Source organism: Phoca vitulina, unplaced genomic scaffold, assembly GCF_004348235.1.
Source record: "Phoca vitulina isolate PV1807 unplaced genomic scaffold, GSC_HSeal_1.0 scaffold7, whole genome shotgun sequence".
Classification (NCBI taxonomy): Eukaryota; Metazoa; Chordata; class Mammalia; order Carnivora; family Phocidae; genus Phoca; species Phoca vitulina.
In genome coordinates, this window is record NW_022589710.1 from 45511325 (window position 1) to 45583413 (window position 72089).

The 72089-nt window shown below is 42.5% G+C and overlaps 2 protein-coding genes across 3 annotated transcripts in view; both read right to left on the minus strand.

Moving 5' to 3' along the window:
* NEK9 (NIMA related kinase 9) overlaps nt 1-3774 on the minus strand; it is a 45966-nt gene extending 42192 nt beyond the window's left edge. The window contains exons 1-2 of one of the 2 annotated variants that reach the window (XM_032405611.1): nt 3378-3774; nt 696-873 (exon numbers count right to left, since the gene is read on the minus strand). In XM_032405611.1, the coding sequence (XP_032261502.1) occupies nt 696-873; nt 3378-3596 (397 nt within the window). In that variant the 5' untranslated portion in view covers nt 3597-3774. Of the gene's footprint in view, nt 1-695; nt 874-2455; nt 3308-3377 lie in introns of those variants that run through there. The other variant, XM_032405612.1, reaches the window with a different exon arrangement.
* Nucleotides 3775-8974: 5200 nt separating this feature from the next.
* TMED10 (transmembrane p24 trafficking protein 10) lies at nt 8975-45334 on the minus strand. The gene is made up of 5 exons (XM_032405614.1): nt 44950-45334; nt 25718-25829; nt 20699-20772; nt 12484-12610; nt 8975-12085 (listed from the first exon to the last, which is right to left on the minus strand). The coding sequence occupies exons 1-5, from the start codon at nt 45172-45174 to the stop codon at nt 11964-11966; spliced, it is 660 nt and encodes a 219-aa protein (XP_032261505.1). The 5' UTR covers nt 45175-45334; the 3' UTR covers nt 8975-11963.
* Between the last annotated feature and the right edge of the window lie 26755 nt (nt 45335-72089).

Genomic DNA, 72089 nt, shown 5'->3' on the forward strand with positions numbered 1-72089 from the left:
GTTATTAATAAACCCATATTAAGATGAGGAAGCTGAGGCACAGAGGTTTCTTGTGCAAAGTTACAGAGTTAAGAAGTAGTAGAGCTTGGGATATGGGTTTAGAGTATATTCCTAGCAACTGAGCTAATACTGCTATCTTACAAGCAAAATGGTCCAAAGAAATCAGAGACCAGATAAATTAAGGCCATGCTTTACTATGTGTCATTTTCATTCAGCTATGAATGAAAATTGAACCACTTTTTTGAACCACTTTTCAAATGGATAGTTTTGGCTGAGTCAATTTAAGTATCACTTGTAAGATTTCATTAAATATTACATCAAGCAGTGCCAAGCCACACTGTCTCTAGCGCCTAATTAGATGTCTAACATTAATGCCTATCTAAAGTCAATTCATGTGAAAAAACTTTGAAAAGTGAATGTAAAATTCAACTGAAAAAATAATTTGAAGATGGAACGGTAAGCATTAAGAGAAAATTTGAGTATGCAGGGGAAAATCCCTCCCCTTATTTTGTAAATCACTTCAAAATTCTCCAAGAACTATTCTCTTAAACTATATGAACTATTTCTCTTAAACTCTAGAAATCCATTTAAAGTTTTTAATCAACGTATATGCCTCTTATTTTCTTCTCCCCTTCAAGGTAAGTATAAGCACAACAATGTCTTGCCAGACGAGGTCCCACTGAATTCTACCTTACCATTACAATATTCCAGCTCAATCAGCAGAGTGGTATTGTCCATGAAGTGATTGTAGTAGGCAATAATATTGTCATGCTGCAGCAGAGCCAGAATAACAATCTCATTCAAGGCATCACGACGTTCCTTCTCCGACAGTCGGGTCAAATCAACTTCCTTCCACACAACCAGTGAGTCATCCTACAACACAGTAACAGAGGTATTGTGCTTTCCTCTAGCCTGGCAGAGAATGAATCCACACCTTGATCTGTAAGCCTAGAAAGAAAACTTCCTAGATGGGCAGAGACTGACTTCTTTTATTTTTTCCTTTAAAGAAAATGGGAACAGAATTTAAAGGTTCTTCATACAATTGAGCATTATAATTTACTACAGGACTGGGGAAAGTGAAGCACTAAGATCCTGTTACATTGTTGCTACAGTTAATTTACATGATGTCAATTCCAGGTAAAAATTCGAGCTAGAGGTAGCTCTCAAAAGATTCTATTGACAGACATCATGACAAAGGGCTAGTCATGATAAACATTGTAGTAGGGCTAGCATACTGGAGAACTGGAGAGAGTAGTTATCTAGAGCTGACCATAGTTTCTTATAAAATGGAAATATTAAACTTACCTCTAATTTTATAAATTTAGATTTCTCTAGTGATTTGTTTATGCTTTCTAGATAGGAGTAAGTCATGCCTAAGGGCTTAGAGTTCACTTCCCTCACCTGCCCTATTTTGCAACTCTGTATCTCCTGTAACTTTTACATGTCATGTGTTTTCCTCTATCCCAGACAATTTATCTGCAGCTCCCAATATTCACCCTCTTTTTTGTAACACCCAAATTCTTTACTGATACTGCTCTCCATCCAGCCCAGGAGCATCCCCACCTAAATCACTCTCCCTATCCTTTAGAATGATTCTGCCAGGCCTTTTAAAAACTTTTGGGGGGGGGGCGCCTGGGTGGCTCAGTTGGTTAAGCGACTGCCTTCGGCTCAGGTCATGATCCTGGAGTCCCTGGATCGAGTCCCGCATCGGGCTCCCTGCTCGGCAGGGAGTCTGCTTCTCCCTCTGACCCTCTCCGCCCTCATGTGCTCTCTCTCATTCTCTCTCTCTCAAATAAATAAATAAAATCTTAAAAAAAAAAAAAAAAAAACTTTTTGGGGGGATATCCTGATAAACCTTCTACTGTGCATTTATTCAGTGCAACCATTCCTTCATTTTCAGAACTCATACACTGATATGATATTTGTGCATCCTTTCTCATTTATATACACATACAACTTAAATGCTATTTTCTTACCAACAGGGTTAACTTGTCTTCCCAGTGAAATATAACCTTCTGGAGGGAAAGGGCTGCTTCTAATCAAACCTTTGTAAATTCACAAACCTAATAAACATTTGGTGATATGAATAATGCTATGCCAATTTTGGGAAGTGTAATCAAATTTAACATAAACCAACCTCAGTAATCAAGTTCAACATGATGGAAAGGCATGGGCGAGGAGATGTGAAACTCTGTTCTAGCCCAAGATTTTCTTCTAATTTAAGTGTCAAGTGATTTAAATATACTGTCTTAGTTTCTTTAATTATAAAACAGAAATAGCAATGCTCATCTCCTCTTTTTCATACTATGAGTACAAATAAGAAAAACAGATACTAACAATAACCCGAAAATCATACGTTAATGTTGCCTTAAGATAAAAAACACTTGAAGATTTTTTCTTGCAACCCCCCCTCCTCCATCTTTTAGCCTTAGAAATATGCTGGCTTGGAACACACCCCAGAACTGCAGATGGATCACTTATGGATGAATCATCATCATCCAAAGTCTTCAAGTTTAAGACATTAGGGATCAAATCCAACTGATGGTTAGTTTTTGGAAGTAGAGTCACCACTACAGGGTTTCAGATCAGTATATGTTCTGAACTTGGGGGTCAGTGATCCACGAATCTCTCCAAAGGATCTGTATATATGCAAGAGGGGATGGGGGAGGGAGGGATTACGTTTACATCAGGTTTTCAAAGGAGTCCTTCCTTGCCTCCCGCCAACCCAAGTTAAGAAACAGTGGCTTAGAATATATCAAAAAGGTATTTCCCATGCATAAACACTGCCGGATAAACACTGATGAAGAAAGCAACGACGACCCAATGATCTTCTAGAAAAATCTCCAATTAAGTAAGTGTTCATACCTGAATTTAAAGATAACGGCAAAGACTGCGGAGTTGCCACTGACGTGGGAATTTTGAAGCTATGCCCCTACTCTCCACCCCGACCTTGGAGAGCTATACACGAGAGGAAGGAAGTTTTGACAACACTTCACATTCGTATGCCACTTTAATTTACAGTTTGCAAAGTACCTTCGTTCGAGTCTCAAAATGAAACTTAAAAAATAAAGATTACTTTTAGGGTACTTATCATTAACCCCAATTTACAGATGGGGAACCTAAAGCTCAGAGAAGGCTCAATGCCTTGCTCAGTTCCCCGGGTTCGACCAGAAACGACCTGTCAGTAAAACCAGTGATCTAACAATTCCCAGTGCAGGTGAGCTGGAAGAATGGAGAAGACCCTCAGACATACACCCTGCGGCCACGCAAACCTAAGTGAGGACGAGGCGCAAGCCGCAGGCAAAGCCGGGACCGGGTCGGGTGGGAAGCGGGGCGGCGAAGGAGGGGCTGGGGCGGCCGGAGCCAGGGGCCGCTACCTCTGTGCGGCGGTACAGCGTGGCCTCCCCGAAGGCGCCGCGGCCCAGGATGCGGATGGGGATGTAGTGCAGCTCCTCCTGCTCCGCCGCGCCGCCGCCGGCTCGCTGCCCCGGGCCGGCGCTGGGCCCCGGGCCCGAGTCCCCGCCACCCCCGGACTCGCTCCCAAAGTCCGAGTTGATGGAATCGCAGTGTCGCTCGTACTCGCCCAGCACCGACATGATGGCGGCTGCGGGACCGGCCTGCGTGTCCCCAGCGCCGCTGGCCGCACTACGACTCTCTCGCTTCAGACGCCGGCCCGCGGCTCCGACAGCTCCGCAACCCCGCGAGGCTCCATGGTGGCTCCTTCCCCCTGACCCGGAAACAGTTCCTCGTGCTTCCGGCCCGGCGGGCTTTCCTCCGCCTTCGCTGGCCCACTTGCTTGGTGTCGCGGCCCCGGCTTCCCTCCCTCCGGGCGGGCGGCGCTTCACGGTCGCTGGGGTGCACGGCGTGGAACCGAAGGCCTCTGGCCGCGGCAGGGGAGTCGCCGACCGGTCTGTAGACCCCATCCCCAATCCCTGGCCAGGTTCCAAACAGCTTCGAGGTCCAGAAGTCGCGCAGTCGCATCTTGGCGCCAGGCCTATCTAAAGGGCAGTGGTTCCACGTTGGACAGTGCTCTTTGTTTAGTGAGATATTGAAGGTACTGTAGTAAGCGGAAATATTTGCCTCCTGTCATCTTAGTCAGTGGGCCCAGTTATTGCTCCCAGAACCACCCTAGGTCCCTCTTCTATACAACTCCAAAAACAAAATATTTTAAGTCAATTCTCCTGACACTCTTTTTCCGGATTTGACATTTTCCTTTCGTGTATCTTTCCAAATCTTTGACCGTCTCATCTCAGGCAACATTCTTTGAGTACAAGTGCCAGTGTATTTGAGGGTGGGAAAGCTACAATAAGACTCTCCTTACCAGCAAGTCACTAAGAGAATTGTAATACAGTGAAAAAACATGTTCCATCAGCTACTGACCTTGGGCAACTTTACATCTCCAAGCTTCTTTTTAAATCTGTAAAGCTGTAGGAATATGACCAACATCACAGAGATTAACAGCTAACTTTTATTAAGTGTTATGTTCCTGACACTATGCTAAAGGTTTTCTTTCCTTGAGTCATCCCACTTAATCCTCCTATTATTCTCATTCTACAGAAGGAACTGAGATAACCCAGGTTAAGTAACCTGCTCAATGTTACACAGCTAGTAAGGGGAGCTGGGAGTCAAACCCAGTAATCTGGATCCACATCATTCAGAGAGCATGTTTTGGGACTAAGAGAAAGTCATGTAGCTGAAGGCCAGGGTGTATGTGGGGTAGAAGCAAGAGAAGACAGGGCCTCAACTGTTGTGTTTGGCTTTCCTGTGGGCAAAAAAAAAAAAAAAATTATTCAAGATTTTTAAGCAGGCGAGTATATTATTAGTGACTGTATGTCCTAATTTGCTGGGGAAGTCCCAGTTCATGCCTTTCCCCCAGGCATAACTAACAGAGCTTTATTTTGCTCAAGTCCGGCTCAGACAATAAACAATACAGTCACTTTACATAAGACCAAAGTTATATTTTACAAAGAACTCTGATAACAATGTGGAGGACAAAGACCAGAGGCAGGGAGACCAGTTAAGAGGCAATTTATATTCTAAGAAGAGAAGAGGCACTGAAGTATTTATCAGTGTGAGTAGAAAGGAAGTCCAGATTTGAGAAATCCATCTGAAGAACATTTTTTTTTTTAACTTTTTAAAAGATTTTGTTTATTTATGGGGCGCCTGGGTGGCTCAGTCATTCAGCATCTGCCTTCGGCTTGGGTCCTGGGTCCTGATCCCGGGGTCCTGGGATCTAGCCCCACATCAGGCTCCCTGCTTGGCGGGAGGCCTTCTCCCTCTCCCGTGCCCCCTTGTGTTCCTGCTCTATCTCTCTGTGTCAAATAAATAAATAAATAAAATCTTAAAAAAAAAAGTTTTATTTATTTACCTGAAAGAGATAGGGGGAGAAAGCACGAGTGGGGTAGAGGGGAGAAGGAGAAGCAGTCTCCCTGCTGAGTAAGGAGCCTGATGCAGGGCTTGATTCCAGGACCCCAGGATCATGACCTGAGCCCAAGGCAGACGCTTAACGGACTGAGCCACCCAGGCACCCCCCATCTGAGGAACATTTAGAACTTTGTGATCAGTTGGGATGTGGTTGATGAGGTAAATGTGAGTCCAGGAGATTCACTTTGTGATTTTTAATGAGGTGGATAGTGATAGCAAGGAGAGGATAAAGACACCTGGTAGAATGGGTTAGGGGAGTTGTGAAGGATGAGTTCACACTCCTATGACCTCTCTACAGCTTGACCCTTGTAAAGTATGATATCCTACACTCTGCATAACATTCCACGTTGGCTCTGAATAGAAGAGCACACGGGGACTTCTGTCTCCCTTGATCTGGATCTAATACTTCTATTAGTATACTAGCCTTTATAATGATGGTCTGCTTACACCATACTTGTACTTTACGAAGCCTCTTTTCCACATCCAAAGCAATCCAAAGTAACGCAGCTCTCCCACTAGATCACATCACTTCTTTGCAATGCTTATCTGTAAAATACTGATGTCTTGTTATGTTCTTTATTGACTATCTCCATTCATTAGAATGTAAACTTCACAAGAGCCTGGATTTTGTACTCATTTACAACTATGCATCAGTGCCTAGAAAAATACTCGATATTATAGGCTTAAAAATTATTTGATGAATAAACATCAGGTTATTACCACCTATATATAGAACATTGTTAAAACCTAAATGCGGGTGCCTGGGTGGCTCAGTTGGTTAAGCGACTGCCTTCAGCTCAGGTCATGATCCTGGAGTCCCAGGATCGAGTCCCGCATCGGGCTCCCTGCTCGGCAGGGAGTCTGCTTCTCCCTCTGACCCTCCCCCCTCTCATGCTTCCTCTCTCTCAAATAAATAAATAAAATCTTAAAAAAAAAAAAAAAAAAACCTAAATGCAAGCCCGATTGATAACTCCTATCATATTTTGTTGGTTTCATTCCAGTATGCCAGATTATACAGATATTTTTACATTTTTCAATTAATTCATTCAACAAACACTGAGTACCAACTTGTGCCAGGTGCTGAGTTACAGCAGAAAACAAAATAACGTGGTTCCTACTCTCATGGAGCTTACAGTCCATATAACAAATCAGTGCTATAGTAAGTATAAGCTTCTAGAAAAGTATTTAGGAGGGTCATCTTTCCAAGCCAACTTGCTGGGTTGGTGAAGTCTTCCTGGAGAAATAAGCAAAATGTTAAGTCAGTGATGGCTAACCAAAGTAGGAAGATCATTCTGGATAGAGGCCATTTCATCTACCTCCGCCTATTCATTACAAGGCACTTTGAGGATAGGTATTGCTTCTTATTTATCTGAGTCTTCTCCAGAGTTTAGCTCAGCATATTAAAAAGAATATATGTTCAATAAATGTGGTTTTTTTTTCAGTTAAAAGAATGGAAAAAATAATTACTTAAATTCAAAAGTAAATAGGTTTCAGCCACAGCTTATTTTTTCTGGCATCTTTGCCATGAGGAATGATAGTTTTCTGTAGCTTGGTTAGCCTGGTATTATAAATTGTTTTAGTTATAATGCATAGATACAAGCTTAACAGACAAATGTCCTGTTCTCTCAGAGAATACAGAACAGAAACACTCATGCTCAGTTCATTATACTGGATATATATGAAACATCTGGCCTTTGAATATTCAAGTCCAGAAATACCGAACATTCTAAAGGTATAACTGATTTCAAAATGCCTTTGGACAAAAATGGGTATTTCCATGTTATATTTTAACAAGGAAATAGTTAGGATGCTATATAGCAGAAGTTCCCAGTTGTGAATGGCAGATCCCTGGGTCCACAGAGTCACTGTAAAGATTAAAAAATCTACCAAAGTACCAAGCAAAGTCTGTACCTTCACTTTCCAATATGGTAGCCTCTAGCTACATGCAGCTATTAAACACTTGTGGCTAGTCTGAATGGAGATGTGTTGTAGCTGTAAAATGCACACTGACTTCAAAGACTTTATATGGGGGTAAAAAAGTAAAATATTCGTGGGGTGCCTGGGTGGCTCAGTCGGTTGGGTGTCTGACTTCAGCTGGGGTCATGGTCTCGGGGCCTGCTTCTCCCTCTGACCCTCCCACTGCTCGTGCTCTCTCTCGCTCTCTCTCTCATAAATAAAATCTTAAAAAAAAGTAAAATAGTCATTAATCATTTTTATATTGACTACATGTTGAAATACTATTTTGGATATGTAAGACTATTATTAAAACTAATTTCGCCTGTTTCTTTTTACTTTATTGTGGTACTAGAAAATTTAAAACTACACATGGGGTTTATGTTATGTGGGATACCACTACAGGAGACTGAATAATAATATGCAGAACACATACTACCATTTAACAAGTATATGATACTGTTGAGACTATTAAGTTCATTTAAAAGTTTTGCTGAATTCATTCATTGTTTATGTTCTCTAAAAGTAAATCATCAGTGAGAATTAAGACAATTAAAAAAAAATTTTTTTTTTAAAGATTTTATTTGACAGAGACACAGCGAGAGAGAGAACACAAGAAGGGGGAGTGGGAAAGGGAGAAGCAGGCTTCCCGCAGAGCAGGGAGCCCGATGCGGGGCTCGATCCCGGGACCCCGGGATCATGACCTGAGCCAAAGGCAGATGCCTAATGACTGAGCCACCCAGGCGCCCCAAGACATTTTTGATATTAAATAGTTATACTCAATTTGTGAATCTCTACTTTATAGACTTTATAGATTCACCAACAAATTTTGTTTTTGGGGGGAATGGGGGTTGAGGATAAATAAGATGCCAGCCTGTGAATGTGCAAAGCACTTCAGGTTGACTCTTGGAAAGGAGCTTTATGAAAAATATTCAACTGTAAGTAAAAGGAAGGAGAAAATGGCCCTAACCTGCTGGGTTGGGTTTTAAAGATTTTATTTATTTTTCAACAGAGAGAGAGAGACAGTGAGAGAGGGAACACAAGCAGGGGGAGTGGGAGAGGGAGAAGCAGGCTTCCTGCTGAGCAGGGAGCCCGATGTGGGACTTGATCCCAGGACTCTGGGATCATGACCTGAGCTGAAGGCAGACGCTTAACGACTGAGCCACCCAGGTGCCCATGGGTTGGGTTTTATATAGATGTGATGGGCAAAAAAACAAGTCCTGAGAGGTTGTGAATTGGGAGGGGAATTTTAAGAATGGAGGGTAAGGGAGAGGACACTCTAAGACTAATTCCAATAGCAGTTTCCAAAAGAAGCTACAGAAAATGCTTGGCTTACATAACCCTATTTTGCCTTTCTGAAGATGTTAATTATTATGATTATGTTTATATACACATATTATATAGCTTACATACTTACAAAATATAATAAAATTGTATTAGCTCAAATAAACTTTATCCATCTGTAGTAAATTACATACAACCTTTTCTCTAATTTATCATGGATAATTTGCCATACTTTAAAACTGAAGAATATGGAAGAATTATTGCCAATTCAGACAAAGAGATACTCAAGAGGAACAGAAAAATACACCTAAAATGGTTTCTGCTAGCATTTATTTGAGAAAATTTACACAAAAATCCCCAGTCCAACATTTACAAGTGAATCTGTAGAAATCCCACATGCCTCTTTCCATTAAACAAACAGGAAAATGGCTTATGACAGGAGTTTATGATGATGATATAACAGCACTTAAACTGTATCATTCCTATCTATATTATATAGACTGTTGAAAAGGCTCAAAATGGAGGAAAGCAGATAAAATCCCCATTTTTAAAGCTGATTTACTCTTGCACTAGCCTATCAAAGACAAATAATTTTTACTTTTTCGATAAAATCAAGGTGTAATTATCAATGAACTTTAAACTGAAAGCACAAATGTCTGAGTTGGTATTTTCGGCATGAAAGTAAAAGGGAAGGACATGGAAAAAATCCCAGTTTCACAAAGTCACATTCAGGAACAAAAACATCAGTAAAATAAAATATTCTCCTCTCCTATCTTCTTCTTTGCCATTTTGTCAAAACAGAAGAATATAACCAAGTTAAGAACTGTCATTGCTTCTGAAAAAGGGGAAAGGCACCAGTCAGAAATATGAAAGTTTCTTATTAGGCTAATGGTACAGAACAACATTTGACCTTTAGATCCCTAAAAATGGATCTGACCCACAAATTTGGTTATTCTCTTTCCTACTGGGATATATCCTCCGTCATCTACTATATGTAATACCACAGGTGGACTTTCTCAACATCCACTGTCCTTATGCTGAGGATTTGGTCGCCAGTCTCAGAAGCCGTACCTATCAATTCCTACCAGCAGATGGCAATGTTGCACAAATTAATGAAAGAACCACTCTGCCAGGCTGGAGGAATTCACACAAGGGGGGGGGCGGGGTTTGGGGTTCAGAGTAGCTGGAACATTAACAGAACAGCCTGAGATTTTAACAACATAACTCACTCCCTCTTCTACTTTTGTACCTTACCCTGGTCATCACAGCAGTGTTCTCTGTTAATTCTAATACATCTGCTTCTTAACTGCAAGCTATATGCCCTAAGTCCTGTAATTCTTGCCACTGCATTTAGACAAAGCCCTGTAACAGTCAGCAGGGGTTAAAAGAGATTACAGAAAGGACAGACTCCTATCCACTTTCCTGGGCGAAATGGAGTAATTTTCAAGTGACAGTATTTTTCCTGTTCACAAACATGGTCATTTGTATCCATACCTTTGCTTACTTAATGGCCTTTAGGCACCTTATATTCCCACAGCAATTCTTGGCTTTGCTTTTGCAACATTCATTTTCAAGTATTTACTCTATTCATAATCCTCCCAGATGTGTTTTTTTTTATACCCCATGTCTTAATTTGCTAGATGGAACACATAAAGGACAGGAATTAAGTCGGTGACTGGCCACATAAGAAGAGTTGGTAAATTTTACCTGTATTTTCCTTGCTAGAAGTTATATTAAAAATTCAAGCAACCACATATCTGACAAAGGACTTGCATCTAGGATATATAAGGAACTCTCGAAACTTAGTAGAAAAAACAAGCTAATTAGAAAGTGGGCAAAAAGGAGAGGAATAGATACTTCATTGAGGAAGATATATAGATGATAAATAAGCACACGAAAAGATGTTCAGCATCATTTGCCATTAGGAAAATGCAAATTAAAACCATAATGAGGCATTACTAGACACACCTATGAGAATGACTAAAATAAAAAATAAAAACAATAGCAGATACTGGTGAGGATTCCGAGAAATTGGATTGGTCACATGTTGCTGGTGGGAAGGTAAAATGGCAGTCACTCCGGGAAAAGAGTAGGACGGTTTCTTAGAAAAATAAACACGTGCTTACCATACAACCCAGCAATTGCCCTCTTGGGCATTTATCCCAGAGAAATGAGAATTTATGTTCACATAAAAACCTGTACATCAGTGTTCACAGCAGCTTTAGTAGAAATGGCCAAAAACTGACAATGATGCCAATGTCCCTCAATGGGGAATGGTTAAACAAACTGTGATACATCCATACCATGAAATACTACTGAGCAATAAAAAGAAGCAAGCCATTGATAACATGTAACAACATGGATGGATTTCGAGGGAATTATGCTGAGTTTTGAAAGCCAATCTCAAAAAAGGTTATGTACATACTATATGATTCCATTTATAAAACATTCTTGAAATGACAAAAGTAGAGATGGAGAACAGATTAGTGGTTGCCAGAAATTGGGACTTTGGGGAAAAGAAGGGAGGTGGCTGTGGTTATAAAAAGGTAGTAGTACAGGGATACGAGAATAGAGACTGTTCTGCATCTTGCGGTGGTGATCACACAAATCTACACCTGATAAAACTGCATAGAACTAAACACACATAAATACACAAAAGAGGTTCAGGCAGCTGAGCACAAATATTTTAATTCTCTAAAATGAAGTCCTCTTTAAGAGTTATATACAGTTCAATGCTCATTTCTATGAGGTGTCCCATCTATCACCCTTTGAAGAGACATAAATTTATGAAAGGATATTACCAGAAGCTACCTAAACATTTCAGCTAAGGGTCAAGAGAAAGTGAAGTGTGTTTTCACAAAGAAATCCAAAGAGGACAATCAGAATGAAACAAGTTCAACATGGTCATACAAACCTTGGTAAAGGAACTAAAGTGGAAGCCCAAGCTGGTGAGCTAGTAGGAAAAGGAAAGAAAACATGGTTCAAACAGATCACAGGAGGAAACCCAGTACAAATGCTGACTTTGGCATTATCTAGGTAACCCCTATTTTTTGTCATAGGTGACTCTAATAATAGTCCTATAGTTGCAAAACCAGTCCAAATGCTACCAAGTTAAAAAGAAGTCCCTCATTGACTTGTTGGGTGTAGGTGGTAACCCCTGTCCTCCCACACCAAAAGAGATCAGTTCTGGCAAGAAAGCTTCAATGTGCCTTGATGGTGCTGTTAGTAGGATGCCTTAGGTCAGACATGTCCCAGTGATGTTCAGCTGGCTGAGATACAAGGTGGGAGGAGACTGGGCCTTATTACTCAATCAACTTCTTGGCCTTGAAGAAGCGACGCAGGTAGAAGACCTGCCAGGTGGCTAGTCCAATGAGGCAGAACATTGAAAAGATGCTGAAGTACAGGACCCGAGTGTTTGTTGACTCTAAAAAAACAAAAGTGTTATAAGACAGTGAAATGAGGCTCAGCGGGCTATACAGTGGCCGGGGGGAAAGGCAATTAATAAACTTCACTCAGTCCCTAGGCCTGACAATAGGATTTTGGATTGTTTTTTCTTAAAAGTTCACTGTTCTATATATAAATGTTACAAATTACAAAGATTAGTACTATCAGTTTGATACACAATAAGCTGAGAATATAGTCAACTGCCTATCACAGAAATTTCTATTCCCTTGAACATCTAACAAAGCTCATTTACCTGGAGAAACAACAACACTGAAGTAAGTGATCATCCCATCATCCCATTCCACTATCCCCATTTGGCAAAACTGAGAAAAGAGCTCTGTCTCCTTTATGAAGAAACAAGAGCTGCCTTCCCCTCACCATTGGTATCTCGCATCTCCTCCTCTCGCTTCTTCATGTAGGCAAAATCATTAACGATGGATTCTGAAAGGTCTTCTAAGCGTCGGAGCTCCACCTCTAAAGGTTTGAGCTTCTCAACCTTGGCAATCTGGAAAAGAAAGGAATTATGAACCTACTCCTTGAAAAAACTGCTCTGGTCTAGAACACAAGGCAACAGATGAGTCTTTTAAAAGTTTCACCAAACCCGAAGCACCTGACTGGCTCAGTTGATAGAGCATGTGACTCTTTATCTCAGGGTTGCAGGTTTGGGCCCCACGTTGGGTGTAGAGATTACCTAAAAATAAAATCTTAAAAAAAAAAAGTTTCACCAAACTTAAAACCTCTTCTGTTATCACTCTAACATATTCTAAAATCTGGGCTTCTGCCCTTCCCCACAAACTGTTCATGTGTTTCCATCTCAGAATTTTTTGATACTTTGATTAAAACCTCCTTGGAAGTACTGTAATATAGTAGGCTATAAAGTAAAATATGTTATTTTCCTAAGATTTCTAATTTGATTTGATTTATTTATTATTATTATTTTTAAAGATTTTATTTATTTGACAGAGAGAGAGAAAGAGAGATAGCAAGAGCAGGAACACAAGCAGGGGGAGTGTGAGAGGGAGAAGCAGGCCTCCAGTGGAGCAGGGAGCCCGATGTGGGGCTTGATCCCAGGACCCTGGGATCATGATCTGAGCCGAAGGCAGACGCTTAACGACTGAGCCACCCAGGCGCCCCTAGGTTTCTGATTTTAATAAAGCACTTTACTTTGCCCTTCTACTCATGTCCAAGAAAGAAACAATATTATCAGCATAATAAGCGTTAGAGTCATAGTCAGATGTGATTTTAAAAGAAAACCCTCTAAATTCCCAATAGACAATGCATAGGAATGAGGGAGTATGTATGACTGTAACATTAAGATAATAACTCAAACTATAAAATTAGAGAATTCTGCTTTGCTCCTTTAAATCCCACAACAGCTTTAGGGTTTATATCAGAGCTCCAGAGCCCAGATGAAGCCTAGCTTTGCTAAAAACAAAACAAAACAAAAAAAACCACTGCATTTTTTGTTTTTTAGAATTACATAGCCAGTTACCAAAAGAAATCTTCGAGGACTTCCTTGTATGCTAAGGAATGAAGGATGTGAGAAAGAAATGAACTGTTTTCCTTTCTCAACCCAGACCACTGTGAAACCTCCAAGAGTGTCTAGTAACTAAAGGCAGATATGACAAAAGCAAAGATTTCATTAGCCTGTTTTTGTTTTTTTCCTATCAATCTTATATTATGATTTACTTTTAAAATGAGGATATACCACCAGAGTTTTCTAGATCTTAAAACTCATATACCAGTTGCTCTTACATCTTTCCTTAAGAATTCATCAAAAATTCTTTTTCTAAGGAGCGCCTGGTGGCTCAGTCGGTTACACATCTGCCTTCGGCTCAGGTCATGATCCTGGGGTCCTAGGATCAAGCCCCGCATTGGGCTCCCTGCTCAGTGGGGATCCTACTTCTCCCTTTCCCTCTGCCCCCCTGCTCATGCTATCTCAAATAAATAAAATCTTAAAAAAAAATTCTTTTTCAATAACTACCTCTTTACTCTCTATTTATTGTATGTTCTCTATAGAACGCCCTTTTTCTTCTCTTTTGTCCAATTCACCTTCTTTGTTCTTTTTCAGCTAATGTTAACAGCAGTTAACGTGGGATGAACAGGAAGAGTTTAAGAGTGTTCTTATGTTCTTTGCTCATCTATATTCCTCACTGAACATGTGAAATTATTTAAAATAAAAGTTATTTGGGGTGCCTGGGTGGCTCAAATGGTTAAGCATCTGCCTTCGGCTCAGGTCGTGATCTCCAGATCCTGGGATCGAGCCCCACGTCAGGCTCCCAGCTCAGCGGGGAGCCTGCTTGTCCCTCTCCCTCTACCTCTCCCCCTGCTTGTGCTCTCTCTGCCTCTCTCTCTCTCAAATGAATAAATAAAATCTTAAAAAAATAAAAGTTACTTAAAATAAAGCTAGAAATTGCTGTTAGGATGGGGATATAAAAAGTAAGTTTATATTTAAATAAGGTACATAAAATGTGATGAATTTGCAATGATCCACCTAAGTTTTCTTTCACTGGATGTATATTTTCTTACATTTGTAAAATGTTGGCTAGAGTTAATGGCATGACTGACAGCTACAAACAGAATGAAGCTAACTGACTGTAACATTTAACTAATGGTTAGTTAATGCATTTAGCTAACTCTCCTAGCTTAATGCCCAAATGCCAGATTTTGCCATTACTCTAGACTATATACCTGTTGGTTGATTTCGTATAGAGCCACAGAGCAAAGAAATTCCCCAGGGAAAAGATATCAATACAAGACATATATAATAAGCTCAACTTTAGTCTGTTTAACATTTTCCCTCCTGGTTTATACTTTCATCTCCGAAGCTTCCTGAATGAGATAGTATAAAAGCAATGGCATGAAACTTCTTTAGCGATAAATGATTTAAGGCTCTCTATAAATAGAAACTTGCAAAAAAACCTGGAAGTGAAACTATGGCCATGCCCCTGCCAGCTGAAAAAATATATATTTTTTAAGATTTTATTTGACTGAGAGAAAGAAAGAGAGAGCAAGCACAAGCAGGGTGAGCCACAGAGGGAGAGGGAGAAGCTGGCATCCCGCTGAGCAGGGAGCCTTACTCGGGGCTCGATCCCAGAACCCTGGGATCATGACCTGAGCCGAAGGCAGAAGCTTAACCAACTGAGCTACCCAGGTGCCCCTGAAAATATTCTTTTAAAAAATTACTTTGAAGACTACTTCTAACCCTCCCCATCTTTTTTGTTAAATGACAACAGGCCAAATGCCTAAAACCTGAAAAGCCCTAAAACCTGAAAAACCAAAGAAATTTAGTATTGAGGATGGCCTTATACATGCTTGGGGGAGGGTTGTTGGTAATAGCAAATATAAGGCTCAAAAATTAGGGAGGAGTTCAACCGAGGAAGAGGATGAAGAAGGCAGTATAATGAATTAGACCTATCAGTATATATCCATAATGTGTATGTATTTTATACCTTATAATCTTACTTAATCCTCATAACCCTATATAAGGTGAATATTATTATCCCTAAATTTTTCAGATCAGGAAATTAAGATTCAAAGTGTTAAATAACCCTTGCCCAAGTTCTGAGCTTGGTGGATCGGAGATTGGAATCCAAGTCTGAGTTTATATTTTATTCTGAAGGTACTAAAACGTTGATGAAGGAAACTAGTAGACTACACTATTTTTTTTCTGGATCAAAGGTGAAATGATCAAGCTATATTAGGCCACAAGGATCTGGATAAGTCGTCCAGTTTATTAGTCAAACTTCCCTGGTTTCATACTGCTATTATTCTAATTTTTACAGACTAACAGAGTAAAAATTTTAAGGAAATTATCATCACTATTCTCAGGAAGACCCTCTTCGCTTGCCCAGGACTAAGTATTCAATGAGTTTATCACCAAGACTTTTATCATAGTCAGTACAAAAAGATAACAAGAACAACTGTATCAAAATCCCCACTGACTGTTGTTCTGCTCTTCTGAACGTCTGATTTAGTGTTCACAATGTCTGTAAGAATGTGAAATTAGGGGTGCCTGGGTGGTTCAGTCGTCAGGCGTCTGCCTTCGGCTCAGGTCATGTTCCCAGGGTCCTGGGATTGAGCCCCGCATCGGGCTGCCTGCTCCGCAGGAAGCCTGCTTCTCCCTCTCCCACTCCCCCTTCTTGTGTTCTCTCTCTCGCTGTGTTTCTGTCAAATAAACAAACAAAATCTTAAAAAAAAATGGGAAATTATAAATGTTTCAGGATGGCAGGCCATTATTCCAGTCTACTTCTCTCTTCTCAGGCTGGAAGGATGACATGTATTTTGCCAACAGCTCGATAAAAGCAAAGCCTACTTGACAATGTTATGTACCATAGGTTCTCCACTAGAGGGTAGTATTCCCCCTGTAAGCTGCATTTTAGCCATCAATAAAGACTATTAGAGCTACAAGGGACTTCATTTTACAAATGAAACTGAAGATTCCATAGTTATCAAGTCCTTTGGGTGGAAGACCAGGACTAGCAGAACCATGGTCTCTTGAATCCCTACCCAAGGTCACCAAAGCATTTATTCAGCATCAGAACTGCAAAGCTCTGCCGCTGTAAAATGCAAGCAAAACCGTACCTTTGACTTCCAAAAGTATATTCACTCAGTGTATCCAACCCCTACCTATCTTTCAAGCCTTAACCATGAAGCTTTCTTTAACAACTTCTGTCCACACCGACTCCCTCTTTCCTCAAGTCCTACAGCACTTAGACTGTGCCACATAATTAACAATCATACATTGTCATATTCACATTGTTTTGATTTTTATCCTTTTTCCCCACACTAGTTTGGCCCTTGAACTCAAAGAAATTAATACAATGTAAACTTCGTATAGCATGCCCATTCAATGCCTTCTTCAGAGGAGCCAACTTTCTCATATGAGATAATAAGTGTTGTTGGTCCCCTAAAGCAAGGCTTCCTTAGAGCACTCTGTATCTATTTTCACCCACTGCCCAGGAGAAAGTCCTCCCTACCACACTATCACTCTCATCTGTGGTGGAAGGGACTGCTTGGAAAAGTTACAAGTCAGAAAGCCTTTCCCTGCACATGTACACCTCAAAAAAACTGTGAAATTACCCTTCTTAAGCCATATCCAAATCTTCCGCCCCCTAGTGATGATTTAAACCTAGAATTCAGAGTCATATGGAACTGCACCTAGGAAAGGTTTTAACTCTGAAAAACTGCTTCTTAAAACATACATGTGAAACCGACCTCTAGAGAATCGCTAGATTGTTTTCCTTGGTGGAGCACTGAGACTTAAGAGAAGCTGCTTGTGGTAAGCCAAATTCAGTCAAATTGCTGTTACCTCCACACTCCCCACCATAGCCCCCCAAATTTCAGAAGCACAGCAGTAGCAGTGGAGATCGTCTAGTCTACACAATCAAGATAAAGAAGGCAGACCTATAGCCAAGGACAAGTTTACTTGTGTGGGGACGTATGTGAATCACAAGCCTCTTCATAGAAGCTCAAAAGGTCAAGAATGTACCAAAATAAGGCCAGATAATACTGCCAATCTTAGGGGCTATATGAAATTTAGCATGATTCTATTTACTCTGTCATAGTCAGTTTCCAGAAAGGGTAGGAGAAGGAAGCCAAAATCTACTGAACTAACCAACAATGTGTCAGGTGCCTTGCCCGTTATTTCACTTTACTCATGTCGAGAAAGGATTTTGGATCTAGTATGCAGAACCAGAGTTCCTCCTTCCTGAGGGCATTCAAAAAAGTAGAACTTTTGGAAAGTCTTAAGCTGTTGTTCCAAAAAGGGCAACTGTGTTTCTGGTATACATGCTGATAGCAAATGACATACTAATAGAACCCACAGGCACAACAGGATTTTAGTTGTACTGAAAATGCTGACATCCACATCAAGAAGGGACATATACAGCCCCAGAGTTTGAGGATGTGTCAGATAGCTCCTTCTTCGTGGGACAGTTACTGCCTTCATTTCCACAACTGCAGGATTAGACAATTAATCCTCACAAGCAGCTGCTCTGGTACCACAGACCACAAAAAAGATGCCGCCCCCCCCCCCACCATGGGCAAAAGACAGTGGTGAAAGGTCCTTAAAATTCAACACAGGGGATCAAAAGTGCTTTATTTCTGAGGACATAAGCATTCCGAACTCTTTAAAGAATTCAAACTACAAGACTCTATGCTTCTTTACAATAGGACAACCATTCTAGCTTCTAAATATCATCTTACATTTGTATTGTTTACATAGCAATTCCACATGCACTAATTAAGTAAATCCTAACAATTTAGTAGGCATTGTAGTACTCTGCCCAGCTACTGAAATACTGACTACTATTCAATTTTACAAAACCACAAGGGATTTCAGAATCATGAAGCCCACAACTGTGAGGAAGATACTTTGTATATGAAAAAACTTGAAGAAAATGTGCCACCTCCCCAAAGCCAAATGCTGATACCAATAGGCCCAAATCCTCTGGAGATAAAAGCTCTCTATTACCTCAAGGGCCTGAAATTAAATGCCTCAAAACCTCTACATATGCTCAGTGCTCGCTGGTAATTAACCAGAGAACAAGTGCTTCTATTATTCATGTTCTTGTCACAGGCATTTGCTGAGAGACAAGTAACAGCTATTTCTAAGCAAGATTCAAGGGAGCCTAGCCATTGACTGAGGAAACGGGCTGCCTTTGGCCTGTGTCGAAACCACTTCTCCTCTGTCTCAGTTTGCTCTGCCTTTTTTGGGGGGCGGTGGTGGGGTTGGTGGTAAGATCGCCAAAGAGAGTAGTAGCAGGAGTTACTTGGTTAAGAAACAGAATTTAGAGCTGTGTTGTAACCATGTGCGTAACGACATGCTTAGGACGTGCCAGACTTCCAAAGCAGGAAGCAGGCAAAGGAAGTGCTGTGGTTTCCTTCTGCTAGGGATTCCCCTCGTGGGTTAAGCAAAAGGTCAGGCAAGATAAAGGCCCTTCCCCAATGTCAACAAAGTCCAAGGATGGTAGAAATTCCAGGAGGAATAGGAGTTCTAACATGCTCTGTGACAGAGATGTCCACATCATTTTCTATATAAATTCACAATGCCCTCTGTTTTAGAGGGAAAAATTATGTCTAATGTCTAATCAAATGCCTTATTATTTAATAAATGGCAGCCATCGTATCAGGAGGAAAGAGTTACAACAGGTAAAATTTCTATTGTAACAATGCATGCTGGCTTCGAGAGTGGTCTCAAGTTGAGGATACTGCAGCAGTCATCGAAAACTGAAAATCACCTTACCTATTTTCCTACCTCAGAATAACTGCAACGTTTTTCTCTTTTATACCTTAAAATAGCATTTTAACATACATTACCTTATATAAATATAATTAAGATTCTCCTCAACCATCAAAGCTTAAAAGGATTATTTCAATTTACTCTTCAGTTCATCAAGTAAAGAGGCTCTCTTGCTTTCTTTTAAAAACCAGCTTAGACACAGAAACAAGCAATTCAAAGTCTCTACCAGGAACTGTCTTCCATTCACTACCTCTACCATATCCCTCGCTCTTGTTGACCACCTACAAATAACTCAGTCTGGTGTTATTCTATTGGATATCTGAACTAAGAAACAGAGGAAAGACTTAAAGAGCTGCAATTGTTGTATGACTACTTCCTGTTGCAGAATTAGCCGGTCACTTCCAATCTTCTTCCATTTTAGGACATTTCCTTCCCAGGTCCTGACCAAAGATGGAGCAACTTTCTGTGGGTCCATCAGTCCTAGAAAATTCTCTTAAATCACTTAAATCAACTTTCCTTTATTTTGTTTACATTTTTTTTTTTTTTTTTAAGATTTTATTTATTTGACAGAGAGAGACACAGTGAGAGAGGGAACACAAGGAGGGGGAATGGGAGGGGGAGTGGGAGAGGGAGAAACAGGCTTCCTGCCAGGCAGGCAGCCTGATGTGTGACTCGATCCCAGGACCCTGGGGATCATGACCTGAGCCGAAGGCAGACACTTAAGGACTGAGCCACCCAGGCGCCCTTGTTTACATTCTCTAAAAACCATTTACATTTCCTGTCCCCCACCTCTTCTTCATACCTTCAGGTACTGTTGTAAGAAGACTCTGATCTGGGTAAAAATACTCTTACCTTTCTGTAAAGATCAATCCTCCAGTCTTGAATAGTTCTTGTGGTTTTGGGTTTTTTTGTTTTTGTTTTTGTTTTTGTAAGATTTTATTTATTCGAAAGAGAGAGAGAGAAAGTGCACATACAAGCAGGGGGGAGGAGGAGGAAGAGAGGGAGAAGCAGACTCCCCACTGAGCAGGAAGCCCAACATGGGGCTCGATCCCAGGACCCTGAGATCATGACCTGAGTCGAAGGCAGACGCTTAACCAACTGAGCCACCCAGGTGTCCCTACACACTAACATGTCTGTGGGATAGCTGGTTCAGTCATTTGGCCGAAGGCACAGCCAGAATTATCGTTCAAGACTGTTAACACAACTTTTTGTATCAGTAAGATTGTAGCTGGTTGTCACATGACTGCTGAGAAAACAAAAGCCTTCTGGACAAAGCATAGCCAGTTGGCCTGCCTAGGTCACAGAAACCTCCTAGCACAGCACACTACCGGCTGTTACAGCAGGACATACCTCTTCGTAATTTTTCGCCTCCACTCCGTGCTTCATGTCTAGAATCACGAGTTGATCAGGTATCCGCCCTGTTCCTGAGAAAGAAATCAAAAGATTCATTGTGTAGAATATTTAAAATTCCGGGAAATCACCCACCCACCCTCCCTCTCTCTAACCCCTACCCTCTCAATAGAGGGAAACAGCCACAACTCCTCCCCCTACTCAGCTGCAGAAAATTCCTGGCTCTGGCTAAAATCACAAGCATTCCAGACAAAGCCTCTATCTGTGTGGGGTGCCGGAAAGCAACGAGAGCATGCTGCTGGCAAACATCTCTGAGCAGGCAGGACACAAGACACTGCAGCTGGTACTACACAGGGACAGAACAGCAGAAGAGACAACATACAGGCTTACTGGATTAGGAAATAACACTCAAGTCAACACAGTATAAAACTGAGTGGCATATAGACCAATAGGTAGTGGGCACCAACTAAGATCGAAAAGGTACATTTCCACATCTGAAAAGGGTGCCCTGTCAAATTTTGAAAAAAAAAAAAAAAAAAAAAAAAGGATTATTGGGTATATGCTAAGCTTGGATTTACTTAATATAAACATGAGTACTGAAAACAACACAGGATTTAGCTAATATTCCACTTTAATTCAAACATTTTGGTCAATGTAAGGCCATTTCAGTAGGTTAATACAATGTTATAGGACCCACAAAACACTTAAAAGAAAAGAAAGAAAAACACTTGTAATGAAGAGTACAGTTTTCAGGGATGCTACTTAGAAAGAGAAATGCCGGGCGCCTGGGTGGCTCAGTTGGTTAAGCGACTGCCTTCGGCTCAGGTCATGATCCTGGAGTCCCGGGATCGAGTCCCGCATCGGGCTCCCTGCTCGGCAGGGAGTCTGCTTCTCCCTCTGACCCTCCTCCCTCTCATGTGCTCTGTCTCTCATTCTCTCTCTCTCAAATAAATAAATAAAATCTTTAAAAAAAAAAAGAAAGAGAAATGCCTATTTGGGATAGTAGGGCCAACAGAGCTAGGCTTATCTCAGAAAAGGTAAACTGATTCAGCTTGATCAAAAAAGAATTTAACCTTAAATCATCAAGAAGGAGAGAGAGAAAGACTCAGGAATCCCAGAAAATTGCTCAGCCCCAATCCCCTGGAATTTACCTAATTATTTATGAAATAAAAAACTGCCTGCATGGGGGACGCCTGAGTGGCTCAGTCGGTTAAGTGTCTGCCTTCGGCTCAGGTCGTGATCTCAGGGTCCTGAGATCGAGTCCCACATGAGGCTCCTTGCTCAGTGGGGAGCCTGCTGCTTCTCCCTCTGCCTGCCACTCCCCATGCTTCTGCTCTCTCTCTCTCTCTGACAAATAAACAAACAAACACACAAACTGCCTGCATGGAATTAGGAGTTTAAGGAAACCGTGCCACTTAAGCCTTGGAGTTCTTCAAAGTACAAGCCAGAGAGAATGGTACTACACTCCCCGCTGCCTGAACACTGGAGGTTTCTGAAATGGACTGAAGTCAATTCAATAACTACTCAGTGAGAACTCACTAGGTGACTGAATTACAATCTCTGCCTTCAAATAATTCAGTAGGATCTAAGACAAACATTCGTAACAGCTACGATGAAAATGCAAAGCATTAAAAACCTTAAGAGAAAAAAACCAGTTCAAATAATCCCAGCTATGGAGTAAAGGTTAGAGAAGGGAAGGGTTAACTTGTGGACAGACTTCACTAAAGAGAGAGCACCTGAAGGCAAGGACAAAGTACTCTAGGCAAAGGGCACAGCACAGGCAAAGGCTCAAATATTGAAATGAGTACAGCATGTTTAAAAGACAGTAAAGAGGGGCGCCTGGGTGGCTCAGTCATTAAGCGTCTGCCTTCGGCTCAGGTCATGATCCCAGGGTCCTGGGATCGAGCCCCACATCAGGTTCCCTGCTCCTCGGGAAGCCTGCTTCTCCCTCTCCCACTCGCCCTGCTTGTGTTCCCTCTCTCACGCTGTCAAATAAATAAATAAAATCTTTAAAAAAATAAAAAAAAATAAAAGACAGTACAGAAGTTCTTCTGGATAGATCAGAAAGATCAACTTGAAAGCAACAGAGGGGCGCCTGGCTGGCTTAGTTGGTGGAACACGTGGCTCTTGGTCTTGGGGTTGTGAGTTCGAGGCCCATGTTGGGGCTTAAAAATTTACTTAAAAAAAAAAAAAATCTTAAAAAAAATGCACATCAGGGGCGCCTGGGTGGCTCAGTTGGTTAAGCATCTGCCTTCAGCTCAGGTCATGATCCCAGGATCCTGGGATGGAGTCCCACATCGGGCTCTTTGTTCAGTAGGGAGCCTGCTTCTCCATCTGTCTGCCGCTCCCCCTACTTGTGCTCCCTCTGTCTCTAACAAATAAATAAATAAGAACCTTGGGGCACCTGTGCAGCTCAGTCATTAAGCGTCTGCCTTCGGCTCAGGTTATGATCCTGGGGTCCTGGGAACGAGCCCTGAATTGGGCTCCCTGCTCAGCAGGAGGCCTGCTTCTCCCTCTCCCACTCCCCCCTACTTATGTTCCCTCTCTCACTGTCTCTCTCTCTGTCAAATAAATAAAATCTTTCAAAAATAAATAAATTGGTAAACAAATATCTTTTAAAAATGTAAATTAAAAAAAAAGAGAGAAAGCAACAGAAATAAGACTAGGTAGGACTAAGAAACTAAGTCACAGATGCCTTCTGAGCATTAAACCAGTAAGTCTCCAAAACAAAACAAAAAAAGTGGCACCCAGAGAGGGAGGTCTCTTTTCCCAAATCCAATGTGTAATCCTGATCACGGCATTGGCCCAGAAGAGATGCAGTGCAGATTTCTGCTTCTCCTTCCTCATTTAAAAAATTATGAAACTGAATCCGTTCACAACCCACCTGGCCCAAATGATCAAGATATTCTCTTCTTAACAGACTCTTCCCACCATCTCTCTGTTGCCATAGCACAGCATTAGCATTATTCAAACACAAGTGAAACCACAAAACCACAGACCTCTGGCTATTCTCAGTCTAGACCATACAGTTTCTTGCACAGACCAGCTAGCCTATCCCCTTAGCTGACATCATGGCCCTAAAGGGTCCCCTTTGTTAAAAACAAAACAAAATTTTAAAAAACACCAAACTTCTCTGCATTTCTCTGTCAAATGGACCATTTTTTAAAAGGTGCTCCAAAGACTACAAGGTATCACATTTCCATATCAAGATAAATGAAACCAGAAATTGAGTGCTGACTATACTGTGTGTATACATTTATACACACACACACACACACACACAATTTGGGGGGGGGCAGGGGCAGAGGGAGAGGGAGAGAGAGAATCTTAAAGCAGGCTCCACGTCTAGCACAGAGCCCAACGCAGGGCTCGATCCCAGGACTCTGAGATCACGACCTGAGCCAACATCAAGAGTCAGCCACTTGACCAACTGAGCCACCCAAGCACCCCAACACAATCCATGATTTAAAAGACTAGAGTTCAGGGGCGCCTGGGTGACTCCGTCATTAAGCATCTGCCTTCGGCTCAGGTCATGATCCCAGGGTCCTGGGATTGAGCCCCGCATCAGGCTCCCTGCTCGGCGGGAAGCCTGCTTTTCCCTCTCCCACTTGCCCTGCTTGTGTTCCCTCTCTCATGCTGTCTCTCTCTCAAATAAATAAACAAAATCTTTAAAAAAAAATAAAAGATTAGAGTTCAGATTTGTGTGGTGACAGATACAGAAGATATTTTGAAAGAAGTATCAGTGTAACTTGATGATAGGCTGAAAAAGGCAAAAAGAATTTCAAAATGTGAGCCCAAGTAACTGGAAGGATAGTGGTAACACTGATAAGAGAGGGGAATTAGTTTGAAAGGGAGGCTTGTGAACACAGTCTTAGACATCTTGGTTTTGAGGTAAGAGTGGCACAACCATGTGGAAATGTCTAGAATATAGTTGAGACATCCTGGAACTGGAACTGGCACTGGTGGGAGCAGAGAGAAGGGTATCAGTCATGAAATCACCATTAAAATCCTTTAATTTTTTATTTTTAATCTATTGGTCCATTTACTTCTGGCAAACTCCCTTAGCTTTTAGGCTGAATTGACCAACTTTAGATCAAGGGAGTCAATTCTTGATTACCTATCAAAAGCAGCTGGGTCGTCTGCCATTCCTGGGCATCTACTGGCATTGTTGGCAAAGGTGCTTGCTCTTCTTCTAGGATCCTATATTTTGAACATTCTACAAATGTAAAACTGCCAGGAGTCCTTTTGCTTCTACACAGAGGAAGCCTGAGACTAAAATTAAATGGAGGCAAGGAATGGAAACACTGAGAGAGACAGAGTTCCAATGATACCATAAAAACCCCAAGATGCAGCTATGCCTGAGGTCAGCACCACGTTGCAAACTTCCCAGTTCAGAGAGTCAAATGACCTATCCCTTCTTTTTCTTTAAGGCAGTTTGAGTTTTTACGTCCTGCAGCCCAAAAAGAGTCCCAACTAATGTAACAAGTATAAATGCATTAAGCTTTGAGAGTCTAGTGTCCTTTAAACTAATGAATAGGGAGTAAAAAGGAATCTGCCTTTTCCCCCATTACTGAGCACAGAAGCCATCAAGTAATCAGACTAAAGGGTACTATGGGGTCTTGACCTTGAGACGCACAGAAGAATCCACAGCAAGACGGAACGAGGAAAAGTGCTCTGGAGACCAAAAATATTTCTAACTTTGCCATATACTGTTTGTCAGACAGACCTTATTTCTAATTCCTGAGAACACGTGTCACTAGCATATATATAAATGCACTATTTTCCAGCATCTATATGAAATTCAACTCTATCATTCAAGCCAAATAGGTCACAGCATTTAAAAAAAGCCTACTCCTGTACATGAAGAACTCAGCTGATTAGCCAACTTTCACTTATATGTATGAAAGACACATAAACAATGTAGTTACCATTTCCTCTTCCTAATAGCCCAAGAGACAAAGTTCATGCTCTAACTTGAGAGGAGACACTTAATTCAGGGGAAACACTCTGATTACTTACCCTTGCTCTCAAAACACACTTCAAACATGTCATAATCTTCAGTGGTAAAGGCAAATTTCCCCTTGGTTGCATCCTCCTTGGAGTACAGAATATGACCAGCAGAATCTGTGATCTAAAATAAAAAGTAAGTAAGAACGGGAAGCAAATAACACTGGGGAAGAGAACCTATAGAAACTGGAGAATGGAAAGAAACACTGTCTATAGAAGACAGTTGATATTTCTCATTATGATGACTATGTTCAGTTCATTCTTAAAGACAGGAATTGGATTAGAAGATGAAACTCAAATACAGCAAATTTCATTCATTCAAACAGTATCCACACTAAAGGCTAAAATATGTTGCTGCCGGGGCGCCTGGGTGGCTCAGTCGTTGAGCGTCTGCCTTCGGCTCAGGTCATGATCCCAGGGTCCTGGGATCAAGCCCCACATCGGGCTCCCTGCTCAGCAGAAGCCTGCTTCTCCCTCTCCCACTCCCCCTGCTCGTGTTCCCTCTCTCGCTGTGTCTCTCTCTGTCAAATAAATAAATAAAATCTTTAAAAATAAATAAATAAAATATGTCGCTGCTATGGAATGTCTTACCATACCAAAAAGGCAATACAGTTGATACAAATTGGGCTTATTAGCAAAAGTTTGCTATATAAAATGTACACCAGTTTCATTACCTAGAAGGGGACAGGTCACAAAAATGAAATGAACAATTACCAGAAGAATGTACTACAAAAAGGAGAAAGACACATAAGAACACATCTCTTCTGTAAAACAAATCTTGATGGGGTGGAGGTAGGGGCAGAGAATGGAAATGGGACACCTGATGCAAAAAGAGAAGGAAAGAGGACATGCGTGGAGAAGAAAATCTGGAAGATCTATTCCTGCAAATTTCACATAAATTATGTCAATGGTCAAATGGGGTGGCAGAGAGGCATGGGGAATGAACAAGAAATTTGTCCTAAAAAAAGACATCCTTGGCTTCCACCAGTGATAATTTCTTTCTTCTAGGTTGTTAGCTTTAGTTCTCCAAACTGAAACTGTTCCATTTGTAGAGAATGGCCTGTAAGCACAGATGAAGTGGCATACATTGGTAAGTGAATGGTCATATTTAAAACGAGGAAATGACAGTAATATGACACACTGGATTGCAACTTCTTTTCTAGGGTTCATGGTTGTCCTAGCAGAAGGCACATTTCATTATTTAAGACAGGAAGCTACTTGCAATGTGGAACACAAAACTAGTAGCTTCCTTATATTAAACTAGATGTTCTAATGCTCTCTGTCAAACAAGGTTCATTTATAGGTGCGATTTTAAATATGGAAACTGAGCAGCACACAAAAGTCTATGCATTTAAAGCACTTTAATAACACTAGTTTTTTTCTTAGTAAAACTTCTTTATACTTTTATTTTTCTTTTGATTTTCTACAAAGGCATGTATCACTTATGGTCAGAAATAAAGGTATTTCATTTTGAGGAAAAATATAATAACTAAAGAATAGTTTTCACTGCTAGACTAATTTGAAATAAGGGGTAATTAAAAAACGTTTTATGGCACATCTTCTAAATTCCCTAAAAGTAACAGTAGTAATATTAATCAAGTATCTTCTGCCATGAATGATGTTGATCCTTCATTAATTTGTCAATGCTTAGATCTGTGCTAGTCATTGGGGATACAGGGATATGTAAAATAGTTCCTGTCTTCGAAGAGCTTAAAAGTCTAAATAAGACGAATAAGAAATGAGACCTCACTGTAATGTGAAAAGTGCACGACTAGAGGAAAGCACAGGTGCCATGCGATATGGAGGTTTGGGGAGTGTACCGTGGAGGTGACACGTGAGCTAAGTCCTAAAGGATGAGCTGCAATTAAGGGAAAAACAGGGTGTAAAAACATTCAGGGTAGAAGAAAAGGCAAATATGAACACCTGGGGTCCAGAAAAAAACAAAACAAAAATATAGTAGGACCATAATACTATTAATATTTATTGAGCACTTACTAAAGGTTGAGTATTATGCCAAGTGCTTTATATGCATTTTAAAATTTAGTCTTTATTATAATGCTATAGGTAAGAACTATTATTTCTCTTACGTTCCATAGCAGGAAACTGAAACACAGAGAGGTTAAGTGGCTAGAGAGGTACTGGCCAGATCATGTAGAAGTGCAAACCATGCTAGGGAGTTTAAACTTCATTTGGTACAAAGTGGAAAGGCAATGAAGATTTAAAACAAGAGAGTGATGTGATTCAGTCTGCAATTTAGAAAGATGAATCTGATAATACTGTGAAGACAAGTCCCTTGAGAGGGACAATACTAGCGATAAGAAGATGGATTAGGACACTATTCCAGTACTCCAGGTTAGTAATGATGAGGACTTTGAGTATGAGGAGAAGGGGACAAATTTGAGGGATTTTAAGGAGGGGGAGCCCATAGGACAAAACCAAAAAGTCAATGCCCACAAGGATCAAGTGAGCAATGTAACTGAATCTAATGGGCCAGTGTAGGTCCACAAGGTTGTGGACAACTTGGCAAAGTGAAAAGATGTGCCTGTCTCAAGAGAGAAACCAATGAGTGCCATGTCATGCTGGGTTTTCAGAGCATCCGATTTTTCAAAAGAAGCTAGACATTTTAACTTTTATTTGAAACCTCCTAAGTTTTAAATCCTCACAGCCAAACCCAACATATGAAAAACTATCTCAAGGCCAAACAAAAGAGGTCTATAGAACCGAGTTCTTTGGGGCCACCAACTTCTGACCTCTGCATAAGAAGAAAGCTGACCAAAATCACATAAAAGGGGGTGCCTGGGTGGCTCAGTCAGTTACCCATCTGCCTTTGGCTCAGGTCATATCAGGTCATGATCCCAGGGTCCTGGGAATGAACCCCGCGTCAGGCTCCCTGCTCAGTGGGGAGCCTGCTTCTCCCTCTCCCTCGACTCCTCCCCACCCTGCTTGTACACACTCTCTCTCAAATAAATAAATAAAATCTTAAAAAAAAAAATCACATAAAAGTATTGCTTGGTAGCACTGAGGTCTCAGCTGAGATTATAGACTATGGATTTCTAGTGGCAACACTTAGCAGCCAAGATGCGGGAACAAAGAAAAAAGTATTAAGTGATTTAGGCTTGAGGTTCTGCAACTGAGTGGTTTGGAAGGATAAAGGGATTAAGGAATTATGCTAGTAACTTTATACATAGTATTTATTTAATCTTCACAACAATTCCAGAGAGGCCTGTCTTATTATCCCCATTTTATTGATGAGAAAACTTAGTAATTTTGCCCACCATCACAGAGTTAATAAATTGTGTGGATTTGAAGTAGTCTAAAATCCATGTTCTTCCGACATTCCATGTTGCCTCCCCACAAAAGGAATGTCTGAAAGAATGGGTTGCACAGAAGCCAAGAAAGACTAACAGAATGTGATGGATTCTTTGGGTCAGTGCAAGTAAGAGCGCCTGAAGAGTCCTCTCAAGTGGGACACTGCATTGTTCAGTCTGCCATTCTCCACCGTGGAGGGGTTAGCAGGCACTCACAAGGGAGAGGCCCTGAAGTCAGCAATAACTAAATAATCTGCAAGGGGGAAGGAATATTTAGCCCTGAAGATTCCTAAAGGCCTCTTGTTCATGTGAAACTTTTTCTGAATCAATTAAAAGAAAAGGCTTAAGAACAGACTTCTTTAGAACCTTGAACACACACATATTATAGGGCAAAAAGTCCGGGAACTAATCAAATTTCAAAGTAACATATAGTCACCATTATGGTGTCACTCTTCCTTTATTCAGAATCTGTTCACCAGTCAGATACTCACACATCCCCACTCCCTAGCCCCCAAAAGCACAACGACAATTCTTAAGAGCAAGGAGGAAGTTCAAAAAGGTAGATTGCAAGAATAACATATTTTCACATTCCAAGCTGACCTAAAAACTCTTAGGTTTAGCTCCTATGAATAAAGTTGCATAAAAATAAGCTTCCAGATTTGCTCACCACACTAGTTTAATTCTTAAAAAAAAAAAAAAGATTTTATTTTTTATTTTTATTTTTTTCCCTGCCCCTAAAAAGATTTTAAGCATTCGCTACACCCAATGTGGGGCTCAAACTTACAACCCCAAGATCAAGAGTCACATATGCTCTATCGTCTGAGCCAGCCAGGCACCCCTAATTTAATCTGTAAAGCAGAAGGAGAGGATTACAAGTCATTAGAAATGTTTACTGTAAATGAAACCAGTAGAGGACAGCAGGGAATGGAATCAAGAATACAGCACTGAACAGTCATCAAAGATGTCATCATCTCCACAGTCAGGCAAGGACCTGGGAAAAACCACCCGGGGCGCCTGGGTGGCTCAGTCGGTTGAGCATATGACTCTCGGTTTCAGCTTAGGTCGTGGTCTCAGGGCTGTGGGATCAAGCCCTGCAATGGACTCCACACTCAGCAGGGAGTCTACCTGGGATTCTCTCCCTCTCCCCCCTCACTCAGCCCCTCCCCATGCTCCTGCATGTGCCCGCACTCTCTCAAATAGACAGATAGAGGGATAGGTAAAAATTTTTAAAATATTTTATGTATTTATTTGACAGAGACAGAGAGAGAGCAAGCCAGCACAAGCAGGGGGAGCAGCAGGCAGAGGGAGAGGGAGAAGCAAGTTCCCCGCGGAGCAGGGAGCCCAATGCAGGGCTCGATCCCAGGACCCCAGGATCATGACCTGAGCTGAAGGCAGACTGAGCCACCCAGGAGCCCCTAGACAAAAATTTTTCAAAATTTACTAATTTAAGGACAGGAGCCTCTCCAGATGACAACAAAAGCCTAGATTTAAGTCAGAAAAGTCTTATTAAGGGGCACCTGGCTGACTCAGTCAGTGGAGCGTGCAACTCTTGATCTCAGGGTTATGGGTTTGAGCCTCACGTTGGGTGCAGACATCACTTAAAAAATAAAAAATCTTGGGGCGCCTGGGTGGCCCTGTCGTTAAGTGTCTGCCTTCGGCTCAGGTCATGATCCCAGGGTCCTGGGATCGAGCCCCGCATTGGGCTCCCTGCTCAGCGGGAAGCCTGTTTCTCCCTCTCCCACTCCCCCTGCTTGTGTTCCTTCTCTCACTTTGTCTCTCTGTCAAATAAATAAATAAAATCTTAAAAAAAATAAAATTTAAATTTAAAAAATCTTTAAAAATAGAAAACTCTTATTAAGGCATTAGCAAAATCCTCCAATGAGCACTTTGCAAAATGAATTAAGAAGTCTGCCATGTTTTTCGGAAAGTCTCTGGTACTCAGAAGGGGTAAAAATTGCTTAAATTATCCCTTGCTACATTGTACTGAGTAACTACAATTATGGTAGAATCACTTGCTTTGGTGAAGTGACATCTGAAAGATGACATCTTTCCATGACATCTGAAAGAAAATGTATTAAAGATTCATCCTAGGGCAAAGACTCAAATGCTTTACAAGAGGCTGAAGGCAAAGGACCCATCACTGCCAACACCTTTTATTAGCATGAAATTTACTCCCCCAAAGTGTGTGATAATGACCACAATTCCCTAAGGGCCTTCACATTTCTATATTCCCCATGACCTTCAGTTGACACAACTATATGAGGGTTGTTTATCCAGATATCTGGAAATCCAGGCAGGCAACATGACAACTTAACTTTCATTTTAGGCTCCTAAGAACTGCTGGGCATTCTGAGATCCTAGAATTTTTCTAAGAATCAGTAGGTTTCCCATGTAGTTCATAACTTTGCAGCTATTTAGGAGGTAAGTCATTGATCTTTGTGTGTGTAACCCAAGCCATTGATCTAAAAAAAAAAAAAAAAAAAAAATCATATGCACTAACCCCAACATAATTACATAAATCAGCAGGTAGCTAAAATTAAGAAGTAGAAAACTGAGCCAAGCCTATGACTAGCCAGAGCTGGCAAAATCTAAAAGGTTGAAATGATGGGTTTTAAATTTCCTCTAATAAAAATGCTCTAATTACAGATCACCTTAAAAGATCATCTGGTTTCTCAAGAATTGAGAGATTCTATTTTTTCTTCTTAAATTCTACTAAAGTACTTTGGTATTATGATAAATAACTGCCACTTTTACCTCCTGTAACAGCAAGTCCTTAAAAGAGTACTTACTTCTCTTTAAACAATAAACACTTGTAATATTTATTATAAAGTTCTTAATTAAACAAAGGTAATATGAAACCATTAAAATTTGCTCATATGACATCAAGGAATAGGAAGTAATACAGATTTGTTCTAGATAACACCTTCTGAAAAGCAAACCAAGTTCACAACTTAGTAAGGAAAAAGTGTTAATTGTATAAGCAGAGTAGCTGATGTCAAGAATATGTGAATACTCACACTGAAACTGTCAAATAAGTGAAAATACATGTCACTGGGAAAATAAACTCATTTAGAATTGGATTCTCTTGACCATTCTAGGCAGCAGCCAGAAAACAGGTTCTTGAGTAGGTCCTGCTCCTATTTCTTCTATGGAAGCCTGCTCCCATTTCTTCTATGAAACAGTCAAGATAATACCCTGCCTACTTGAAAAGGATCTTTAAGAAGCTTAGGCCAAGGCCTGAGTGGCTCAGTCAGTTAAGCGGTTAAGCTCTGCCTTTGGCTCAGGTCATGATCCCAGGGTCCTGGGACTGAGTCCTACATCGGGCTCCCTGCTTAGTGGGGAGTCTGCATCTCCCTCTCTCCCTCTACCCCCTCCCCTGCTCATGCTCTCTTTGACTCTCTCTCAAATAAATAAATAAAATCTTAAAAAAAAAAAGAAAGCAGCAGCTTAGGCCCAAACTAGGTAAATAAAGCAATTAGGATTAAAAGAATATAGAGTTCACCTGGAGGAAGAAACAAATAGGTACTATCAAGAACCTGAGGGGCGCCTGGGTGGCTCAGTCGTTAAGCGTCTGCCTTCGGCGCAGGTCATGATCCCAGGGTCCTGGGATCGAGCCCCGCATCGGGCTCCCTGCTCTGCGGGAAGCCTGCTTCTCCCTCTCCCACTCCCCCTGCTTGTGTTCCCTCTCTTGCTGTGTCTCTCTCTGTCAAATAAATAAATAAAATCTTTAAAAAAAAAAAAAAAAAGAACCTGAATTGAGCAAATGATATGCACACAGTATATTTGACTCTAAGTTTTCTGGAAGCCAACATTAAAAGACTACAAAGAGAACCAAGTTGGTTATACATCATTTGTTTTCTGATGAAAGCTCACAAATTTACCTTCAGAGATAATTTTCCTGGAACTAGACACGAAGAACAACATATCAGGAAGGTCCTTTTACAAGGACTGTGACCAATATTAGACTCTCCAAATTCAACTGTGGCCTTGCTAAACATACAAAGCTCGAATGAGTGTTTTTAGTGCTCCTCTATAATGATGTGCCTGACCTAATGCAGAGGTGGGCCCTGAAGGATCTAGACAAAGGCTCCAGTGCCCTGATTCTCTGCCCTTTAGCACTACCATCTATCTCCTAATCCCACCTCCCTTCTTACACCTCACAGAATTCCCAGACTTACTAAAGTTCCAAGAAGGCTGGGACTACTTTTGGCCACTTGCTGAAATCGCAAGTGTGTTAAAAAAAAAAAAAAAAAAAAGAAAAGAAAAGGCCAGGAAGACAGGTCTTAAAAATAATACTACCTACCCAGATCTCAGTTTTCAATACAATTCTCCAATAAAAGGAACCAGGGATTCTTGGAGAAATGGTTGGTCCTAGGATTGAGGCAGAAAGTTATACAAGATGAGCCTGCAACATTTTGTAGTGCCAGAAATTAAGGATGTGTTCAGAAACAAAACAAAAACCAAGAATGAGGGTATGTCAAAGGGACATAGAAGCCAAATAAGGAGCTCCCAATAGCCAAAGCTGAAACAATTTGAGCAACAAAATAGTATTTGACTGTAATCCAAAGTATAAGTATAAAATAAATATCCACAAATCCATACTGATATAAAGGATTAAACAAAGGAGAAGAAACAAGTCTCCCATGCAGAAAACTCAAATAATTTATGTAGAAAACGGCACCCTCAAGAAGACTGGGACTAAGCAAACCTCCTCACTCCTGAACTGTGGGCTGCACATAGTGATTTCCTTCCAAAGAGTACAGTATGGGAAGGGGGACAAAAGTAACTTTCCAGTGGAAAAACCTAACCAACACTGCCTCAGCCAGATGATCAAGGTCAATAGCAACAATGATAAATCATGTTGATAGCATGCTCCCTTAATATGATGTAATGAAAATGGCACTTTACCTCTGTGGGCTTCCTCCCCAAAACCCATAATCCCAATTTTATCATGAAGAAAACATCAGACAAATCCCAATAGAGAGGTATCCTACAAAATACTTGACCAATATTCCTCTAAACTCACAAGGTTGTCAAAAACAAGAAAATCTGAGAAACTGTCATAATCTAGAGGAGTCTAAAGAGACATGACTAAATGTAATATATCTTGGATGGGATCCTGGAACAGAAAAAAGGACATTAAATGAAAACTAAGGAAATCTGAATAAATACGGACTTTAGTCAATAATAATGTAACAATACTGGCTCATTCACTGTGACAAATATATCATATTAATATAAAATGTTAACAGTAGGGGAAACTGGCTGTGGGGAATATGGGAACTGTACTATCTTAATTTTTTCTGCAAATCTAAAACTGTTCTGAAATTAAAAGTTAGTTTAAAAAAATAGTATTCAGAAAGATGAAATCAAATGCATATATACACACACATCTCTCCAGATTCTCAAGAAATTTACGGTCTACTCAGAGCCAAGCAGGCATCAAACATCTTTTTTTTTTTTAATTATAGGTTTTTTTTAAGATTCTTACTGATTGGTTGAGAGCACATGCAAGCAGGGGGAGGGGGAGAGGGAGAGAGAGAATCTCAAGCAGACTCCATGCTGAGCAGAGCCCGATGTGGGGCTCAATCCCACAACCCTGAGATCATGACCTGAGTGGACATCAAGAGCTGGATGATGAACAGACTGAGCCACCCGGGCGCCCTGCATCAAGCATTCTCACAGACTTTTTGGAGGTCTATACAAAGAGTTACTTTGGACAAAGTCTATACTTATTCCTGTGAAATAACATACGATGCCTGGGGAAGATGGCAAGTCTGTCTTTGTACTGGTACAGGCCACACACTGCGTTCACGTGCTCAATCAGCTCCATACCCCACCGGTCGATGAAAATCTTAGAAAACAACAAAACGAACAAAACCACTTCTTTTCCAGGAGGCCTACCATAGCAGCAGAAGCCAATTAGCTTCCAGCTTTGGTGCAGCTGGTGAAAATCTGAAGATGTCATTTCTTTCAAACAGGCTCCTTCTTGCACTCTGTCTTCCTCAGGTTTACAACCAGTCTGTAGTGTAACATTTGAGTATATAATGTGTACATATTATTTTAAGGACAACTATCAACCTTTGTAACTCCTGAATGACTAACTCAGGAACTTAGAAACATCAGGTCCCTTGTAGAAGCTCTGTACACTGATAAAAATGAACTGAAACAGAAACACCTATTCTCTTCTTCCTTTGAGAGACAGCACAGTGTAAGAGACTGAACGTTCTAGAGTCAGACCTCAGGTCTGTGTTCAAATCACAATTGTGTCACTTACTAGCTGTAAAGTTTGGGGTATATTCCTTAACCTCTCTGTTCCTCATATGTAAAATAAGGACAATAGCACACACTTTATGAGGTTATTGTGAGGATTAAAGTTAATACAAGTAAAGTGCCTAGAACAGTGTCTGGCACATGGCAAGCACTCATTAAGTGTTACTAGTATCATCACTGTTGTTAGCATTATTATGGTAACTATTTGTTAGTAACAATTCAGAACTCCATAAACATTTAGGTCACTAACCATACTTCCAACCTAATAGTTCTAATGGATGGCAAATTACATAAAATACACTAAAATGACTAAACTCAGGGATCATTAGAGCCAAATGGTTACTACATAGAAACAGAAAAAGACAAAAAGGTAAACTCTCAAGGAAGCAGCAGGAAGATTTAGAAACTGAAGGGATACAAAATGTCTAACCAAGCAGGTGTTCAATGATACCTTTTAGCTACTAACACCAGATAGTAAGAAATACAAGAGGACCCCAGCATTTCCTGCATGTGTTTTTTAACCTGATAAGTCATAAACTACATGCAGGACCCAACGTTGGCAAGGAGGGGAGAAGAGAGTATTGCGTGTGCATGATTAGGGGTTGTAGGCCTATACCCTTCTTTTGGTAAAAGTTCATGAGTGAATCTTCAGCCATGGGGTCTATTACCCTAAGACATAAAAAATGAGAAAGAACACCAAATCACTGAAGATGCTGTAGTTTTAGACTAGAAAAATAGTACAGTAGTCTTCCCATATCCTTGGTTTCACTTTCTGTGGTTCCAGTTACCTGTAGTCCACTGCGGTATGGAAGCAGATGATCCTCCTTCAGATGTATGTTCAGAAGATCAGTACTAGCCTAATGCTACTTCACAATGTCTACGTCATTCACCTCACTTCATCTCATCACACAGACATTTCATCATCTCACATCATAAGAAGAAAGGTAAGCTACCACAAGTCACCACTGTTTTCAAACTTGAAGAACAAGGGTAACTGATGGCCTAAAAGCTATGTATAATGGGCAAAACATTAATTTACCCTGATCTTTCAAACAAGAGCAAGTACCAACCGAGCCTACCAATTGCATCCCTGAAATCAGGGGATCACAGCTACATTATACCCAGAACAAAGTCAAACTTAGAAAGGCTATAAGCAGCATTTAGCAACTCTAAATTCTTTCAAATTTCCAACACAATTCAACAAGGACATAGCACAGCACAGAAGTATTGCTCGAGGAGGCTTGTCGAAGTGTTGAAACTTGGGGCACCTGGGTGGCTCAGTAGGTTAAGCATCTGCCTTCGGCTCAGGTCATGATCCCGGGGTCCTGGGATCGAGTCCCGCATCGGGTTCCTTGCTCAGCAGGGAGCCTACTTCTCCCTCTCCCTCTGCCTGCTGCTCTGCCTGCTTGTGCTCTCTCTGTGTCAAATAAATAAATAAAATCTTAAAAAGAAAAGAAGAAGAAAAAGAAGAAGTAGTGTTGAAAACTAGAAATGGAAAATTTCCAGGCACTGGGTATGGTAATAGATAGATGCTCTCCTCCTGCTTCTATCAACATTTGTTACATTAACTCAACACAGGCAAAACGTCATGCTTGACTGGGTGGGGGGAGGGGGAGGAGTTGGGAGGAAGAAAGGAAGAAAGAGAGGGAGGAAGGGAGGGGAATGAGAACGAAAAGACCAGTTGCTGCCCTAACAATACTACTGCGGGGGTGAAGCCAGATCAAATGTTTTTTTTCATACTGTTCCAAAGTTATTTACGGTAAAAACCTCCAGCGTGACCCTTTTAGGCACAAACAAAGCCTTGTTCTTTCTTAACAACTAGTCCCTTGATTTCCCACACGTTACGTTGAACAATGAGGTTGGGGGCACAGGATAAAGCAGATGACATCAACCTCCCTCAAGTCGGAGGCTTGTTTAGGAGTCCAAATTCTGGTCTGTGGCCAGCTAGCTGATTTCACAGAGGGCTCTACTGTCCAGACTGCCAGGCTGAGTACGCATATGGGGGCAATGGCTCAGATCAACCACCAGTCAGCAATTCACACAAGAAACAGCGGAGAAGTCACTGTACTCTGCTAGATTACCTTCATAAATCTGTTCCATTTTCCTAGAAACTAGGCTCCGTCTTCAGAAGTCATCATAAAGACATGGAATAGCCATTTCAATTTCTAAGCAGCCCTCTTCTCTACATCAGTTCAAAACAGAAGGCTGCAGGCAACTGTTCACCCAATAAGAGAGATTTAAATGAAGTAACATACTGTTTAACTTTTACAGAGAAGGAAACACAAGGTCAGAAATCTTATATATGATACGAAAAGAAACTAGCTTTTAATACTATCAAATGTTAATGTATCAATTAGCCTTCTGTACTAAACCACCTACTGATTGAACTGTTTCTACCCATTGGACAATAGTCACATCAAATGTCAATTTGAAAGAGACAGATTTTTCCCAATAGAAAAAGATCAGCTCTCACTACAGATGCCAGTAATAAACCGAAGTAACTGTTCTAAATAAAAGAATCTCCAAACTACAGCATATATGTGTGCATGTGTGCGCACACACACACAAATCCTTCCAGAGCTTTCAGTGGGCAAAAAAAAAAAAAAAAAGTTAAAAGCCAATGGTTTCCCAGCTGCCAAGATGCTCCTTGATAATTTTTAGGCTTAAATTGTGATAGGCCTATGACTCAAGGCTGAACTCTTCAAACGATCTGTTTGGCTTTCTATAAGCTAGTTGGGAGAGAGTGGCACCACAATTGGATATAATATCCAAGGAAAAATAATTGCACTTAGCAAAATGAATTGTTAATTAGCATTAGCACTCTTGAAAAATGACAATGAAAAAAAGTTAGACTGATTATATTATTTGGAAGAGGCTATAAAAAAGCATAAATCATTTCAGTTATCACCATTAAGCTTTTCTTTTCTTTTGGGTGATGATTAGGACAACTGCTCACAACTGCTTTTCTCTCTCTGTAATCTATTTCTAAAGTATAAATCGCCCTTAGGCAACAACTCATCTCATCCCCTAAAACTAATTCATCCTCCAATTTCCACTATTAACAAGCATTCTAACTAATAGATGGTACTGGAGCTTATTAAAATATTATGATATCATCTAGTCTTAATGAAAATGTGGTTTTCAATTAAAAAATCAACAGAGTTGAGATTCTGAGCCCCTACAAGAGGCTTTTTATGGACCTGAAGCAATGAAGAAAATGTATACATTCACTATAAATGATGAGTCAATACTTCTGTTTCAATTTCGTGTAGCAAAGTCTTTAAATCTGATACTACTTAGCCTAAGTTAGCCTCACTTTGTGAAAAGAACAGGGATTGGCTATATGGGATAAATTCACTGGAAATCCCAACACAAAACACATAATATAGGCCTGAAGCAGAAATCTTAGCAGTAGAGTCCCGCCCATCATTTCAATCATTTCTCTGTTCAGAAAGGCCTTCCCTGACCACTCAAATACTCTTTACCCTTCAGTCACTCCCTACCCACTACTGTTTGATTTTTCTTTATAGTACTTATCACTACCTGCAATTGTCTGTATTTTTTGAACTTGTTTTTGTTCGCCAGTTGAGCTCAAGGACCTTGTCTGCTTTTCATCCCCATTTCCCCAGCTAGGTCTGGCATATACTAAATATTAAAATATTTCTTGCATGAATAGGAGAATCACAAACAAAATCCTCAGAATTCTCATATTATACTTTATCAGGTCACCAAAATGACATAAAACAGGGGAGTCAGATTAGCAATTCAATTTTCATTCAGTAGAGAGGAAACAAAAGAATACTCATATATATGACCCATTCCCTGAATAATGAAGAACCACCTCAGTTAGTCCTTCCAACAATTCTATGAGATCTATCATCCCCATCTTACAGATCAGAGACCCAAGGAGAAGAGTTAAGTAATTCCCTCAAGACCATATACCCTTTAAGTGGTGAAGCTGTTGAGATTTGAACTCAAATTTGTCTGACTCCAGATCCAGGTTCTTTCCACTATACTTCTATTTAATAAGGACTTCTATTTAATACGACTAATATATTTAATTCAGCTGTACAACAATAAGTACACAGTACTTAAACTTAAGACACAAAGATGAATGAGACATTAGACTTCACAAAATAAGCACCATACTACATCAAAAGTGCCATGTCAAACAGGTTATAATGGAAACACATAGGAGGGGTGTACAGGCAAACACCAGTCTAGATTAAGAGAACACTGTATTCAAGGAACTGCATGGGGTTCAGCATGGTGAGAGTCAGGAGTGGGAAAAAGAAGTGAAGAGGGAGAAAGAGGAGAAAAAAATTAGAGATAAGGCTAGGACACTGCCAATTCATTTGTTCATTAACTCTTTATGTTGAAGTCCTACTATGCACTATGTGCCAGGCACTGTATTAGACAGGCATTTCAATGATGAGACATAGTCTCTGCTCAACTACATTCACAAAAATCCTTATGAAAGAGACTGCCTCATTCAGAGCAACAACAAAACATCAAGTCCAGCTGGCTAGGTTTTGCACTTCAGAAAGCCTCCAGCCCCCTTCTTAACCTCAACCCAAATGCTGCTTGAACCAAGGGTGGACAAATGACCAAAGAGAAGACATCAATAGGCTGTAAGAAACCTAGAATGTGGCCTGGCACATAAAAAGAGTTAAACCAATCAGATTCTCTCACTCAAGAGGTGTACTTCAGAAGCAGAAATGATGTACAAAGAGAATCCTTGAGCAGTTTGGGACATGAGTGGTCAAAAGGTAAGAGAAAGTGAAGAGATGCTATGAAAAAGGTTGCAAACTATGATAAGGGACTGGATCAAGCCCACAAAAGTGTTCTGTGGCCTGCACAGAATATCAAATTTTTTTAAATGACACCCAGCTTGCAGTCTCTAAAATACTATTCCCCACAAAATGGACCAGAACTCCTTGAAGGAATAACTGCTTCCAGGTCAGGGGTTGGACAAACAAAAGATGAGCCTAGGATACCCTGTTCCACAAAACAGGGAAGCTATCAAACCCTAATGGGGTTGTTGTCAAAAGGATACAGGAGTCAAAGGGACACCTGAGTATAAAGAAAGAACGCAACTGATAAAAACAATGACAATAACAAAAAAAGATTTCAGTGTAATACTTAAAATAAAACAAAATAAAAACCTGGGGCACCTAGGTCAGTCAGTTGAGAGTCCGACTCTTGATTTCGGCTCAGGTCATGATCTCACGGTCTTGAGATCAAGCCGTGTGTTGGGCTCTGTGCTTAGCAGGGAGTCTGCTTCTCTCCCTCTGCCCTTGCCCCTGCTCGCTCTCTAACATAAATAAATCTTAAAAAAAAAAAAAACCTTCTTCTTCAGACTACATCGGAAATGACAAGGACAACAATCTCTCACTCTGAAAACTGTCAAGAAGGAATGAATTCTGTGTTTATCCTATAAATTTTAGGGTAACCAAATGGTCTTAAAAATTGATGAATTCTTGGGGCGCCTGGGTAGCTCAGCAGGTTGAGCATCTGACTCTTGATTTCGGCTCAGCTCATGATCTTGGGTCCTGGGATCAAGACCTGTGCTGGGCTCCATGCTCGGCAGGGAGTCTCCTTGCGATTCTCTCTCCCTCTCCCTGCTTGTCATGCACGTGTGCTCGCTCTTGCTCTCTAAAAATAAATAAATAAATCTTTTAAAAAAATTGATGAATTCTTTAAGACAGCTAACAGGAGCCTGGGTGGCTCAGTCAGTTAAGTATGTGCCTTCAGCTCAGGTCATGATCTCCAGGTCCTGGGATTGAGCTCCAAGTCAGGCTTCCTGCTCGGCGGGCAGTCTGCTTCTCCCTCTCTCCACTGCTCATGCGCGCGCTCTCTCTCTCTCTCTCTCAAATAAATAAATAAAATCTTTAAAAAGAAAAAAAAGAATTCCAACTAATAAATACAGAAGGAATAACAAAATTAGAAAATCGTCATTACACAACCTTAATGAAACAATAAATTCACACAGCAGTTATCAATGGACTGATAGGTAAAAAGATCGATGAGAAGCTTTACAATGGAGGCTTTGGGCTGTCACCACCTTGGTAGGTAGAATAATGCCCATCTCTCCAAAGATGTCCACATCCTAATCTTTAGAACAGTTACGTTACATGGCAAAAGGGGTTTTGCAAGTGTGATTAGAAACTGAGATAAGGAGATTATCACAAGGGTCCTTATAAAAGAAAGAGAGAAGCAGAGGAGAGAGGGAGGGGTGGGAAAGAGGGAGAGAAAGAAAGATTTAGAGATACTAATTACTGGCTTTGAGGATGCAGGAAGGGGTCACCAACTAAAGAATGCAGGTGGTCTAGACCCTGGAAAAGGCAAGGAAACAGATTTTCCCCTAGAGTCTTCAGAAACAACACTGCCTTGTTGACACCTTGATTTTAGATAAATGCGCCCTGTTTTAAGTTACTGAGTTTGTCATAATTTGTTCTAGCAGCAGTAGGCCACTAACACATACGTGAACCCACCGATCAATCTTAGCACTAAGAGGCATGAAAAGTACTGTGTGCTCTGCCATGATGCCACATGAAGTACTCTCACCCAAAAGATAAACCTGAATCTAATTACATCTTTACAGCTGATTCCTTTTACAAGAAATATGGGGGAACTGTTTAAACGATACCTCAAGGAAGTAAACTGACAAATCCACAAATCTTTACAGACAACTGACTCTAACAATACAACTGCAAGCATTAAAAAAAAAAAAAGAAGGGTGAGTGAATTGCTCTAAATTAAAGGGACCTGAGAGAGATACAACAAATTAATTTAAAAATATATTTCTGAGACAAGTGGAGAAACTTGAATATGAACTGAGTATACTATTAGCATTACTGTTAGTTTTGCAAGGTGTGATTATAGCCACATAACATTGTGATTATGTTCATATTTTTAAAGAGATTCATGCTGAAGTATGCAAGATTGAAATACCATGATATCTGGGATTTACTTTAAAACAATTCAGCATAAAATGTGAAGGGAGAGGCAGTTCCAATGAAAAAGGTGTGGCCACATCCTGATAATTACTAAATCTGGATACTGCATTTACAGTAGTAGACTGACCGTACTCTTCTCTATAAAACTGTAAACAAACCAGGGTGCCTGGCTGGCTCAGTCAGTAGAGCATGAGACTCTTGATCTCAGGGTCCAGAGTTGAAGCCCCACGTTGGCAATGGACCCCACTTTAAAAAAAACGGAAAAAAAAAAAACCTGCGAACAAACCAATGCCAAAGCCAAATTGAATTAGTAATATTTAAAGATTTTTTTTATTTATTTGACAGAGAGAGACACAGCGAGAGAGGGAACACAAGCAGGGGGAGTGGAAGAGGGAGAAGCAGGCTTCCCGCAGAGCAGGGAGCCCAATGTGGGGCTTGATCCCAGACCTGAGCCGAAGGCAGATGCTTAACGACTGAGCCACCCAGGCGCCCTGAATTAGTAATATTTAAAAATCAGGAGCTTTCACATCAAAATCTGGATTTCTGACTTCATATGAAAAATTAAATGTGGCAACAAGGTCTACATCAAGAGATTAGTACTGGCTACTCCAAATTAACAGTTTCTACTACTCCCGGTTATCCCCCATTTATTGTCACTGCTGCTGTTTTTATTTTTATTTTTTATTTTTTTTAAAGATTTTATTTATTTGAGAGAGAGAGTGAGAGAGAGAGAGAGAGCACAAGAGGGAGGAGTGGGAGAGGGAGAAGCAGACTCCCTGCTGAGCAGGTAGCCCGATGCGGGACTCGATCCCTGGACTCCAGGATCATGACCTGAGCCGAAGGCAGTCGCTTAACCAACTGAGCCACCCAGGCGCCCTGTCACTGCTGCTGTTTTTAAACATACCTGGGCCAATTCACTCATTTAGACTGCCTAGTGGGCATTTGGGTTTAGGACCCCAGAAGTAGTTCAATTAAGCTGGCTAGAAGCAAGAGAACAGAGCAGACATGGGGAGGGTGACTGAGTGATAGCAAAATGCTAGCGTGTAGATGTACGGACTCCTGCTATTGAGGTCTCTCCAGCAACTTTGGAGACAGATTAATTCCCATGAGGCCATAAAGCTACACTATGCTTCCTGTGTAAGTGCTCACTAGAAGCAAGGCCATATGCATGATATTCTGGAAAATACGAACATGAAAATAATTCCTGCCCTCGGGATACTAACAGTCTAATAAGGTATAAAGAAAAATAGCTACAATATAAGATGAAAATAAGTGAGTTTAGGGTATTGTTCAGGGTGGCTCATATAAAATGCAAAGTGGAGAGTAACAAAGTATATAAAACTTCAGAAACCGATCATAAAGAGTACTACAGAGCACGTTGGGAAATTTAAACTTTATCAGATTAGCAATAGTGAGTCAATGAAGGATTTCAAATTAGAAATACAAATCAGAAGGGCAACACTGGAGATGAGAGTAAAGTCTCCCTCATTGCTCAAATTCTCTTATTTTATGCACTATATCCTTTGAGGAGCCAGCAGCATGACCTCCAAAACGTCTATCTAAACCTCTAAAATTATACAATCACAGCTTTCTTGGTCAGACAGAAGTTTGGTACCTGAAGAGAATAATAAAAAGTCTGTATCTCCCAAATAAAGCATAAATAAATTGCATTTATTACCACTACTGGGTTCCAATACCTTAAACATAAATTATAGTCTTATTACACCCTAAGCTCTATTAAAATATTTCTTCCTATTTAGTCTAAGACCCATTTTGTTAAAAAAAACAAACGCTTATTGCGAATAAATAAAGCACAATCAAATCTTGACTAAGATCATGTTACATTAACATTTCAAAGATCGGGCTGGTCAACCTAATGGCAAAATAGGACCAAACTGGCATTATAATAGTAGTTGTCACCAGCCAAGAGCATCGCTGAAATTTATATAAAAATTGGCCAAATCCAGACTCTAGGGTACCATAAAAGAAAGTATTACAGACTGAGACCATTTTGCGATCGACTTTAATCAATCACAGGAATTACAAATAAAAAGCAAGGAGAGCCTAAAATTGCAGTACTTTTCTTTCACCTTACTTAACTCCCAAACTAAAAATTCCGGCTCTGACATCAATTTATTCTACACGTCTTTGAGCCTCAGTTTGCTCACGTGTAATACGAGGCCAAGAGTACCTACTTCATAGGGCACAGTACGAACTAAATGGTATCGCATATAAAGTGGCACAGGACCTGACACACAGCTAATGCTCAATAAAAACAGGTTTCATTATTCACAGTAAGCTTCAGTGCCTCCATGATTTTCCTGCAGGTACCAGTCTGAAAATACCCACGAATACTCAACACCCAGAGACTTCTCTGGAGAAACAAGTCACAGTTCAAGACACCTAAGACTGCAACTGGTATGAGACCCCGAGCACGACCCAAAGTCGAGGCGGCCCCAGCTCAGCTGCCACCACATCCGCCAAGGCTTCGCGGTCCTTCTAAGGGTTCCCTGGCATTGGCGCCCGGCCCCGCCCCGCGAACGCCAACGAGCGGGGTGAGGGGGCGGTCTCGACAGCGCACCCTTTGTGCTTCGGGGAGACTAGGCCGCCCCCGAGGCCTCCGCCCGCCGGCTCCCCTCCCCATCCTCAGCCTCCCCTCGTCGACGCCTACGGTCTTCCGTCCCCGCGCCGCCCACTGCCGCACCTTGAGGTGGGTTCGCAGGCCGCCAGCGCCCCCAGACTGGTCGGTGATCTCGTACGCGCCCGTCACCAGCAGGTCCTTATGGATCTCCTCGCGGAGGCACTTGCGGGAGTTAACGGGCAGATGGAAGGAGATGGCGAGCACCGAGCTGGGGCCGAGCAGGAGTAAAAGCAGCAGTGCTAACGGGCAAGGGCCACGCTGAGCTGGTGGGCCAGACAAACCAGACATGGTGCCGGAGACTGTTCACCCCCTCGGGCCTCTACCACGCCGGAACCGGGAGGGCCCACGTGATTCACCTCTGACCTAATGCCGTGGGCGCCATTTTGGAGACTGGCAAATAGACGAGGACTATATTATAAGTCTTTTGAAAGGGAAGAAAGGATACGACACCACCCAGTATCCACAAGTCAAGGTGGTTAAATAAGATTTTCTAGAAGGTAACCGCAAAGGTTTTATTTTTGTTGAGCTTAATGACTGCTCAGTCAGCCGTAACAAGTATGGGCAGCCCTGGAAGTAATTCTCCTTTAGCTTCCGGAAGTAGTACCCGCGAGTTTTTTTTAAGGTCGGTGATACCATAGCAACCAACCCCCAATAGGAAACAGCCACAAGGCCCTTCGTAGGGCCCACCCACCAGCCGCCAAGGCGCTCGGGACGGAGGCAGATGTGCAGTCCCAGCATCTTGCAGCCTCAGTGACAGCTGGGACTTTGAGCACTTAAGAAGAAAACTTTGAGAGGCTGAGCGGAAAGACTCCAATTTGGCTATTAGGCGAGCGGGGCCAGTATCTCAGATTAGGTATACGGGTTACCTGGTGAATGTGAGCTGGGCGGCATCCGGTTCATGCACTTGAGCAGAGTATTTGGGCTAAAGTGACGGCTTTCTGAATGTGCATCTTATTTAGTAAACCTTAGGTGCCTACTATGTTAGGTAACATTAAAACAGAATTTGGGTTTTGTATTTTTTTTAAGATTTTACTTTTAAATAATCTCTTATGTCCAATGTAGGGCTCGAACCCACAACTCTTGAGATCAAGTGTTGCTTGCCCCACCCACTGAGCCAGGCGGCGCCCCTGTATTTTGTATTTAAATTGAATAAAACAGTGTTTTAGTTCAGTCTAAGAGATGGAGCTGATGCGGTTTACCAGATAAGCGCTGTCAAGTTGTGTGTTTTAAATGCATAAACACCTTAGGGATCAAATAGGCTAGTCTGTAGTAAGTAAATTTACACTATAATCACTCATGTGTTTCTTTAACAAATATTTATTGAGTACCTACTATGTGCCGGACACTATACTATGCATAAATACTAACATGTATTCATTTAACAAATCACTATTGCTGTCAAATATTCAGGGCTGAAGAAAATATGAAGATGAAAAAGGAATACACAACAGCCTATGTTTAGAATCATCTATTTTGATTAGTGTTCATTGAGCATCTACAGAAACACCCAGAAGATGGACTATCTGCTTTTAGCGATTTAAATGATTGTTCAGTATTTAATAACTCCTTTCAGCCCATCTAGTTCTTCTCCTGGAACTGAAGTCCCACAAGCAAAACAAGAACAAACATAAAGGAGCTGTAAAGCATTTTAAAATTTGACAAATGTCATGTAATAATTATTTTATGAGGTGTCCATTTAGGATCATTTAGTTTGATTATTTTATCCCTGATCTAAGATAAGACTGCTAGTCTACTCAGTACATCATGATAATTTGCATTGGCCTTTTCCCTGCCAGTGCAGGGGATCAGTACCAAGGAGTCATCTACTTCATTGTTTACTCTTAGCCCTTAGGATCTGCTGACCATCAGCCAAAGATTTGCAACCCATAAAATCCTGGGTATGTGTGTGCGTGTTTTAATTTCCATCTTACATTTATATAATAGCTTATATGTTTTTAAATATCTTCACATAATTATCTCGCTTGACATTTTCAAACACCATAGGCTAGGCAAGTCTGTTCATTTTACAGATGAGGGAAACTGAACTGAGGTCCTCAGAGGCCAAAGAGCTTTCAGACCCAAATCCCATTGTTTAAAAGTGACAAAGTCAGTCTGAGGGCCCAAGCCTTCTTCAGGAAGGTGCTATTATTTATTATTTTACAGATGAAGAAACTGAGACTTAGAGAGATTTATTCACTTTCCTAGGTCGCAGCCCACATGTACTTTCTTGTCCTATATTCTCATATAGCCTGCCTCCACCTATTTCCTGTTCTCCTTCCCTCCTTCATATTTTTCTCCATAGCACTCACCACTGTTTCATACAGTATACGTTTTACTTATTTGTCGTGTTTATTAATCTGTGTCCCTAGCTAGGGTATCTGTTTTGTGAGAGGAAGAGCTTTTTGTCTATTTTGTCCACTGCTTTATCTTCTGAATCTAAAATAGGGCCTGGTCTACAATAAATACTGGCTCAGTAAATGCAAGATTGATTCCTTAGCTCCTAGCAAAAGGCCTAACAGCAAATTCCTTCCATTATTCCTTAGCTGTTTTCACGCAAATTTATTTAATCCATAACGTATCTAAAGTGTAGGTATGATTTCAGTTTTGCCAACAAAATGGGTATCTTTTTTTTAAATTGAAAAATGTGTTATTGTTTTCATATAAGAACACAGAAAAAAAACCCAAAACCATTCTCCCCTCTATACTGTGCACCTAGAGGGCTGAGTAGAGGCTCCTGGGGAGCCCAAACTTTAAACTCTGTATCTGCATTAAAGAAGGTGCATTTTACATCTGTTGTGGGGAAAAGAGAGCAAATGGAAAGTGTCACAAAACCAGAAAAAAATGTTTCTTCTTAGCCTCACGGTCTTTGACATCCCATCAGCCTGAAACTTCTCCAGCCAGACCCAGGTTCCCAAGATTCCCAAGACCCTGGAGGTAAACAGATGTACCAGGACACACTCTTTACCCAGACTATCCCTTAGCACAGGTTTCTCAACCTTTCGTTGATATGAGAGGGAACAGGTTTAAAATACACCTCCCCCTCCCAGACAGTGAATCAGAAGCTCTTATTAAAAATCTGCATTTGTAATAAACTTGCTGGGCCATTCTGTGGTCAGAAGTCCTTGGAAGCACTTCTGCCTTCTGCCTTCTCGATGCCTCCTTTAACTGGCCTTATCCTCCAGTGTGGCTTGAGGCTCCCCACTCCAATGCAGAAGCAGTCAAGAATTCCTAACTCTGTGTCCCTGCGCATTCGTGTGTACAGTCCCACTAACAGTGTGTACTTAAACAGCTAAAACAAGATGGGTTCTATGAAGATACAAAAGACCCTTTTGGAGAGCAATTTGGCAATATTTGTCATGTGACATACTCTTTGACCCAGAGAGTGATTTCAAGGACTACTATGGGTCCTCTAATTTCTACAGTGCCCCTGGACCTGTTCCTGGAACCTTTGTGCTGCCCTTGGGGGTGATCTCATCCAGTCCCATGGCTTTAAATGCATCCATAGGCTGATAACTCCCAAATGTGGATTTCCAGCCCTGACCTCTCCTCTAAACTCCAGAGTCTATATCACGCTCCCTACTTGACATCTCCAAATTGGATGACTAATAGGCAACTCATACTTAACTCTTAATTTCCCCCTCTCCCCCCACTCCCAAATCTGCTTCTTCCCCATCTCAGTAAATGGCACCACCTTCTACTTCTTCACTGAGGCCGTCCTTGTTTCCTCTTTCTCTTACCCCATTCCCACACAGAGCCAATTCATTAGCGTGTCCTACCCGTTCTGTGTCCTAAATATATGCCAATCAGTTTCTACTTCTCTCTAAGCCAAGATTTGGCAAACTACTGCCCAGCTAGGCAGGCCAAGTCCAGCATGCAAACTCCTGTTCTTATATCACCCAAGAGATTATGTGGTTCACAAAACCTAGAATGTTTACTATGTAATCCTTTACAGAAAGAGTTTGCTTCTCTCACCTACGTGAGAAAACAGCCTCCCTACTGTTGTCTCTGCTTCCGTTCTTGCCCCCACTATGCTCCTTAATACACCTTTAATGATTTTTCAAAAAAAAATGTAAATCAGATCAATCAGAATACAGTCCATATACCTTATCACAGCCCCAAAGGCCACTGTGGTCTGGCTCCTGCCTACCTTTCTAATCTCATTTTACCCAGTGATCACTCCCTCCCACCACCCAACCATTTACTCTCCTATCTAGGGCATCAGGGCCTTTGCACTTACTGTCTACCTGGAGTGCTCTCTCCCAGATATTGTCCCATGGACTCTAGACTCTGCAGGCTGCTCTGCATCATTCAGGTCCCAACTCCAAGGTCTCCTCCTAGAGAGCCCACCCTGCATAAGTAACACTGTCCCCAGGTTATTTTCTGTCCCACGATCTAGTTTTATTATCTATATAGCACATGTTGATATTTAAGAGTATCTTGAGATTTCTTATTTATTATCACCCAGCCCTACTAGCATTTTAGCTCTAAGAAAACAAGGTCTTTGTTTTGTGCCTGATATATCCCTAGGCCAGGTACAATACCCTGTAAATACTGGGTGCTCAACAAATATTTGGTGAATGGATGAAAGAATACAACATAAAATAAAGCATTTAGCACATCAACATAGAGCAGTTGCTCAATAAATGCCAGTTCCTCTATCTAGTATTTTAATTGCCATTTTTCACATGGAGAAGCTGAGGTCCAAAGCTGTTAAGTGACTTGCCTCAAGCCATACAGTGAGTCAGTGTTAGAGTTGAGAATAGAAACGAGAGCTCCTAACTCCACACCAATTTTCAGACATAGTTGTCATTACATTTGATAAAACATGGCATTTTTATTGAGTTCCCACGCTACTGAGAAGTTTTAGGTTCCTTTTTTCTATCCTCACTTATATTCATAATACAACTTTTGTGTTTAAGTGAATTTAAGTCTCCCAGAATATCCGTGAAGTTGTCAATAGTTGGTGTGAAACTGGTAGCATCTATTAGCATCTCCCCTCAATTCACTTACTTGGAAAAAAAAAAAAAAAGATTTATCTTCCTCTCCAGAGTCCCATGGTGCTAAATTTTTATCTTCCTAGGTGGGAAACAAGAACCCTTCACCAATTCTCCATTGAAATTAATGTCTTTCATCAATGTTGTCCATAGAACATGTCAAGATAAACTATCAGGACCCTGCCTTACATGTTACAGCCTGTAAATCCTGATTACCAGGATTAACATTCTAGTAATATATGTGAGCTGAGAGCACTCAGAAGTCTGGATTTAACAACAACAACAAAAAACAATTATTAGGAAGAATTTTAGAGATGATGCAAGTTAAGGATATAAAACGTATCCCAAAAGAACAAGTTTCAGAAAGCTTAAGAGCCATCACATGAACCACCACCACTACCCACATGCCTTGAGAGCAAACCAAAGTTTTGGGAGTTGAAGATGGGAGGTATCTCTTCTGCCCCATAGGCATTGTTTGTTTACGGAGAACACCAGCCCTAGAGCCCAGTGCAGAGAGGTGGAGTCCTGGAGTCCTGGAAGGCAAAATCTCAAGGCAGGTATGAGGTGAAAAGAAATCTACTGGACCAGTTGGAGTGGAAGAACCAAGGGACAGAAAAGAAGAGCTGTGAAGGTGGGACTCTAGGAGAGAAGGAAGTAGGGTCAGGGAGGTAAGATGGGAACTGCAGGGGCCCCTTGTTTACCTTATGTCTATGGCCACATATGCTACAAAGAAAAAAAGTATTGAGAAAGAAGAAATGGGAAAATTACTCAGTGAGTAATTTGTCAAGTAGCCCCAGAGTTGAAACCCTCCAAAGGAGGATTAACAGAGAGCCAAATGTATCTACCTCCAAATATTAGCTACACACTGCATCTGGACACAGCCATGCCTGAAGCTCGTCCATATGCAGATCCTCAGAAGGCTTGGGATTACTTCAGAAGTACTCTAAGACCTTAAAGCTGGGTGACCTGGAGCATAGGACTACACTGTTTTCGGCCTTCTCTCTTGATTCTGAGAACATTTTGGGTTTTCTCTCCAATGTATTTTCTTTGATAGCCTACTAATCGGCCAACATCTGGTGTCCACCATCACCAGTTGTCTCTGAAATCCACCAAAACTCATTTTTCAACCAATGCTCCATCTTGTGAGAGACACGGACGGTACGGATGGGACAAGAGCACCAGCTGCAGGAACCTTGATAATGCCTGTATGACTTCCCTGTTATTACTTAATTGGAATCACCCAAACAGCTCTTTAAAAACTGCCAATGCCTAGGACTCACCTAGAACCCACCTCATACCACTGAAAACAGAGTAGCTGGGTATAATTCCTAGGGATACCGTATTTCAGTGGTTCCCTGACTTTGCTGCCCACTGAAATCATCTGGGGATGTTTTAAAAATGCTGATGCCAGACTCTCACCCTCAGACATTCTCATGTAAATGGTATGGGCTGTAGCCTGGGCATTGGGATTTTGAAAAACTTCCTTGGGACCCAACATGCATCCAGGGTTGAAAACAAATGCTCCACCCTCACCCTTTCTAACCCAGTTCCTATTTTCAACACCTCACCTTTCAATGCCTTTTAAGTAGTGTGCTCTCAATAAATATTTCTTGGCTTGATTTCTCCTGCTGAAGCCCTCTGCCCTCTCTCCTAGAACACAACATGAAATTAGTCCTCTGGTAAGTAGAGTACCTGGAACACCAGCTTGGGGACAAGGTTCATTCCTCGGCTGGCCACGTTCTACCAGCTCAAGTGTTATAGAGAGGGAGGAATGAGAAGCCAGGGCTTCAGATGAGGAGGAAGCTCTCTGCAGGCACATGAGGGAGCCTTTTTCTTCTCCCTTGCAGAAAATCCTTGTGGCACGTGGACAAGGAAGTATTAATAACCTTTCTAAAGAGGTACTTCTCCAAGATTTGGTGTTTCACAGACCACATCCAGTGCTCTCAGTTCTACAGATGGCCAACTTCTGCATTTCAGATAGCAGCTGCCAAAGATAGCTCAACTTGCATCCCTAAAGCAGAAGACCCAGCTATGGGGAAGGGAACCATCAGAATCTCTAAGCCAGAGGTCAAACGCCACCACCCACATGTTGGTCAGGGCCAAGAATACCGACCACCAAGCAAAATCCTTGCAGATAATTGAGTCTTTTGGATTGAAATTAAAGTAACAACATTACAGCATTATAATAAGCAGGGCTTCATCACAAGCTCACATGGAGAGCCATGGACTGAACATCCCATAGATATATGTTCTAGACAGGGGTCCTGGCTCTGCCCTGCCACCACTTACTGGGTGACCTTGGGCTGGAAATTGTGCTTTCTAGGTGTGACTTCCTCCTTTGTAAAATGTGAAGCCAGAAGACTGAGGCTTTCTTTGACTTCTCACAAGCCTTCATCCAAGGAGAAATGGAGAAGTTGCAAGCTTGCAAAGGTGATGCCCCCAAGTCACTAACAGGTGTGCTCTACCACCCTCCTTTAGGGCCTGGTGTCCTGCCTGGGGATCCAGCAAGCACAGCTGAGTTGTCTGCAAGCTGTGACCTCCACAGCTCAGTGTCTAATCACCAAGACCTCCCCAGGGTGAATGGTGTGAGTAGGATGAAAGCGTGTGTTAGTTTCCGAGAGCTGCCAAAACAAATCACCAGGAACTGGATGGCTAACAACAGAAATGTATTGTGTCACAGTCTGGAAGCCAGAAGTCTGAAACCAAGGAATCAGCGGGATGTACTCCATCTGAAGACTCTAGAGGAGAATCCTTCCTCGCCTCTCCTGGCTTCTGGTAGCTCCATGCATTCCTTTGCTTATGGCTGTGTAACTCCCATCTCTGCCTCTGTCTTCACATAGACTTCTCTCTGTGTCTTTCCTGTCTGTCTCTTATAAGGACACTTGTCTTTGGATTTAGGATCCACACAGATAATCCAGGATGGTCTCATGTCAAGATCCTTAACTTAATTACATCTGCAAAGACCCTTTTTCCAAATAAAGTCACATGGACAGGTTCCCCGGGGGTAGGACTTCAACATATCTTTTGGGGGACACAATTTAACCCAATACAGCCTCCAAATGGAGAAGGGTAGAAGGGTGGACAAAATCCTACCCATCCTTAAAGCCCAGGTCATCATTTCGCAATGTATGCAAATATTGAATCATTATGTTGTACATCTGAAATTAATATAATGTTATATGTCAATTATATCTCAATTAAAAAAAAAGCCTAGGTCAAATGCTACCTTATCCGGGAGACCTGGTCACCTCATGCCACTCAGATATTATCCCCACTGGACCATCTAGTTATTCCTGCACTGTTCATGTGTTCTCTTCCTACCTCCAGACCACCTGCATCAGAATCACCTAAGGGGCTGGTTAAAAAATACAAATTTCTGACCTCCCTGCTCCAGCCCCTATTACAGTCCTTGCTGCCAGAGGCAGGCTTTCTGGGCAGGGGGTGCTGGAATGTGCATTTTAGATCATCTCCTGGGAGAGTCTGATGTCCCAGAGGTTTGAGAAGCCCCATGATATGCTGTGAACTCCACGACCCATTCTCGGCTGTATCTCTGATGTCTTACATATATTTAAGCTGATGAGAGGCAGGATGTACGGGTGTGAACCTGGTGTCTGAGTGCCTAAGTTCTGAAGCCCACTACCTGTGTGACTTCAGGCTGCTTACCTAAACCCTCTGTGCTTCTGCTTCCTCACGTAAATGAGGTTAAGTATAAAGCCTACTTATAAGGTTGTGGGGAGGATTAAGTGAAATAAAACACCTGCAACATAGAACCGTGTCTGGCGCATACGATGCACTCAGTGAACCTAAGTTGTCATGAAACAGAACAGGTTGCCAGGGGCTTCTTTTTTTCACTATATTCCTAGATCCCTCCTTCCCAGGAACAAACCCTGATCGTCCCACCATCATCAGTTACTGCTAATATTTACTGAGCCTTTCTCTCTTCCAGGTACCGTGCTGAGCGAAGTATGTGCTTTATCTCATTTCACGAGCACAATGATGGTATAGGCAGCTGGTATTACTACTATCTCTCATTTTATGGCTAAGGAAACTGAGGGTCAGACAGGTTAAGAAATTTCCCCAAAGTCCCACAGTCAATGAATGGTGAGGTGTGGATGTGAAGTATCAGCTTTGGGCCCCTCTCCCACTGCTTCCCTGCACTCCTACCCCACCCCACCCCCAAGCAAGGCACTCCCTGTGCCCTCAGTCCCAGCTTTCTAAAGCTCCCTCACAATTTCCCCACACCAAATCCCTCTGAACCAGCTTCCTAAACCTCCCTCACAATTTGCCCACACCAAATCCCATCTTTTCTGTTCCCTCCAAGCCATGCTTCCATGCTTTGCCTTCTTGGTATGGGGTCCTTCAAGAAAATGTCCTCTTCTCAGAGTTATTGAATCAAGTCATATTTCTCCTTCATTTTCCTGGAAGTCCCTTCAAATCCCAATCGGCCCTCAGGTCTCCCAAACCCAAATCCCAACCCTGCCTCTCACATAGCCACTCTGACGGGTTTCTCCCACAGCCTCCTGGTGGCCCTTGTATCCACTGAGAGCGTGCCTCTCTTCTTTCCTTGCTTCTGTTGCTCCTTCAAGTGGGGGAATCCTATAGGCCTGGATGTCAGGGAAGCCAACAACCAGTCAACCCTCAAAATGTCCCTCCCATCCTTCCCTAAATGCCAGGTCTCTGCCACCCCTAACTCTTCCATCAGCCCCTGTCATAGAGGGGCCTTTTACCCTGCCCCACTCTGCTGCCCATCCTCCTACTTCTTGTCCCTGGCCCAGGGCATGGGGCCACTATCAGGCACACAGGGCTTATCGCTACACAAACACTTCCTCTTTCCCCAATACTGGTTCTCACACAATAGGTAATCAGGGTAAACTTCCTCTGACAATTTACTGAGCAAACACTCACTATGCCTCTGCCCTATGCTAAGTCCTGTGGGGAATCCAAACCTGGTCTCCACCTTGAGGAACCTTGAATCTGGTGGAGCTGAAACACAAAAATGAGTATCAGATGCTCTGATGCTTTGTAGCCCAGCACACCTGGGTTCTAATCCCATTTCTGCTCTTTATTCTATTAGCTGTCTATACTTTGGAACAAGTTACTTACCCTTTCCGATCTTGAGTGCCCTTAGCTCTGAAATGGGAATAACACGGCCTAGGTATGCTGCGAGAATGAACTAAGATAAGATCCATAAGGGACCTGGCAGAGTGCCCGAGATAAAGACATTAGCTCCAGAGCTCCTGGGGGAGGGCGAAGGGTCTGCCAGGAGCCCCAGGCTTCCTTCAGGTGATAGAGGAATGTGGTTATAGGAGTGGCCTCCTCCAGGGACTGAATTCTGCCTTGAAAGCAAACACGTGAAGAATGGCTTCTTTCTCTAGTCCCTACTTTAGTGAGGTCTAGGAGTAGATGTGGTGCCACCTTTCAGGTGTAAATTGAGTGGTCCCTGCATATGACAGGATCAGCCAATCGCTTAGTCAACAAGAACCATTAGCAACTCAGGGTGCTGAGGAACACAAATGATGTATAAAACTAACACCTTGAGGGGCGCTTGGGTGGCTCAGTCTGTTAGGTTAGGCATCTGTCTTGGGCTCAGGTCATGATCTCAGGGTCCTTGGATGGAGCCCAGAATCTGGCTCTCTGCTCAGCAGGGAGTCTGCTTCTCCCTCTGCCTCCACCACCAACTCCGCTCATGCTCGCTCACTCTCTCTCAAATAAGTAAATAAAATCTTAAAAAACAAAACAAAAAACTAATCCCTTGGGGCGTCTGCCTTTGGCTCAGGTCACGATCCTAGGGTCCTGGGATTGAGCCCTACATCAGGCCTGCTTCTCCCTCTCCCACTCCCCCTGCTTGTGTTCCCTCTCTCACTGTGTCTCTCTCTGTCAAATAAATAAATAAAATCTTAAAAAAAAAACAAAACTAAACCCCTTGGTTTAACAAGGGCTGGGGGTGGTGGTAGTTATAACATGTCCCTATGCAACAACAAGAGAACCTTACAGGGTAAGTTGATTTCCTATGTAAGTACTAACTCTGGGGGCACAGCCTAAAATGAGAGGTCACTGTAGGCCTTAAGTAGTTGGGAAATTTCTCACTGTTGAGTATGCATGCAAAATCACAGCAACCCAGGCAAAGCAATCAGCGATATGTCAAAACACAAGAGTAAAAACAGTTTCCTGTCTCTGCTTCTCCATCAAAACATGTCAGCAAAATGGACCACCTTTTAACCTCCATACTCTGTTCGTTCTTAATACTGTAGGGTTGTTTTGTGCTCTGGTCCAAGTTTGTAGGAAACATGGGGGGAGGAAGAGGACAGAGGGGACAGAGGGGTGGGGTACTAGTAGGGGGTACACAGTGCCAGGTGAGGAGTAGCAGGAATTGGAAAGCTGGCTCCTAGACTCAAATGGGGTAACATGGGGAAAGGGGTGATGCTGATTATCCCTCCATTGAAGGAAGATTCTAGAGAAGGATACCAAGAGGGAGCATAGTGCAGTGGTGGACAGAGCCTCAGCATTGGTGCAAGGCTGACTGAGTTTTCCTCAGGCCCTCAGCACTGACCAGCTGTGTGACCTTGGCCAAGTTACTTTCCCTCTTTGAATCTCAGCTACCTAATCTCTAAAAGAATAACAACATCTGTTTCATGGAGCTTTTGTGAGGACCATAAATTATAGAGCACAGAGCCTGCCAGAATGCAGGTGATTAAGTTCCCTCCCCCTCTCAAGCTTCTAAGAATGCTCCAGAAATACAAGACTGACCATATTTAGTGTCTGGTCCCCTCCCCCACCCCCCTACCAACCTGGGGTTAAGTTAGAATTTAACTACTTATGTGAAAGCCCCTTCCAGTGCTCAAATTCTCTGGTAATACATGTGGACTGGGTCAGGGAGGATACTCATCCGGTCACCTTCCTTCCGGGGGACTTGGTCAGAGACTGGGCTCTGAGTAGCACACGCAGTGACCCTGGGTATAAGTATCTGTTAGAATGGAAACCTGCAGGGGGTTGGAGGGCATACCCAGAAGCCTGACAACCTCTTTCCTTTTCTTTTTTTTAAATTAGGTAATTTATTTGAGAGAGAGAGAGAAAGTACGCATGAGAGCAGGGAGAGGGCCAGAGGGAGAGAGAATCCCAGGCAGATTCCCTGCTGAGCAGAGAGCCCCACACGGGGGCTTGATCTCAGGACCCTGAGATCATGAGCTGAGTCAAAATCAAGAGTTGGATGCTTAACCAACTGAACCACCCAGGAGCCCCCTGACCACCCCTTTCCTATCCAGGGTTCCTGCATCTACATCCAGGTTCTTTCCCTCCCGTTGCCGAGATTTGCCTTGGGTGATGGTGAGTGTGGCCACGGGGGTGGAGGGAGTGGTAACTTTAGTAGGAGAAGGAGAGTTGCTGGCTGGTCCCATGAGTGGGTGTGCAGGGAAGCTCCACTGAAAAAGAACATTGTAGTAATGGGATATCTGACACTAGAAAGTGATCTCAGGCCCTGGAGAGTTCACCCAGACACCGTGATTCTCAACTTTGGATGCATATAAAATATCCTGGGGAGTTTTGTAAAGAAAATCCCATAAGTCTGGCCCCATCTATGAGATTTTGATTCTCTTGGCCCATGGTAGTGGCTGTAGATCCTTGGAATTTTAACTGTGCCTCCAGGTGATTGCAGTGGGTGGGTGCGGGTCAGGACCAGTGTTTCCCAGGCTGGTCACTGCCCCCACCCCCACCCCTAGGAATTCCCATGCCTCTGAGCCAGAGCCGCTCTGCAGTCCTTTCTAACTCTGGGAGTCCACATGCCTGGTATCATGTGTGCGTAGTCATGTGCACTTGCTTACATCCTGGCCCTTTGCAATCCACTCTGAGACATAGCAGCCAGAGTGGTGCTTTTTAAACCTAAATCTGATCCCATTCCTTCCCTGCTTCAGCATCTTCCAGTGTGTCCCATTTCAATCCCAACACCTCACCATGACCAACAGGGCCCTGCCATTCCCCCCTTCTTACTCTCATACCTCCTGGCACTGGACCTTTTCTGTTTCTCAAAAGCACCAAGCTGCCTCCCCCCAGGGGCTTTGCACTTGCTGTGCCCTCTGTCTAGGGCACTCTACCCCAGGCTGGTTTGTGGCTGGCTCCTCCCATCCTCTGGCCTCAAAGCCCTCCTTCCCAGAGAAGCCTTCCCTGATCAGTCCATGTGGCCCTCCTTCCCCACACCTGTGGCTCCTCATCAGAGGGAATACTCCCCTACTAGAGAATAAGATCTATGAGAACAGGGCACTTGTCCAGCTGGTTTATCACAGTGCCCAGCACAAATGGATTCCCAATAACTATTTGTTGAACAAATGAGTGAATATGTACAAAGAATATGTTTACAAGTTAAAATCATGTGTTTTTATGTATCTATTTCCTGTATATAATGTGATCAGAGGTCTGGAATGGAAATGAATGGAAGGTATTAGGGAAAAGAGCATCGAAGGAGAAGGGAAAGGAACATTTATTGAGCACTGACTTGGTGCCAGGCACTGTTCTAGGGCTTTTCATACATCTGATCCTCATAACAACTCACTGTTAACAAAGTTCCAAGGATCCACAGCCACCAACAGAATCAGAATCTTGGAGATGGGGGCCAGTGTTATTGTCCCCATTGTACAGATAAAGAAACCGAGACCTAGAGAAAGAAAATTACTTACTCCAAGTTAAACTACTAACAAGTGCCAGAGCAGGTTATAAGCCCAAGTTTATTGGACTCCAAGGCTGTCTTGTTCATTGCATCATTCTGGAAAGAGAAATTACCTTAATCATTTTCTCTCTCTACTCTCAGGGAATAAAAAAACCTCTGGTGAATATGGACCCAGATAACAATGGCTAATTGGTGACTGGAGCTAATTTAGCAGAGGGAGTAGAACAGATAAGGGAAGGAAAGAGAATTTGTTGATGGTTTTGCCACTAGATCAATTTAAAATCAACTTAAAATCTTGTTTCTTAATTTTATTGGTGATCAGTTAAGAATTTGCACTCCTTTTCTTTATTTGAGAAAAAAATTATAGTTTGATTTAAGTTCTCAAAACTTACTACTTATGAGTAGGATTTCCTGGGTCATCAGAATGTCCTGAGAGTACAAATAACCTTTCTGAACATTAAAATGCATAACCCTGAGGGTTATATTATGTAAACCCAAAGGCATTTGGCCTCATTGACCAACTCAGTGGGCTAGGTCGTTTGAGTCCTCTATCTTAAACTTCCAAATCTAATTTCTGGCCAAAGGACTAGAACATACCTTTAGAATATGCTTTAAAAATATCCCCAGAGGGGCACCTGGGTGGCTCAGTCGGTTGGACTTTCTGACTCTTGATTTCGGTTCAGGTCTCGTTCTCAGCCCTGGGATCAGCCCTGCATCAGGCTCCCTGCTCAGCAGGGAGGCTGCTTCTTCCTCTCCCTCTGCCCCTCCCCCTGTACATGTGCGTGCACTCTTTCTCTCTCACATAAATAAACAAAATCTTTTAAAAATCCCCAGAACTTGGTTTATATACAGATTCTCTATAATCTTAATCTCTGGCAACCATTTCTGCTCTGAGGCACAGAATGCCTTTTGTTATTTTTAAATGTCAGAGCTGGTTCTCAATTAAATCTGATCAAAATATATCAAGCCATCTAGCATGGGACAGAGATGAGTTAGACACTCTCCTTGCCCATAAAAATGCAAGTAGTATAAGAACTAGCCTGCAGGGATTGTTATATAGAGGCTTAAGCTTAGTTAGGGAAAGACCCTGAAGTGAGATATAAACACAATGTGGAGAATCTGTAACATAGGATGAGAAGTTTGCATGCTTCATTCCGTAGACGATGAGCTGTATTAATTAGGGCTCTCCGGTTTCAGAAGGCAGGAACCACTTCTGGGTTAACTGAAAAGAAAAAATGGGCAACCTGTTAGAAGGACATTGGGGAGTTTACAGAATTGAAGGAAGGACTGACCAGGCAAGAGGGGATCTCCAGAGGATGACCTCGTGACTCAACTTCAAACCTCCCATCCCTGAATCCCCACTCAAAATTCAAATTTCCAGAAGAGTCTGATTGCCTTAGCTTGGGTCATGTGCCCACCTCAGAGGATCTGGGTTGGATTGTCCTCCAGAATTTTGCAGAACAGGGAAAGGAAGAGAGTTCCTGAAGGAAGAGCAACCAGCCAGACAACCCCTGGATGCTCTAGTAGGCACTGGGTGCTTCTAAGCATAGAAATGAGGTGATTAACATAGATCACATGTCGCTAGGTGCTTGAACCAATAGGTTTGTTTCATCCTTACAACAACCCAGTTGTTGTGGGCAACCCAGTTGTTGTGTGGCCCCCAGTAATGTGGGCACATTTATTAACTCCTATCTTTAAAATGAGGAAAACTGCAGATTAGAGAGGTTCCATGGCTTTTCCCAAGAGGTAAAGCTCTTTTTGAACACTAAATCCTGTTTCTCTTTCGTGTATGATTTTTCTATCCTTTACAGTCATTGGTTTGGCTTTAAAGTGTTTAAAGAACGAGAGAGGTAGGAGATGGGTGAGTAAGCTGTCAGTCACCCAACATGGAAGGAATGAGCCAGGCTGGGCCAGTGGGAAAAGGAAGGAAGCAAGTAGACGTGAGGCACAAAGGCTCAAAAAGTAGTTTGCAAACAAGCCTGAGCAGTAGAACCATCGGGCACCTTGTTAAAAACTCCGATTCCATAAGTCCATTTCTAACCTGAACCAGAACGTGCCCTGGGTGGTGCCGGGGAGTAAAACACACACCCTTCCTATGGCGGTAATCATTTTGCAATATATAAGTATATCAAATCAACACACTGTACACCTTAAACTTACACAATGTTATATGTCAATTACATCTCATAAAGCTGGAAAAAATTTAAAAAAACACACGCCCATCCCCGACATAGGTGATTATTCTGTAGCCAGCCGGACACTGGTCTGTGGATGGGTGTTTGGAAATTGCTGACCTATTAGACCCTTTTTTCTAAATGTCCTCTAGTCCAGTTTCTTGTCTTATCTCCCTGCTGTTGCAGTTAAGCATTATCAAGGTATAGCTTTGGAGTAGTTACAATTTGTACTCATTACATTTGGAGTCATATATCTGCAGTATCTCTTCTGAGGTCTGAGGGATGAAAATAAGGACAAAGAGGTAGGGTGGCTCCTAGCTGTTCCCTTATTTTGTCAGTGTGTCTGGGGCTGGTGGCTATTGATGGGGACCCTTGGGAGATGAGTTTGCCAGTTTTCCCTTTGGGGAGAGTAATCCTGGGTTCTCACCCTCCCTTTCGCCTTTTCGGTAGTAAGTCTCCATAACAAACACACCCAAGTCTGGTATTTCTGAACTTATGGCTTTGTGCTGAATACATGCTGTTCCTGGAGCCAGACTTCTTTTGCAGTTTCTCCTCCCCACCCCACCCTTTGGTGCCGCTAATGGGCTGATCCAACCTTGACGTGTGATAACCTACTTAATAGGCTCTGGGTGTGCTCTCTACAACACTGCAGAGCAGTTTAGGCCTTTCAGTAATATCTGGAGTTAAAAGGAATGGTGGTCTTTGGGAGTGGGCTCTGGTGTAGATTGGAGAGCAGGATTTTTTTTTTTTAAGATTTTATTTATTTAAGAGAGAGAGAGAGCACGAGAGGGGTGAGGGGCAGAGGGAGAAGCAGACTCCCCGCTGAGCAGGGAGCCCGATGCGGGGCTAGATCCCAGGACTCCAGGATCATGACCTGGAATGTAAGGCAAAAGCTTAATCGACTGAGCCACCCAACTGCCCTGAGAACAGGATTTTTTATCTCAAGTTGCTCTCTTCCCCTCTTTTTTACAGTGACGGGACTCATAAGAATGAGTCACTGGGAAAGAGTTTCCCAAACCTCAGTCATTTGAACACCATCCTCATGGTTTTTGCCAAAGCTGTGTGCCATCTATCTGTTACTTACTAAGTATTTTTCATAAAATCAATTAATATGTCCTGCTGGAGTACTTGCTATCCACTCTAACTCTAGCCTTGCCATAAACAGTAATGTTTGTGAATAATTGTTTATGAACAATTAATGTTATGTAATTCATCAAGTCACTGATTCACGATATCAGGTCTGATATGCTACCTGTAAATTTTCTTCTAGTATGCATTAAAATGAATACACAGCTATTAAAATTCTGTAAATGTTCACCTGTGTATGATCCAAAATCCTCCCATAGAGGGAGGTATATGTATCATCAGGGATATATGTATCATACTTTGGGAACATTATCCTAGAAAAGCCCATGTGCTAAGAGGCACATGGCTCCAGACCCCTCAATACATCGCAGTTTGGATGCCAACCATAAGAATATTTTTTGAGAGGTGGCGCCTGGGTGGCTCAGTCGTTAAGCGTCTGCCTTCAGCTCAGGTCATGATCCCAGAGTCCTGGGATCGAGCCCTGCATCAGGCTCCCTGGTCTGCGGGAAGCCTGCTTCTCCCTCTCCCACTCCCCCTGCTTGTGTTCTCTCTCTCGCTGTGTATCTCTCTCTGTCAAATAAATAAACAAAATCTTTAAAAAAAAAAAAAGAATATTTTTTGAGAGTCTATTTAGTGAAAAATTATGCTTTTACATCCTCTTGCTGCAGAAGTTAAGCGTTAGACTCCATTGCTCAGTGTGGAGTCTGCTTGAGATTTTCTCCCTCTCTCTCTGCCCCTCCCCCCTCAAATAAATAAATAAACTCTTTAAAAAAAAAGAAAAAAGAAAGAAAGTGAAGAAGGAGCACAGAATTGGACCTTGAAAGAAGATTAAGAGTCGAGTAAGTGGAGAAGAAGAGGAAACAGCTTTCCAGGCAGGGTCCTGTCAACAGAACGGCAGAAAGGAGGACAGCCTCTTGTTCCTATCTAGACCTCTCGGACCTGCTTGGGAGGTGCTCCAGCCCTGTGCCCCTGTTACACTCGGCACTTCCATCCACAGCATGTGAAACTAGAAGAAGGGAACCACCTTCACCCTCGCTCCCACGGGAAGACAAAGACTTGGGAGGAGGGTGGTCTTGACTTGAGGACTGAATCTGGTAGATACTTCCATGCAGTGACACCAAAGCTTTAGCCAAACCATCAGCTGGGCAAAGAAGGTCTGGAGCTGGGAGAAATGGAGCTGCTATGTGTATGATAAAGGGAGAGACCGGTTGGCTCCTGAGAGCAAGGAAGAAGTCAAGTGGTGCGAGAAGAGAAGTTGGAAAGGAGAGGGGGAGACAGCCAAGCATCATGAAGGACCTCAAAGGAGAGAGATGTTTAAGTGCTATCAGGAGGACTCTAGGGTCTGTGTCTCAAACCTCAGTAAGGTCTGCTGTTCCCACCACGGCCCAGTGAGTGGCTTTTTGTGCCAGGGCCGGAATGGGACTGAGCTCCAGATCTGGACTGTTGTGGGACAAAACGGGGCCCCTTTATCAGGATGGTGAGAAGATTCACAGACTGATCCAATTCAGGGGAAACAAGAGTTTGGCCCCGGAGGTAGCCATGATCACCAGAATCCCACAGGAGATCGGCTAAAACACGGGTGGGTACGAGACCTCCGCCGACCGTGTGCAATCACAGCAGTGCACAGGCATGCCGCCCAGGGCCTCATCGGAATGCAGACTCCATTTCTGCCCTTGCCACAAGTCTCTTTTGAAACTTTGGCTGCTGACCAAGGCGTGCCAGTTAGGATTCCAAACCTCCATTTACCTTCCTAGCTCCTGTGGCAGAAAACATTTCTGAAATGGCCCCCCACCCCACCCCCAGGGATGTCCTAATCCCCCGGACCCCTGGACAGGATGAAAGATCGCCTGTGGTTGTCTATATTCTATGGCACAGTGGACCTGAAGACAGGGAGATGAGCCAGGTGGGCTTGATCTAATCTCATGGCGCCTTGGGAGAGGAGAGCTCTCTGTGGCTAGCAGCAGCAGAGGAGGTGGGAGACTCAGAGCACAAGGGAGATGTGACGCAGTGTTGCTGGCTTTGAAGATGTAAGGGGCCGCTTGAGAAAGAATGTGGGCCCTGTCTAGGAGCAGAGGGCAGACCCTGGCTGGCAGCCAGCGAGGAAACAGGGACCTCACTTCTACAGCCACAGGGAACTGGGTTTTGCCAACACCTGGAGGAGTTTAGAGGTGGGTTCTTCCCTGGGGCCTCCAAATAAAAGCTCAGCTGCTTGATACCTTGACTTGTGGGAACCAGAGAGCCCAACCACGCCTGCGGGACTTGTCACCTGCAGAACTGCCAGCTACTACACGGGTGTCATTTTAAGCCACTAAGTTTGTGGTGATTTGTTATGCAGCAATAGAAAACTAATATATGTACCTCCCATCTCCTGCCTGGTGTTGACCTTGGCATCACCTCCTGGCTCTATGGGACTCACATACCCTTTTTCTTTTTTAAAGATTTTATTTATTTATTTGACACAGAGAGAGAGAGCGCACAGGGGAAGAGTGAAAGGGAAAAGCAGACTCCCCCCCCCCCTGCTGAGCAGGGAACCCAATGTGGGGACTCAATTCCAGGACCCTGGGATCACAGCCTGAGCTGAAGGCAGATGCTTAATCGACTGAGCCACCCAGGCGCCCCTTACATACCCTTTTATTATAGGATGCTTTAGCTGGGACCTCTCCCTTTAGCCCCTCAATATTTGTCATACTCTCCTGACCCTATTTGAACACAGGCCGGGCCTCCCTTGGACTGTTCCATCTGGAGGGATCCTTGAGTAGTGGGTAGGAGGCCTCTGACGTATTGTGCACCTCTTTTCTCCATTTGTTTGGGTAATTACAATCTCTAACTGACCTGGACCAGAGTCTCATATCTAATGGGATTGCGACATTTATTATCCATATCCTCAACACTTAGCACGGTGTCTAGCATATAGTTTGTGCTCAATAATATGTGTTGATGATGCTGTTGAATATAGAGAGAAGGAAATCTCTGGATCATCCTCATCAAACATTCCCAGTGTTGGCATTCGATGTTGTAGCACGTTACATTATGCGTAATTCTCAGGAGACACCATGGTCTCCTTCTCCTCGGAGTCCTCTGCTCCACCCTGCTTTTCCTCCACCCTCACCCCCTGTACTTCCTCCCTCTTTCAAGTGGCTAAATCTTTTATTCTTCAGGTCTCATATGATATTCTCTGAAAATCCTCTGGTCCCCCAGTTCAAGATTAGGCCCTCTCTTGTTCTCCGCAGTACCCTATCATCACAGATGCCTTTGTTGTGTGTGTTTTCTTTCGTTTTTTTTTAAGTAGGCTCCACACCCAGTGTGGAGCACAACCAGCATGGAGCATAAGGAGCAAGGAGTACAATGTGGGGCTCAAACTCACAACCCTGAGATCAAGACCTGAGCTGAGATCAAGAGTCGAACTCCCAACGGACTGAGCCAACCAGGTGCCCTGCAAATGCTTTTGTAATTATAATGACCATTTTGCTTGTCTAGAATCCCTACTAGGCTGTATGCTCTGTGATAGCGAGATACGCTTCTTTTGTCTTCTGAGACTCAAGTACTTACATGGGGTAGGTTCTCAATCAACATTTATTGAATGACCATGCTTCTTCATCACCTGGGGATCCTGTTAAAGTGCAGATTTTGAGTCTTAGACCCAGGTGGGGCCTGAGAATCCGCATTTCTAACAAGCTTCAGGTGATGCTTCTGCTGCTGGTCCATGAACCACACTTTAAGTAGCAAGGTAATAGTATAGGCACCCATCATTACCCCATTCTGGCAAAAAGTTCGCATTTAAGAGAAGCTGGACAGGGTGGAGGGAGCAAATAATGGCCACAGGTCAAAATTTCTCCTGTCATTGCAGAGCCAGCTGACTCATTGACAATAACCTTGGCCTTATTAGCAACTGAGCTAATGGCCACCAACCAATAAATAACAACATTTGGCTGATTTGCATTTCAAAATTGTTTCCTTCCCCTGCTCACACTCTAGAGCAGGTGCTAATGAACCATGAAATGGCTAAAGCATTGGCAGCAAGCAGGAAAAGAGGCAGCCTTGACCCATGCCTGAAGAATAATAGTCCTTAAAAATCAAGAGCTACAAAATGCATTTGCACTGGTATGATGGGACCCTTCCAACCCCCTTCTCCCATCCTGAGCATCCATACCCTGCAGAAGGTCCTTAAGGGAAGGAGGAAGAGGAGAAGAAAGAAGGACAGTAAGAATCCTAAGTAGCCTCTGGCTGAGTGATCATGCTGTTCTCTACTGAATCTGGTTGATATCCAGGTATTTGGAAACCGTTAGTAAATCATGTGCTCACTTGGGTGGGTAGTTCATCAGCTTCCATCATCGTGAAACTCACCTGTAGCTCAGTGAAAGTGTGTTTGTAACATTCATTAAATGATTATAAACTTCAAAAAAAGAGCTACAAAATGCAACGTGGTACCTGGACTGGATCCTGGAGCAGAAAAAGGGTATTAGTAGAAAAACTGGCAAAATCGCAGTAAAGTAGAGAGTTTAATTAGTAATGTACCAATGTTGGTTTCTTAGTTTTGACAAATGTGCTATTAGGAGAAACTGGGGAAAGGGTATATGGGAACTCTCTGTATTATTTTTGCAACTTTTCTGTAAATCTAAAATAATTCCAAAATAAAAAGTTTATTAAAAGAATCAAGAGCTAGACTGTATAGGTTTTCTTTACTTTGTGTAATAATAGTATTATAAGTTTCTGAAAATGTAGGACAATTGCCACTGATTTAACAATAAAAAATTGGAAATGTGTGTTCTTGGGGGAAAAAAATCTCCAACCAAAACTAAGTAGCACTCGGAGCCAGAGGGTGGCTTGTCCAGATAGCAAACCTGGCCAGGTAGCATACCAGTGACACCTGCATTCCAGAAGTGTTTTGCCATCCATCATGAATTTCCTCCTGATTCCTACCTTCCCTTCTTTAGCATCTCAGGAATTTCTTCCATTCTTGAGAAGCCCTTTATTCCATACTAGGGACTCAGGGTGTCTTTTCTTTACTTGTTTGTGTAACAATGTTATCTTTTTTTTTTTTTTTTAAAGATTTTATTTATTCATTTATTTAAGAGAGTGAGAGAGAGAGCACATGAGAGGGGGGAAGGTCAGAGGGAGAAGCAGACTCCCTGCCGAGCAGGGAGCCCGATGCGGGACTCGATCCCGGGACTCCAGGATCATGACCTGAGCCGAAGGCAGTCGCTTAACCAACTGAGCCACCCAGGCGCCCTGTAACAATGTTATCTTGCAGACTTGGTCATGGTATCACATTTTGCCTCAACTGTATTTCCTTATGTACTAGATAGAGACTCTATGCCTGCTGAGGCCATGGACCTTGAAATTAGCCATCATTGCAGAAGTAGCACCTGACTCCAAGCTGGGCACATTGCAGTTTCTTAGTAATTATTTGTTGGATGGATGAATAAAGGAGGTCCTTCAGCATTTGAAGTAAATTTCTGCCTGAAAAACATGCGTTTTCCAATGATATTTCATTTTGTATATATATATTCTTTTGGTGGAACTTGATAGAACTTACTAGGTCTTCAGGTCTTGTAAAAAAACTTAACAATGGGTCTTTTCCAAGTCAGGTGAATTCATGGGAAGTCATGAAGATCCTATCATGTCTTATGGAAACCGTGGCTTTGACTAAAATTGTGCATAGTGAGTGCTCTGGTCTCAGGAGGCTGCTTCCTGGGACGTACACTGAGGCCCAGACTCTGGGCTGACCACGGACGTATAAGCAGAGGCTATACGGTCAAAGGTTTGTGTATTTATTGCTTTCTCTGTCCTGCGGTACCTGCTTCCCTAAAGAAGCTGCTTCTCTTTCACTCTGGTGGGCTGGGAAAGGAGCTCATAGTTCATCACCTCCCTGGTAATCCTGTGACGCCTGCCAGGCCAATCAGCCTTCTCTGTGGCTTTTAAAGCTTGGAGCTGGAGGAGGTTTGCCTTTGAGAACATGGAACTGGGAGGATCTGATGCAAAGGTAGCTGCCGGCCGCCTTCTCTGCCATGTGGAAAAAATCTGCAGGAGAAGGAGCCTTAGTCAGGATATGGAAATGGAGAAAGAGGGGCCTAACATCCATATTTGTGTCTGGATCCAATTGTCCTTTAGGCTACTTCAACTCCCTGAACTTGCCAGTTACAAGAGCTCCAAATGCTCTTTTTTCTTAGCTGATTTGGGTTTCTGTCAGTTGGTGTGGAGAGTTCCATAATCCTGGAGAGAAGTGCGCACCTCCCTTCCTACACCTAATGGGACCAGTACAAGCTCAGCCAGAGAGTTACCCACCTAGGCCCCTGCTTGGACTGTGTGCTGGCCAGAGATCGCCCACTGCCCTCCCACAGCTCAGGCTCTCCCTTTCATAGCATGACTCTGGCCCTGGGGGGTGGCACCTCACCCACACTACATATCCTATCCTTTCTGACATTTAGCTGGTGACAAGTGATTAGCTCTCAGCAATGGCATGTGAGTGGACATGGCCAGTGTTGCTTCCAGGAGGGAAGACAGTTAAGAAGCAGTGGCTCCTCATCAACTCTCTTTTTTTTGCTACCCACTGGCTGGATAAGGAGGATTGCGAGGGCCTCAAGGATGGCAGAGCCACAGTTGGAAGGAGCCGGGTCCTGCCTTTGGGCCAGAAAAACTCCTGTTTGACAGTTATAGGAGTGAGAAATAAACTTTTATTATCTTCCACCCCTAAAATGTTGGGATTTGCTTGTTACAGCAGCTAGCGTTACATTGACTACTACACTTTCAAGAGCTGGAGCCAGATTAAGTCGAAGATTTTGTAAGTAGGAAGAGTCACAAGCAACGCTTAAGAGAGGGGGACCCAGAGATGAAATAAGAAGAGCTGGACTCTGTAGTCAAGCCCAAGGGATGATTTCAAGGATGGAAATAGGAGACAAAGTTGAAGCAAACAGGGAGGCCTTGAGAGAGGTAGTAAGTGAGGAATAAGAGCAGAAACAGATCCAGAGTGAGAGCAAACCAAGTGGGGGGTGCCCGTGGCTTGGTTGTATGGCTGCCAGCAGCATGGAACATGGGTGGGTCTTCCCAGTTGAGAGGAGCAGGGGCAGGATGGGCAGGAAGCACAGGTAACATGGGGGAATGGTGCCCGGTATTGGGCCAGGGGAGATGAGTCAAATCCACAAACAGGAAATCAGTGGATGACAGTAGAACATCCAAGGCTTGGGAATATGTTGGGATATAGAATGGGATGTAGGACGGGAAACAGGTCAAGGCAAGTGGTTTAGAACTAATGACCGAGGTATTTTGGAAGCCTCATTCTCTGTGGAGTCTCAGGATGAGCCTGGTAGGTAAAAGAAGGTAGCAGGCCAGGTGGGGATGGGGCCAAGGCAAGGGCTCATGCCCTGCCCAAGGGGGCAGCTGCCCCTCAGCTCCTGTGGACTATTGCCATGTGGACACACAGCCCCAATGTCTTTAGATCTTCTAATTTTTTCAAGAAAAGCAGGAAATCCTGATTTTTTTTTTTCGGTGAAATCTCTTGATATTTTTAAGTGCTGGCAACTAATCGAAAATTAAAAAAAACACCCTGCGGGCCAAACAAAACACATTCACAGGCTGAACTGGCCCACAGGCTGCCAGCTTTTGGCCTCTGGCTTAAGGGAAATGGGCAGAACCAGAAGCAAGTAGAAAAACAAAAACAAAAAACATGAATATCATTCAGAGTTTCCCCGGATTTCCAAGCACCACAGGAAACTAATAGAAGAGCTTTGAGACAATCACCCACAAAACACAGTACATCTGGTCTTCAGAAAAGCTATGAGCTTCTGGAAGTTGCCAGAGATATACCTTGTAGTTCCCCAAATCTGTTGCAGTTTCCTCAAAATTGAATCCATAGCCCTGATGGAGTGAGCTCATTTTCTTTAATCTCTCTCTCGGGTATGTCAGTTTTTAAGGTAACTTTCTTTTCTGAAAGGCCATCAACTTTATTTTGACAGCTGAGTTTCCAGTAAAAGCAATCACTTGAGTGAAGGCAATTTAGAGAAAGAGAACCGGAGCCAAGTAAGAGTTTGGATAACTAAATTTTATGATAGGAAATGCTTCCAGGCCAAAAAACCTCAAAAAGTGTTCAAAGGTTTTCAAAGACTGGATCCAACTAGTTCAGTTTATTAACCTTGGCCTGTGTCCGAGCCAGGGTCATGCTCAGAGGATGTGGCAGATGCATAATCTGATTATTTTTTAAATGTGGTCTCTTAGAGGGTATGTATTAACATGACTGGTGCTGAACTCTTCATTGGTGCCCCAACTTAGACTCTAACTCAGGGCTTTGCATACCCCAACTGTCCTGTTTGGCCAGGACTGACATGTTTCCTGAGATGTGGGACTTTCAGGACTAAAACTGGGACAGTCTTGGGAAAACCTGGACACCCTCCATCCATAGGATCCTTTCTTTTCCTCAGGGTTCATGCTATAAAGCTTTGACAGTTTCTTACACCTGAAACTAATATAATATTGTATGTCAATTATACTACGATCGGAAAAAAAAATTTGGACACTTTCTGGTTGTCCCTTAAAAACCAAAACCAAAACCAAAAACCTCTCCCTCCTCAACTGCAATAATGCTGTACTCTCCTGGTTTTCTTCCTATTTCTCTAATTGTTCTTACTCATCTCCTTTGGCTGCATTCTCTTCTTCCTCCTACCTCTCAACTATGAATTGCACCCCAAGGTCCAGCCCTTGGGCTTCTGTTCTATTTTCTGCCATCTCAGTGGACTCATCTTAATGTGGAAGATTTCCACATTTAGATCTTGAGCTCATATTCTCACCTGAGATCCAACCCTCCAGCTCCAACAACTTCACCAACATTTTCCACTGGGATGTCCTTGATCATCTCATGCCCTGAGGCATTATCTTTCATTCTGATCCACCTCCCACTCACTCACCAAGTATCCTCTTCCATTAGAGGCAACACCATATTTCCAAGCCTTCAGTCTCAAAATCCTAGAGATGCTAGTCCCAAATTAGCACCCGGGTACTATAACCTAGTACCATAACACAGCTGTTATGTGTCCACAGCTGCTACCAAACTGCTGGGTACTTTGGAAGGGCTCAGTAAATGCTTGGTGAATCAAATCAGATCTTGGGGAAGGAGTCTAAGAAGGAGGACATGTAATAGCATCCTATCAGAGGCTCATGATATCCAAGGAAGTACCCAGAGTTTGTAGGGAGAAGCAAAGTGAAGGTCTGGCAGAACTTCTGCACAGTTAATTTAAATCTTCATTGACGCAACCTCAACCATAGTGTCATGAGCACGCCATGAAGGTGCACACATGAGTTGTGTCTTTCCACAATGTCGGCTTTATTCAGTTGCAAAGCAACATAATTATTAACATAATTATTTATATTATTTATATTTATATTATTAACATAATTATAAAGCAGTTTCAGGATTCCAAATTCAGTGACATTTTGCCATGTGATTAACTTGGCTTCTCACAGGGTGCACAAAGCAGGACCCAAGACAAGTCACACAACAAACAAGATAGAACAGGGGGTAGGAAGTTAATGAACCAGACTCGAAGTCAGTCTGTGGGCACACAGTTGAGATGAGGCCTCAGTCCCGTCTGGGTCAATTCTCGGCACTTACTGCTTATTATGCTCAAGCGGTGAAGGATCTTAGGTCTGTTTGGAGATCAGTTGGGCAGGGCCTTTGGTGGCAGCTGCCTTTTTGAAGTGGTCACACATAGAGGGGTCAGCGTCTGAAGAGTCTGACAGTTTGCTGCAAAAATCCTCCCTTCGTAAAGGGGTTTAATCCGTCTTGAGCCCCTGTAGACCTCCTCTGCTTCTCCTGGTTATCAGTTCTGAGGGCGTCATCAGCTGACATTGGTCTCGGTGATAGGCTGGTAGCTACAGTCGCCTTAACTGATGGCGTCACTGCTTGACACAGGCCCCTGCTTGACATGAGTGACTCCATCTTGCTCTCTACACATAGATATTTGGCCACCCATTAGTTAAATTAACTCCAGTGGTATTAAATTTCTAGCTCACTTTGTATCGTGTTGCTATATTTTCAGGCATAGTCAAAGATATTTCCAAGGTTCCAGACAATTATAAGGGTTAACATGACAAATATGGATTTTATTCTTTTGCTTTATTTGCTAAATTCCTGACAGGGAGTCTGTCTGTAATTACCAAATGCTCACAATCAGAGCAAAGCTAGGGACCAGAATCCAGATCTTTTTCCTTCTCTCCTCTACCCTTTCCTACGTTCTTAGAAGACAATCACTTTAAAAATGCTTTATGACTATAGGGGAAGGGAAGGAAAAATAAAAAAAGATG

What these genes read in the sequence shown, in the direction of transcription:
- TMED10 (XM_032405614.1), bottom strand. Translation starts at nt 45,174, where the DNA reads ATGTCTGGTTTGTCTGGCCCACCAGCTCAGCGTGGCCCTTGCCCGTTA. An exon ending in AGTGTGTTTTGAGAGCAAGG is followed by an intron (nt 20,773 to 25,717) that starts GTAAGTAATCAG and finishes TTTCTTTCTCAG; the next exon opens with GAACAGGGCGGATACCTGAT. An exon ending in GGAGATGCGAGATACCAATG is followed by an intron (nt 12,086 to 12,483) that starts GTGAGGGGAAGG and finishes TTGTTTTTTTAG; the next exon opens with AGTCAACAAACACTCGGGTC.